The sequence below is a fragment of the Papilio polytes genome, unplaced genomic scaffold (assembly GCF_000836215.1).
Source record: "Papilio polytes unplaced genomic scaffold, Ppol_1.0 DF824158.1, whole genome shotgun sequence".
NCBI lineage: Eukaryota > Metazoa > Arthropoda > Insecta > Lepidoptera > Papilionidae > Papilio > Papilio polytes.
The window spans coordinates 2,631,652-2,703,740 of record NW_013525046.1 but is presented as its reverse complement, the minus strand read 5'-3'; the positions used below and the strand labels follow the sequence as shown (position 1 = coordinate 2,703,740).

General features: G+C 33.2%; 1 protein-coding gene across 1 annotated transcript; it reads left to right on the top strand.

Moving 5' to 3' along the window:
- The first annotated feature begins 29,282 nt into the window (after positions 1-29,282).
- On the top strand, positions 29,283-45,163 carry LOC106111660 (furin-like protease 2). The gene is made up of 12 exons (XM_013293804.1): positions 29,283-29,438; positions 36,405-36,509; positions 39,540-39,671; positions 39,879-40,013; positions 40,173-40,480; positions 40,558-42,318; positions 42,386-42,501; positions 42,834-42,951; positions 43,023-43,577; positions 43,986-44,086; positions 44,364-44,557; positions 44,874-45,163. Exons 1-12 carry the CDS (start codon positions 29,292-29,294, stop codon positions 45,048-45,050), a joined length of 3,849 nt encoding a protein of 1,282 aa, XP_013149258.1. The 5' UTR covers positions 29,283-29,291; the 3' UTR covers positions 45,051-45,163.
- The last annotated feature ends 26,926 nt before the right edge of the window (positions 45,164-72,089 follow it).

Sequence of the window (72,089 nt, the reverse complement as noted above, 5' to 3'; positions counted from 1 at the left end):
CCTTTCTTTCCCTTTGAAAGGACAGAGATAATGTTAAGTAACATATCAGTGAAAACCTACAGTTACGCTGATTGTATTCGATACACGCACTCAATCCATTATCGTTGAGGAGAGCATTACAAATAATTGATTGGACATGTCTCGACAGTATTACAATGTTGTCAAATGATACAATCTATATTAAGCTTGGTTGATTTGTTGATTAATATTTTAAGCTATACTATTATAATAAAGCGTAAAGACACACTTCTTTGTTGCCTAAGATGTCCGCAATTACAGCATATTTTTAAATAATTCTTTTTTAAAAACCTACACTACACTTACGTCACGCTTTAGGCTATATATTTTCACGCTATTAAACCTAGGGGTAAATATTTTGGATAAAAACCCTAATGTGGGAAAGAGACCATAAGTTGCTGCCAACATCAAGGAAGCAAAATTGCCATGCTTTGTCATCATGTCATGTCTGTTTTCATTATTTCATGTGAATGAAGTCGCATGGGAACAGCTAGTTTAAACTATAACATCAGAGACTTATTTATAGCTGTAAAACTAGAGTATGTAGTATCAGAGACGGCAAGCAGGTTGTAAATAATACTTGTACTAATCTATACCTCTATACTAATATTATAAGGAGGAAGGATTTGTATTGTTGTATTGAAATAGCTCAAAAACTACTTGGCGGATTTTTAAAATTCTTTCACTGTTCGAAAGGTAATCTGTGAGTAACATTCTACATTAATTAATTACACGGGGCGAATCCGCGAGCAACAGCTAGTTTAGGATAAAGTATTATTGATATACTTAAATGCATAATGGACGGACTATTGAAATCTTACGCCTCTTACCCTTATTAATATTATAAATGCGAAAGTTTAGATGGATGCATGTTTGTTAAAATTTATAGCCTAAACTGCTGAACGGATTTCGATGAAATTTGGGACAAACATTGTCTAGAATAACACATAGGCTTACTTGAAAGCTCTACATCCGCGTTATCTATAGTTTAGTGACAGTGAAAAGAGATGTTTATTTCTTAAATCGTTAAATATTTTCATCTTTGCGAAATGAAGGAAATTATATCTTGTTACATTTAAGTACATTTTAAATTATCTTTAAGAGCGACAAGTTACAAATTAGAAAATAAAATATGAAAATGTCCCCGGCAGCGGCCGAAGCTATTAGCAAGATACCTTTACCCTGAATTTTTTGCTTGGAGAAAATTTTTCACAGTTAAAAATTAATTAGTATTAGTTAGAGACTTAAAATGACAGACTTATTTTTGTAAAGTGTTCTAAGGCTAATTAGACGTTGAATAAATTATTGACCTCGCAAACTACCTTAAGTAAGCAACGATAATTTTAAATTTAGGTTTAATTATAATTGAAGATTATTCCAGCGAATTATTTGCAGCAAACTATTCGCTTCGCTTTCAAGTCTGTGTACAAAAGGGTTTATGAAAACGTAGTCGTTCCTGTGCGTTTTTTATTTTATTGTTTACATGTGTTAAATTCTCAATTTCAAATGTCAATATTCTTGATATTGGCAACTTGTAGTTTATGGTCTCTTTGCCACGTGAAGGTTTTCTCTAATCCATTTAACTCCTATTTTTAATAGCGTGAAAATGTATAGCCTAAAGAGTGTTGTAAGTTCTTTAAAGAAAGGATGATTCAAAAATATGCTGTGATTGCTGACATCCTACGCTGTGTGTTTACGCTTTATTATATTAGTATACTCGTAGATATAGATTGTTTACGACTATTAAGTAGGACACAGTCTAAACTTTCATTTGTGATTCAAAGTATTTTGTTTTTTATTCGAAGTTAATTATTAACAAAATAATTGTAACATTCATGTACCAATTAGCGTTTAATTTTCGCTCGCCTTACATAGCTTTTCCCAAGCACTGTTTCTACTTAAAATTCCCCGCAGAAAACGCAGTCTTAACTGAACTGCTTTCACAATCTTTTTCATTCAGATTTATTCTTTGAATGGCGCAACATGAATTTAAATTAAGATATATATTCACTTACAAGTATTTTAATTTGTAACTATATTCTCAAATCCTTTTTAATAATCTTACTAGTTAATGCAACAAAAGTTTTAATACATGTATGTTTGTTACTAGGAATCTCGCTCTAACTTAGCATGAATGTAAATTATAATCTGGAAAAACACAAAGGTTACTAATTAAGTTAATTTTTAGTTCCGCATGGACGGAGTCACGGGCAACAGTTAGTACTATGATGTTTATAAAAATTATTCGATTGAAGATATAAATAGCAACACGTAATTTAAATATATAGGTACAAACAAACATTCAAACATGGGTACTTATTAAAGTAGCTTGTACCATCCTTCCAGCACATGACCACTTAAGGTGGGATCGTGGTCATCATCATTTCATTGGCATCAAATTATATAAAAAAATAGTTATTTCATTGTATACATTAGTCAAATTTTCAATTACAAATGTTAAAATTACCCATACCATAATAATCTTGCTTCCTTAATGTTTGCAGCTTGTAGTTTTTGTTCCATTTCCCACATGAAGGTTGTTTTCCAATTTATTTACCCCCTAAGTTTAATAGCGTGAAAATATATAGTCTAAAGCGTGTTGTAAGCGTAGGGTTCTTTATTAAAGAAAGAATTATTGAGAAATATGCTGTAATTGCTGACATCCTATACTACGAATTAGGGTGTGTTTACGCTTTATTATATTAGTATAGGTATATAAGCAAATATATTTAAAAATATATACATAATTGTACATAGTTTAAAGATGCTATACAATGGTATCAAGCTAAAAAATTATCTAACTACTTAGTATTTAACTTAGTTACAGTAAATAGTAATTTATCTTAGCTGGATTTATTTTAAAATCTAAATGGCCTCACTTTATACTTGACGTCATAAAAGTGATTCTGTAAGGAACTTAGGCTTAGTAACTTAAGACTTTAGTGTTCGAGAACTTAGCTTAAAACTTATAATAAGTTAGCAGCTGCGCTGAACTACTCGCTCGACGCAAAGATAAAACCATTTTTCACTAAGCGATAAGCCGCGTAATACCGATCTTAGACAACTATTTTTATGTTGTATTGGCTAAGTCAGACCAGTGGAAATAATGCGCAGTTGGAAATACTCTAGTCGTGAAGTCGCGTTAGTGGAAAAGGGATCTTAAAGATAAATGTGTGAGCGAGCAAGTTGCATGTAAATATTCCAAGGGGTCAGCGCTTTAAAGCAATTTGTTCTGAGGTAATACAAGAAGCTTAGAGCGTTATAGCGAACTACCACTTGTGAATTGTACTATATAAACCCAAGGCATAGGCGAAAGCGATTTTTAAGATTTATTATAGATGAAATTATAACGATTGACCTTGAAAGAGTGTTATTCGCTCGTGTATGTTCACTTTAATTGTTCCTAATTGACCTTATTGTTTTTAGAAGATTTTTTTAGTTATCTACGAGTATACTAGTATTATAAAGAGGAAGGATTTGTATTTTTGTGTGTATTGAAATAACTTGAAAACTATTGGGTCGATTTTAAAAATTCCTTCACTGTTAGAAAGGTAATTTATCTATGAATAATATAGAGTATGATTTTTGTTATTTTTTAATTTCACACGGGAGAAGTTGCGAACAACAGCTAGTTACATTTGAGAGATTTAAGATAATGTTAGTTAAAATACTTTGCCATCTATTTAGAAATCTACTATCTTATATCTTACTTATGTTATAAATGCGAAAGTTGAAATTAATGGATTGGTGTTTTTTACTGTAACTCAAACTACTGAACGGATCTTTATGAAATTTGGCATAGATGTAGCTAATCAGGAAGAATACATAGGCTACTTACTTTTGAATTTTAAATTCCACGGTGACGGAGTCGGCAAACGCTAGTCTTCAATAACAAGAACTTTAAAATATGACTAGTAATGGTAAACAAAAATTGTCATAAATACCTATAAATAGAAGTAAACTAAATTATTTAAACTTTCGTGAGACATTTTATAATTAATTATTTACGGCTTACTCACGTATACATTTCTTTTTTACCCAGTGCGAGGCGCGACGCGAACGCGATATAATTTAACCCTCGCCCTGAAGAAGGACCCCACAGGGTCTGAAACTGGTCGGTGCCGTCACCGGAAAAAAAAGAAAAGTATACGTGAGTAAGCCGTAACAATTAATTAGAAGTAAACTGTTTAATATTTAGTCAAGAGTGAGATAATGTGATTTTATAACAATCGATTCGTCCATTATTTGCACCAACGCATTAAGTTTCTCCAAGCTTGAAATTAAATCGGCCGTGTGATTTACATTTTAATACGGTAAAGGACTTACCTATGTTAAAACAAATTTATAGTATTGACGGAATTAAACTAGACTTTCATTTGATCGTAAACTTTTATAAGGTTCTACCAACATTAGCATGCAATCAGTACTTAGAACGATTTCGATAAAGTACTAACCGATTTCATTCGAAGTAATTTTCGACCAAAGACATTTATAAAGTGTATAGATGAGGCAGTGAACAAAATCGTTTAACCGTTAATTCCTTTAGTACTATATGAGTTGTCAAATTTAGAACACCACCTGTCCTTGTATTGACATGTAAAAAAAACATTAAAATTATAATAAAACATAAACATTTAACTATTATTTAATGATCTCTAATTGGCAATTAATTTAAATACAATTGTCTAAATTGACATGTGGTTTTTAGGATATCAATAGATAGCGTTAGTAAGATTATGTAAAAAATGTCCCCTCTATTTATGTTTTGAATATCTTTGTTTTAAACCAAGACTCAAATCAAAGGTCTGTCCTAGTAAAAATAAGAGAATGTAGACAGTTTCTTTCATATAATTTTTTATATTTTTATTTAAAGTATGTTACAAGAATTTAAATAAGTATAAGATAATTGTAAGAAAAATTCTATCAACAAAAAGCTGTTACAATTACAGATATGTTTTTTTATCAAACTCGTTTTTAGATGTCGATATAAAAAAAAACAATCGTAGTATATTTAATATTCAATGCTTTTATTTTTGTTGATCCCCTTTACTTGTAACTTAATATTTTCTTCCCCTTCCTGTTAGAACTATGGTCGTTTTGATATATTTGATCTTTTCCTTTGAGGAAATTCTTTTAATCCTACTCTATGTTTGAATAGAATTGTATTTTCCATGTTTTTTCAATATTTTAAGGAAATATCGTGGTAAGAGATAATTACTAAAATAAGACTAAGAGCCTCTTTTTTCCTTCTTTCTTTCCTTCCTAAATTACAATATCAGTTTAAAAAACTATCTAATGTATATCTACTTTTAATTAAAACTAAATAAATTACATTACTTCAATAGTACTTTAAACCTATTTGTGCATTTATTTTGACTTAAATTCTTAACTTTAAAAAAGTCGTAGCATCAGGCTTAAATATACCCAGTAGTTAGGGAAAGGCGAGATAGGGTGACTGTCCAGGGCGGACATTTACCACAGGCGACGTGAAAGGGCGACAGGGCGTCCCTTTTGGATTTTTTCATGTTTTTGTTACAGTTAAGGGGCACCTTAAATATCTCCAGCCAGCACCAAAACTGGTGCTAAGTATACCAAATTAACGGCATCATTTTTCTTATCGCCTAAATGTAACGTAAAAAGCACAACTAATACGGGATCTTGGATGTAATTTAGTGGAAAAGGTCGAATACTCTGCAAAAGAGGTCGTAAGATAATCTTACCGATCGCTCCATACCCTTGTCATTTATTTACTATAGTATGCTGAGTGTACCCGTTCATGTTTAGCCGACTGTGATAATGAAATTTATTGTACATAACAATGTTATGTGTTGTTATATATTTAAATACATCTATATTGATGTAGACTAGCTATTGCTTGGTCACGAAAAATTAAAATATATGGTAAAATACTATTGAAGTATTTTTTAGAACGGGAAACACGATTTATTTATCTTAAGATGTACGATGTTACCTGAACTTTCATGCATTTATAGTAGGGATACCAGCGAGCAACGTGCTAGATATGAATGGTACACCTCGTAACGTTACAACGTTACATCGCGTAACAGTGCGCATCTTAATAGTGGTGCGTAAGTGTAATAAATCATACTTCATACTAATATTATAAATGCGAAAGTTTAGATGGATGGATGGATGTTTGTTACAGTTTGTAGCCTTAACGGCTGAACGGGTTTCGATGAAATTTGATACAAACGTAGAGTACAGTCTGGAAGAACACATAAGCTCGCTAAGAGTCGCGGGCGAAAGCTAGTATTTTATATTTATTTTAATTACACGAACAAGATTTGGAACGTCAATCTTGTTAAAGCATGTCTGTTTAATAATGTTACAGACATATTAATTATTAAAACCATCGAGCGCATGATTCAAGCAATTTCACATGTTACTAGAATGACAATTGACATGACATATCAAATCAGTTTAATTAATGTATCATAGATGGGCGGAATGATATCTTTAATGAATATTGATTGGATCTTCTTATTATATATGTGATTACTAGCTTTCGCCCGCGGCTCCGCTGTGTGGAATTAAAAAACAGAAGTAAGTTAGCCTGTGTATTGTCCAGACTGTCAGTTCAGCAGATTATGCGGCATACTCTAAGAAACATCCATCTAAACTTTAGCTTTTATAACACTCGTATTAGTAAGATTATATAGGACAGTAGCTACGGCCAAACTTAATAAACAATCTACAAGATCGATACGAAAATTATCTAAAAGACCATATGAGATATCTTTAGTTCTACTAAACGTCAATTGTCAAAATCAGTTCAGCCGATCGCAATTAATTTGGTTATAGATACATGACAATGACCAAGAGCGTCAGTGGCTCAGTGGTTTAAGAACTTGACTTGTAATCTACAGGTCTTAGGTTAGAATCCCGTCATGTACCAACGTGATTACCGATTTTTCGAATTTCCATATGTACATAATTTACCCGAAGTTCTCCCGGTGAAAGAAAACATCGTTGCCACCTGCACATATCAGCAACAGAAATGCTAAGATACCCTTACTTAGGGTAGGCTCCGAGCCCCTCGGTGGGGACGTATAGTAAGCTGGTGATGATGAAATGACCAATAAAAATGAACCCCTCGTTAGTCCGGCGACAAAATAAATCTTCAATTCCTAATTATCTTTATAATGAACAATGTTAACTAAAGTATCTGAATGATCAGAAAATGTTCGGGTCTTCGTCTTCATTAAGCACTCGAAGTAAACGATCTCCAAATTAACGAAGCACAAAGTATCATCAATGTAAAATGATAAACAAAATGTTGTCTCTGAATTTTAAACATCAAACAAGCTCCACCATAATTGCTTTAATGAAATTTCCTTTAATTCACTCTTGTACAAAACGAAGACCTATTTAGTAAAAAGTTTGCGTCCGCGAATAGACTGCGCTAATTAGTTTAAGGGAATTTTTAATTTAGGATTCCATTTCCGTTGAAAATATTGACAACATTTTTATCATTTTATTCTGTAAATTTACCGTTAAGACTTGTAATTTCGTTTTTAATGGATTATAAAACTATTTTTGTTTCCTACAGGAACCGTAACTAGTTCTGGAATAAAAAGTGGCCTATGTGTTCTTCCAGACTATCCTCTACATCTATGTCGAGTTTCATAGAAATCCGTTCAGCCGTTTAGGCTACAAACTCTAACAAACATCCATCCATCTAAACTTTCGCATTTATAATATTACTAAGAAGTAAGATTGAACCTATTACAAATATTCTTTTACATTATTAAGCTTCGTTTTCACTGGGCTATATTTATATCTAGATTTTTATTATAAAACGTAAATGATTTGAAATTGATAGGTACTAGATTTCGCCCGCGACTCTGCGCGTGGATTAAAAAAATAATAGTAAGTAGCCTAGTTGTTCTTCATCTAGATTAGTTCTGTCGTTAAAGCTACAAACATCCATCCATCTAAACTTTCGCATTTATAATATTATATCAACATTTTGTGTATTATTTTAAACGGGTACAGATATTATTGGATACAGTTAACATATAAAATGATCCGGAAATATAAGGTAAAAGAGATTAAATCATTCACGTAGAATCGGCTTCAACAATATCAGGAGCCGTGATCCGATTTTAAGAAAATTGAGTTTCCTTCGATCCTTTTCTTACCTGGAATAAAACCTTTGAATTTGTAGTTCAGTTTAGACAGGCTTATCGCATTTCTTACATTTTATTGGATTTGAAAATGTAATATATATAATATTTTACAAATATCCGTAAATGTATACAATTTTAGATTAAAATAATCTTTTCAATTGGTTATGAGATGAATTCTAAAATTTATTTTAAGTGAATTGTTATTTTTATTGTTTTAAGTAAAGAAAAAAATAATAATTTATTATTCTATTCACAAACTAGCTATTCCCGTGCGGCTTCACCCGCATGAAACTATGAAAATTTTATTTTATTGTTTAAATTTCTCATAATCATCAATAGTAAATGACAAAATGACAAGACATGACCAAACTTGGCAATCTTGCTTCCTTGATGTTAGCGGCAACTTATGGCCTCTTTCCCACATTAGGGGTTTTATCCAAAATATTTACCGCCTAAGTTTAATGGCGTAAAAATATATAGCCTAAGGCATGATGTAAGTGTAGGGCTTTTTATTAAAAAAAGAATTATTCAAAAACATGTTGTAATTGCTGAGATCTTAGGCAACAAAGAAGTGTGTGTTTACGCTTTATTATAATAGTATAGATAACAGAATTATACAGAGCTACAATTTGGTGTATATCATTCGAGTATTTCGTACTTATATGCAGAAGTTTGTATGGATGGTGTTTTATTAGTACATATCCCCAATAGCTTAACAAATTTCCATATTTGACACAAATGTCGAGAAGAATACAGGCTGCTTTTTTATTTACTCTAAGATTTAAGAAAACTTTTCTAATTATCTTTTATTTCAATAAAAAGGTCGTATACAAACTTGAAAACGATAAAACAAACTTTGTTGTAGGACCTTTGATTTGTCGCTGATTGCTACGTGACATCTTATTGAAATGTAAATATCTTTATAACAACTTAGCGAGAAATTTGCAAATCAACTCGAAAACGAGCCTACGATTTCATATTTCATGGTTGTATTTTGTGTTTTCCTCGACATTTTAACATCAAAATGATGATTTATATAAATTATTTAAATCGTAATACTTGAATTTAAAACATTGTTAATCTTACTAACATTGTAAATGCGAAAGTTTATACGGATGGATGTTAGATTGTAGCCTAAACCGCTAAACGGATCTCGATGAAATTTGACGCAGATATAATGGATAGTCTGGAAAACACATACTTACCATGTTTAAGATGCTGCTAGTTAAAAATTAAAAAAAATACTACGTACATAAGATTATGGTATCTTATCTTATTGTACAAACGTTATTAAACAATAGCTCACTAGCTTGTTTTTATTTTTTAAAAACTAATTCAAATTGATAAATAAAACGGTGAAAATTACGACTGGTGAAGGATTTGGACCTCTGATCTCCTATGTCAATTATCGGTACGCTTACCTACTGAGTTAACGAGAACGAGTCTATTGGTGATGTGCTCGAATTTGTTTTATTGATACATTTGTCCTTGATTTTTACTTATGTACTATACTAAACACGTAGTAAATCCTACTAATAAAGGTACAAGCGTACATTATGGTTAGGATACAACTTAAAAATTGAAAAAACGTCTGAAAACCGTTCGAAAAAATCATGTCTCAGTAAATTTCTTCGCGGGTTTCATTCGAGTCACTTTTACTAACTTTTTCTTTTCATTTCGTATTAAAGACAAAGAAAATATGTATTTACCAAAACAAAAGCTTTGCTTGCGACAGCCGAAACTCGAATAGACATAGAGGAAAAACCGTAAGCCGCTATAAATGACATCCAATATTCAGAAGCACTATTCCAGATAGACTTTGGAAAAACGAGCGAAACTCGATATAGGTCGAATTCGAAACAGGCTCTTAAGTTAGACGAGATCTCGCTATCTCCAAATAGCATCTCTGCCTTATGTCCAGTAATACATTTCTCACTGTAACAACACAAAACCCTTTCGGATCGTATAAAAGATTGTATAATTTATAATGACATAAACCTGATCGATCGCGACTTCGGCGATTTTATGTGAACATTGTATCGTTGTTTAATATCGTGAACGAAATGTGCAATATCTATCTATACTAATATAATACACCGTAAACTTCTTTTTTATGTATTATGCAGTCACTGCATACTTTTAAATAATTATTTTCTTAATAAATAGCCCCACACTTAAGACAGGCTGTGTGCTGTGTGCATTTTCACGTTTTTGAATATACAGTGTGAAAAAATTGGTAAAAACCGTAATGCAAAAAGGGACAAAACTGCAAATCAATACCAGAAAAGAAGCTAGATTGCCAATGGCAAATGTCTTCGCTGTTATTTACGCTTTTGAATTTTGATATTTGCAATTGAAAGGAATGTAAACAGTAAAATAATTCTTTAGACATAAGTGACAGGCAAACATATAATGTACATGTCGAATATTTGCACGCATATAATAGCCTTGTTTTAATTAAAAACCTCACTGTTTAAAGTTTCATGGAGCAAGAAGCGACTTATCGTCTTTCGATATTACTTGTTTTTATGTATAATTTATTATACAAACATGATGAATCATTTAAATTATGACTTTCCATAAATCCTCGTCTGTTAGTTGATGGCTGAAACAAAGATAATTTAATGCATTATTCGCCTGCAATTCCAACGTAATATGTGGAGTTATCATTATGGAAATAGCTTGGAAAATGTTATCAATTTGTTATGTCCTAAATTACAGTTTTACGAGATAATGTCTTTGAAAACTGTCAATATTGTTTGTATAATTATATTTTATATTTTAAAGTACGAGTACATTTAGATATATGTAAAAGTTCTTGGTAATCAAAGTATTATTTACATGGAACCATCATTTAATTTTCTACCGTATTCCTAATATAGTTTCAATGTAAGTGAACGAAAAGTAACTTAGTTTGAGAAAAATCTGTAAAGAATTTTAAAATATAAAATTGAACCGAAGTGCCACTATCACGTTCACAGGAAACATCCCCGACGCCACTTCCGGCCAATCGAGCGCCACTGTTTGCCAGATACTTCAAAATCGATAGCTCTGTTTAATTCTATTCAAATTCATTATTCGAATCGTTCAACTAATTATCAATTCGATTGCAAGAATCAAACGGAATATTAAGTGCAATTAGACTTAATGTGCTGGTTACAAGTTCAAATAAAGACTCTGTGACCATATTTTGAAACAGACATGTTCTAAATATAAACTATTATAATAAAGCGTAAACACACACTTCTTTGTTGCCTAAGATGTCAGCAATAACAGCATGTTTTTGAATAATTCTTTTTTTAATAAATAGCCCTACACTTGCGTCGCGCTTTAGACTAAATATTTTAACGCCATTAAACTTAGGGATTACATATTTTGGATAAAAACCCTAATGTGGCAAAGAGACCATAAGTTGCTGCCAACATCCAGGAAGCAAGGTTGTCATCATGTCATTTTGAGATTAGTAATTTGACAAATGTAAACAATAAGATAAAGTTTTTATAACTTCATGCCGATGAACCCGCAAGGGAACAGCTAGTAATATAATAAAATCGTTTTGGTTTTTTTTACTATTTTTCCCATTAGTAAACACAATATAGGGTATACTTAGATATTTATAAATTTGATTTAAAAAATCAGACTTCTAAGGGTCAAGTTCTCTGGATTCAATGAGAAGTAAATATTTTCGTAGTCGTTCGATTACAGTCCTTCGCGTCATAACGTAGGTAAACAAGCATAAATGGGGATCATTATCGCCTATTCCTATGTTAGCAGAGCGTCCCGAAATAAACTATCTGCCATTACAGGAATGAGAATTTAAGTCTGCGGCGAATGTGCCGAAATGAGCGTTGTGTGAAAAGCTAAACATCTATTGTTTTAGGATGTGCTTATAGCAAATGTTACCAACTGTTCGTGGGACTTAGATTCAATTCCTAATAAATAGATTAAAAAGCAAAAAACTGTCTACATTTGTGATTTATATCAGAAGAATACAAGAAGACTAAACTATTTTTGGAACAAGGTTTTAACGCTAATAGCGCCTTCGGCGGGGTTTTTTAGTGAGACTGCAATTTGCAGGCCTATAGCGTCCCTTTCTGTCAGGCCTGGGCGGTCACCCAATCGCGCCCTATCGCGCCGGCTTTGTCAATATTTAATAAATAAAGTCTTACTTTGCTACTTAAATCTTCGAACATAATATTGCTTCTTTAACTAAATAAAGATTTTGTTGCACGTATTTCTATCGATTTACTAAAAGATTTAAGACCATGACTAGATCTAATACATGCTTTTACTATATTTTTATTATCTGCTGTCTCTTATAGTCATGTCTTAAATCCGCGTCAGTTTATGTGTGTGTCCACACCCTTATGGCGGTCGCATTATTCATGAAGCTATTTATTTGTATTGCTTACTTACCTTGGTTTCACGCTTTTTGCGCTCGAATGCTTTCTCCGTATTAAGACTTGAATGAGATTCGATGAACCCTCCTTCGTCGTATAATTTCTCGTTTATATGGACGTGGTTTGCAAATCTTTGTTTTCGAGATGCAAAATATTATATATGAAATGAATATAAAAGATTTTTGTCCGAGTTAAGATAAATAGAAAGGCAGATGTTTCGTTATTTTTTTAATGTGCATACGATTTCAATGTCGATTGTTTATTTCGAGATGGGCACACATGAAACTAAATTATTGCACAACTGTTTATTACTTTGTGCTTATATGGAGGTGCGCACACTACTCGATTTTTAGTTATGCAACTAAATAGGTGTGGATGCAAAACAATCGACAACCGCACAACAGTTGTACGATAGTTTAGTCAAAGATTTTCACCCTCTCTTAATCTATTCCTAATCAAGCGTTACTATAGACTTAATAAATGCCTACAACTAATTTAAGTCTCTTTCTTTTTACCACCTTTTTCTTATAAGAAGAGAATGGGAAGGGGAAGTGGATTTGACGAAGGAGTAGATACATAGGAAGGGGAAATATCCTCTTTATGCGCGTCTCCTCCTCTGTCGGATAAGGGTAGGCAACGCATCTGTAATTGCGGATGTCTATGGGCAGCGGTCGCTTCGCCATTTTGGCAGATTCAGGTGGCCGCTTTCTCGTTTGCCACCTTATTTTATAAAAAAACAACTTTAGATGTACCTCTATGGAATGCAATTTATAATAGAAATTGAATTTATAGAAATACTCGCCCCTTCAGCATGTGTATTGGTTGATGTTCTCATTTAGATACAGGGTTTAACACGACGGGATGTAGCGAGTTCCTCGCTCTACTCGACATTATTTGCCTCGGGGGTTACGGCCTAATGTAGAATTAGGAACATTTTACGATATAATTGATATGTTAAAATTAAAAAATACAAATAAAAATTTAAATTTATAGTTAAACTAAATTACGTATTGTATTCAGTTTTTACGCAAAAAGATCTTTTAAACATTTTTTAAATCTCAAACAATGTTTCGAGTATGGTAAAAAAATCTAAAAGGGTACTTTTAATATTATTCTTGTACATTAACTTGCATTAAAATAATGCAATTTGAATCTATTAGCATCTAGTTACTGTCCAAAACTGTTTGAATATACCAAGCATAATGAAGCTATCAAGTTCCCAGTCTAAGTTACGTTGAGATTTTGCTCAACCAAAGTTAGACTTCAAACTTGAAGGAAGCCAACTTATGCTGTTTCACTTAGTCAACACTAAGTCGTAAATTGTAAAAGGGGTAAAGTTGTGTTTTTTAATTACTAATTATTTATCTCTTTTTATAGTAGTAATTAATTAAAAAAAAAAACAATAAAATCAACTCACTGTATACTGACACATACAGTCTTATAATTAAGGGGACGGATGATCGTGGTTTCAAAACCTGCCATTAGACTGTAGTGAACGAAATCATAGAACTTACGATAACCTTAGTAAGATTGGTTAAAGAAACGTAGAGAAATAACTTCAAAAATCTGCAATTATTACAATTAACAAAAATCGGAAATATTTTTAACAAAAGTGTCTTTTTACTTCTTTACATACTGTTTTGGTAATCGCCGCGTAGAATTAAAAAAAAATGTTAGTAGCCTATGTGTTCTTTCAGATTATGACCTATTGTGCCTTTCATCGAGATCCTTTCAACAGTTTTGTCTACAAAGTCTAACAAACATCCATCCAAACAATCTCATTTATATTAGTCAAATATCTATAAACATAATGTAAAATGTCATTTCTCACATTAGCAGCTGCGGTATATGATAATCCGCTACTATTAAATCCTTTTAGTTAATTAAATTATCCCATTGGATGTTGCAGTGAGAGAATTGATTGTGCAATTACGTATATAAGTGGCGATTATTTATTGACAAACTAGCTTTCGCCCGCGACTCAGTTCGCGTGGGACTAAAAAAAACTAAAACGCCAATGTGTTCTTCCAAACCATACTCTACGTTTATGCCAAATTATATCGAGATCCGTTCCGCAGTTTAGGCTACAAACTCTAACAAACCTCTATCCATCCATCCATCTAAACTTTCGCATTTATAATAATAAGTGATATTACTATATTAAAATCTGCTGTATTTTTTAAATTTTGAATCACGTTTCTCATACCTTTGTCATTAAGGTCTATAATTTCTACACTGTTTTTCAATCTTATTATCATACATTATAAATGCCAATGTATCGATGGATATTTATTAGAGTTAACCGTTTTAACAGGCGAATGAATCTCGATGAAGTTTAGCGTAATGTAGAGCATAGTCTGGAAGAACACATAGGCTACTTATTGTTTTCTTTAATTCTACGTGAACAGAGTCGCGAGCAGAAAGTTAGTAAAATAATTAGAAAATTCAAGTTGAATGCAAGCAGTCAATTCCGTCAACATTGGCTTTATGTTAAAGTAGATAACTTATAGAAATACTAGCTTGCGCCCGCGACTCCGTCCGCGTAAAAATAAAAAAAAAGTAGGCTGTGTTCTTCCAGACAATCATCTACATCCATACCAAATTTCATTGATATCCGTTTAATCGTTTACGCTACAAACTCTAATATGACTTACAAAGATGTATCAAATGGACAAATGCAATATAGCGCAATATAGTTATTTTCGCTGTCAATAAACCGCAGTATTTGTATATTGTAAAACGTAATTGTCCAACAGTATCAAAACCGCGGCATCAGGTGCATAATGTGGGATATTAATAAGAGATATGACCAATATTATCGTAAGTGTTCCGCCAGGTAACGATTTTATTTATTGCTGCAGTTTAATTAAATTTATTATAAGCCAGTATTATAATAAACTAGCCTTCGCCCGCGACTCCGTCCTCGTGGCATTAAAAAACAAAAGCAAGTAGCTTATGTCTTCAAGGTCAAATCTATTAAATAATGAATTTCTTAACTGTAACATAGTATTTATTAGGACAGTTAATACCTTTGGACATCCCAATTAACCCACCGGAGTATGTCTGATCCTAGGGGCTTTCATAGTAATTGATTTTCATTTGCATGCAGCTGCAGCCCTAGTCTCAATTTTAGGCTCCCATTTTCAAATAACTACGGCATTGAACAAAATTCGCATAAAACACGTATAGCAATAATTTTATTTCTTATAAAATAATTAAATAAACAAAAGAATCGTCGGTGGTTCAGTGGTTTAAGCACTTGTAATCTACAAGTCTTGGGTTCGAATCCTGCTGTACCAATGTGATTTTCGAATTTTCATATTTAACTATTTTACCCGACGTTCTTATGGTGAAGGAAAACATCGTGATGCAACCTGCACATATCGGCGAAGAAATTCAAAGATATGTGTGAAGTCAACCAACCCGCACTTGGCCAGCGTGGTTGACTATGGCCTAGTCACCCCATACTCAGGGTAGGGTCCAAACACCTCGGTGGGGTCATATAGTGAGCTGGTGATGATGATTAAATAAACAAATAAAATAAGTAAAAAACTGTTTATTATTAGATTTTTTTAATAAGAAAAATTGTACGTTGGGCGCAAATTTTCTGAAAAACAAATACTATATTTTAAATTAGTGTAATTGGCAATTTTAAAGTTACTAGTAATTTTTTTTATCAAATTAACAATTGACTATCGACTTCATATTGAAACGACATCAAAATGTGACAGCGTCTTAAATGATAAGACCGCGGTATTGTTTGCGTTGAGCACCTTTCTATCATTGCTACTCGTATAATAGATACTGTAATAGATTTGAAATGAAAAAAAAACGTGTTTGAGGGCTACAATTCATCCCTTCGCAGCATAAGGGAATTTTGTTTAATATTAAAATAAATTGAATTTAGAATCTCACCCTCCGTAGGCTGACGTTGATTGGTTGATATTCAAATTTGGAGATAACGTCACACGCTATAGGAGGTTTTACGCTTTACCTAATATTTTCATTTCGCTTTAAGCGTAAAGGTTTTATAGCAATATATTTTTATATGTCTCTTAAATCGGATGTATTTTCTTTACTGTCACATTAAAAACCACATTTCGAAGTTGTATTTTGAAGAAATTATTGGTATTATTGACGTGTTAGAAGAGAATAAATAAAGACGTATGGAGGAGCTACTCTGCCGACCCTCTGTAGGGACAGAGGTAGGTGATGATGATTACGAAAGGTAAAAAAAAAGATAAATAACAAATCTTTAAGTTATTTTGTAAGCAGTATCTCAGTGATCACTGAGTGAGTGAGTTTTGAAACAAAGGTAAACTGTACTTCAACTTAGAACTTAACTGTTTGAAACTCTTTACGTGTGAGATTTAAGTCAACTTTCAGCACGATAACTTTCAGTATCATTTACTTTTTAAGTTACTTTACGAAGAATTTAAAATGGCTTTTATACTACTAAAAGAGGTTACTTACTACTAAAGGCAAGATTTTTAGTTGTGCAACTAAACAATTGAATGATCTGCGAAACAATCGAATAGCACAACAGTTGTGCGATAGTTTTGTCAAAGGTGTGCGCCCGCTCATAATGTCGAAATTCTAATGAGTTAAGAATTTTCATTTAAATTCGGAGTCACAGCAATCAGTGTCGAATCAAAAGTCGTGTGAATCATGTCAAAGTTTGTTTTATCATTGAAAAGTTTTAAAGAAGTTACTCTTTACGTGTTGCTTTGTTATACAAAATTTGTACACTCGTCTCAGTATAGACTTTGTATTGTTAAATTAATGAACCACCATATATTTATTTATTTATGTAATACTTATGCACAATTATAACAATAGGTATACTAAAACTATTAACTACAAAATTCTTGATATCTATACTATTATAATAAAGCGTAAACACACACTTCTTTGGTGCCAAGATGTCAGCAAAAACAGGATATTTTTGAATAATTCTATTTTTTATAAACAATCCCTACACTTGCGTCACACTATATATTTAACGCCATTAATCTTAGGGTGTAAATATTTTAGATAAAAACCCTAATGTGAGAAAGAGACCAAAAGTTGCTGCCAATACCAAGGAAGCAAGATTGTCATCATGTCATGTCATTTTGACATTTGCAATCGATAATCTGACAGATGTAAACAATATAATAGAATTTTCAAAATTTCATGCGTATGAAGTCGCACGGGAATAGCTAGTGTTAATATAAGACTAAAGAAATACACCAAAAATGGTAATATTCTTAAATATTTCTTAAATACTCGTATATTCTGTGATTCTTGATCTGAATCTGCATTTTCATTTATTTTGCTATTTATTAATGTTAGTGGCGAAAATAAGACAGTATGATAAAAAGATAGAAAATTTAACAACGCAAATTAGACTCTATTCTAATTTAAATAAAACTGAGTGACATTTGTACTGACTATAATTCCACTTAATAGATCAATTAGTTGTACCTGAGTGGCCAAGTTAATCTGCTCCGGTACGTTTATTATGTTTATTGCACTCTAAATATTACTTTAACTGAGTTAGGATATACCACTGAGTGGTCTGAAAATGCACAAATATTTTACTTTGGATACAATGAATTTTGGACAAATACAAATCAAATAAGTTAAATGTGTATAAGTATTAAAAAAAATGGGCCCCACCTGCAAGCATTACCTTTAGGATAAAAAAAAGAATTATCAAAAGCGGTCCACTAGCGGCGGAGTTATGCCGTAACACACATAAAAAAACATACAGACGAATTGAGTACCTCCGTCTTTTGGGAAGTCGGTTAAAACAGTTTTATTCAAAAAAATGCCTCAACACTTTCAAGAGTTTTCTGGATAAGCCAGGACTTTAGTTTATTTTTAAATGACGCGAGGTTTTCAAATCGGTCCAGAAGTTTTTGAGTTATTTCAATACATACAAAATGCAAAAATCAAAAAACACAAATATTTTCTCTTTATAATATTAGTATAGATGTACAGATATAGAGATTTTGTTTTCAAACTGCCTTATATCTCTTAGTCTTGGTCCTCTTTGATTTTGCACCACATATTGTCCTTTTTTACATATTTTATGGTATAATAAAAAACAAATTATTACACTTATTTAAATCAACTCTAACACAATATTTTCTTACACTTGTTTGAATTATTTTCATGGTCAATAATTAATATATTACATCTGTTTCATCAATTTCGATAAAAGAACTCAATATCTCGTAGACGTATCCCTTGCGAGTCCTATATAAATAACTTTCCTTGAAGAAAACCTTTTTTTATTTCTTTTGTAACTAACTATATTTGAATATGACTCAAAGAGTTTCAAAGAACAATAAATTGGATTGAGTATTCGGTAAATCAAACAAAAGGCAACATATACTAAAGTATGAAATATGTATGTTTTTACTATGTATGTATTTACCTACTCGCTTTTACCCGCGATTCCGTCCGTTGGAAATTAAAAAATTAAGTAAGTAGCATATGTGTTTTTCCAGACTATGCTCTACATCTATGCCAAATTTCATCGAGATCCGTTTAGTCATTTAAGCGGCAATCTCTAACAAATATTCATCCCAAACACTAGTAATCAACTAATATTTTTGCTAATACAATATACAACTTTTTTACAGTAAAAAATCAGATCACTGTAATTAAAAGTTATATTAATTACGAGATGCATACATGTCACGTAGTAAAAGGTTAGCATGTTTTGAGGAGGGATGAATCGCATGTTACAAGAACGTTAGTTATGAGTGTGAAAGCATACATCGGTAGAGGTAGACGTAGAAAGCGATGGATGGATTGCGTAAAAGGTGACATGATCAAGGGAGTGATGACTGAGATGACGTGTGATAGTTATGTGGAGGCCAAAAACCTGTTGCGGCTTACGGGAGTAGGATAAGGAGAAAGATGATACATGTCACGTACGTGTTTTGATATTAAAATATTCTTTCCAGCTTCTATTATTACGTGGAAAATACTAAACAACCTTCTTAAAAACTTCAATATAAAGGAATTAAGTTCATCTTACGTCGCTTCATGAGACTTCAAACAACAATATTTCTATATACTAGGATAAGATGAGACGGATGGAATCTTCATTACATTCTTAATTTAAAAAGAAGCCGGTTTTTAAGAGCATTTTAGTATAAGTTTTTATTACTCAATAAAACTCTTTGAGAAGCGATATTGTTATTCTTGGCTTTGGACAAAGGATACGATGTTGCCGAAGACAATGAGATTAACAACAAAGCTTTTATAATAAACTTTCTTGGTAATACTTAATAAATTATTGCGATTAAATTAAATGGTAGATAACTTGAACACTGCGTTGCCTATGGTAAATTATAATATTATTCTTACTAATATAAATCCGAAAGTTTAGATGGATGGATGATTAGAGATTGTATCCTAAACGGCTAAACTGATCACAATGAATTTTACCATAGATGTAGAGCATAATCTGGACGTAGGATAACTTGCTTCTGTTCAGAGCTACTGCACTGCAATGTGGAAGCCGCACGCAGGGGAACCCTTCGCACCTCGTCCGACCCCCGCGCGCCCACACACCGTGCTGAAACTAGTTGTGCTGAAAACGATATCCCAGCGACACGTACCTATTTTACCTTTTTCCTTGTTTAACTACAATAAACAGTTTGCCAGCAATACAGTATTATTATACTTCACCAAAGAAAATACAGTCCATTCTACAAACATTTTTTTATACCAAGCGGATGGAGTTGCGAAAGTTAGTTATCAAATAAATAAAGTATAATGTATTTTTATATGACATTTAAATTGTAAATTATATTATTATTTAATTCAATTAACGAATCTGCTTATTGTTTTTAATATTCGTTCTTTTAAGCAAAATAAATATAAGGCGTAATGCAAATTTAGTTACAACTTTGGAAATCTGAACGATTAACAGGAATTAGATTGTTAGAAAACACCTCACAAATTGGTACTAATTTTTAAATCATAAAAAAATTAAATGAATTGGTATATGACTGGAGTAATCTATTTCATCAAACTTTTCGTATTACATTCGAAATATTAAGTAATCATAACTAGATACAACGATATCTTATAATTTATAACAAGTAACGACTTGAAAACTATTATCTTAGATGGGACCGGGGTTTCTGTAAATCGATCATATTCGTATTGTAAACTCATACATAGTACCTAACTATAAGGAACAGTTTGAAATTTATAACTTAAACAATTCAACATGATATGGACGTTGGTAGTAATTTCCAACAATTCCAGGACCTGCATATTGAAGTCAAGTGACGCTCTAATATAATAGCGGAAACGAATATTCATATTGAATTGTTGAATTTTTAAAATCGGCCTAGTAGTTTTTGCGTAAATTAAATACATACAAAAATACGAAGCTTACCTCTTTATAATATTAGTATAGATGGCAAAATAGTTGTGAATAAAATTCTATTTACTTCATATAAAACATAACATTATTGTCGTAAATTTTATAAACGTGTAGATTTTATCAAGAGCGTGTCGTAAGAAGAATTTCTATCAAAGAAACATATCAAATGACTCAAAGCCTTTTCTAACAAGCAAACTTGTAACAAGCCACCACAAAGGCTACGTCTACGGCACTGTTATAGATTTTGTTACAATTTATAGGAAACTTCGTCTGTTATTTTTTGTTGAAGCAACTTGAATACAATGCTTGAGAAGTCAATACATTTTAAAATCAAAAGTCAATTTTGTACAGTGCTGTAGCACATCAATGCTACGACGCTACAGAGCTACACCGCTACGGTTAGTGCGGCGAATGACTGGTAAGGCGGTAGACGCTTTTGTAAGGAGCGTACAGACCAACGTTACGAGTTACGAAATAGGGAAACCAGAAGCAACGAACACGAATGTTACACCTCGTAACGTTACACAATTACATCAGTCAACACCCTTACATGTTTCACAATAGTGGTAAAGCCGCTTTAACATCTTCGCACGAATGAGCCGGCTCCCCCGGTGTAATACCACGACCACACAGAACACAGGCGTAAAGTGGAGAAATTCCGCATTTTGTTTGACGAGTGTGGTGCCGGACGCCTAATTTTAGTCTCTTTCACGTCCTACCTTTTTCTTATAACAGAAGGTTTTGACGGGAAAGTAGATTTGACGGTGGAGGAAACGCATAAGAAAGAAAATATTCTCTTTATGTGCGTCTCCTCCTCCGTCAATTAATGGTAGACAACGCATCTGCAATAGCGGATGTTTATGGGTAGCTGTCGCTTTCCATTTCGGTGGATTCAGGTGGCTGCTTGCTCGTTTGCCACCTTATGTTATAAAAAAATACATATAACTACATAGCTTTTATAATTTACTACGTAGAACTTAATTAATAAATTGATGTTAACACTTCAATATACGTTCCTTGACAGCACTCAATGTCTAGCGCAGTTACGATTAATTAATTATTAATCAGTCGGTTATCATCCTGTCATATGTAATAGTAAACATCAAGGTTTAATTATACGTGCCGTTTAATGGTCGTTCGATTAATATTATTTAGTTTAATTAATATTTTTGTGTTGTTTTCATGATCATTTTTAACCGATGTAAATCTACCCGGTATCATGTATAAATAAAATTTGATAAAAGTTCAGTAATACATTTCATTTATTAATATAAATTAATACTGTATTTGTATTTTTATATTTTTGTATGTATTGAATTAACTCAAAAACTACTAGGCCGATTTCAATAATTATTACACCATTAAAAAGCTACGTTATCAATGAGTAACATAGGCTGTTTTTTTATTATTTTTTTTAATTTCACGCGGGTAATTTCGAGTAAAATATACTAAAATATCAATTTAATGTTACCACTATTTATAATTTTACAATTCGATAGTTATTGTCGCCAAATATAACTTTAATCTGCATTAAATTTCATTCAATAGTTCAAGGAAAATTTAGCGTTCAAATTAAAACTACGTAGCAAGTTCTACAACGTAGAAGTTTTCGTAGCTTGTAATATGGTAGACGTAATAGCCTTTTAGTGTAACTGAGTTTATAGCGGCGACGACTGGCTTTCACTGAATAAGGTTTTTATCTTTCTCTAATAAGTATTCTTGATAAGCGAATGGTTAGTTGGTAGTTTTTGAAATCTTTTATACGATTAAAGTTCTACAAATAACGTTAGAATGCCAGTAAAATGGTGAATTAAAAGTATTTATATCTTTAAGAAAATAAAAACCTTTGGAAGGAAATAGAAGTGAGGCTTACTAATATTAAAAATGCGAAAGTTTGGATTAATGTTTGTTAGAGTTTGTAGCCTAAACAGTTTAACAGATCTCTATAAAACTTTGACTAGATACAGACAATAGTTTAAAAATAAAGTTCAAAAGACAGCTAGTAATTTATAATGTGAAATTTATTTTAATGCAATAAGGGAAATTTAAAAAGGCTTAAGATAAATCTCTTAAAACTTTGGGTTAAGTAAGAAGAATTAAATGTTGATTGCAGGTGCGAAATCTCATTGTGTAGAGAAAAAGGATCAGATGGTATAAAGTGAGATTTATGTAAGGTTAAGTAATACTCTACGGAATTAAAACTATAGCCTCGAGGCGAAATGAGGTTGCCAACACTTTTTTGTAATGATTTCTTCCTTAATGAATTTCTTCTCTGCAATTCTTGTAAGAATTTGTTTTGCTTTTAATTGCATTAGTCATTCACGTCAATAAAATAATTATAAACTCATAATTAAAAGTGGAACATAGGATTAATATTAATTTTAAAAATGTACATTTAAAGAAACACAAAACGTAATTTTAAATATACATTTCTATATAGTATTTTAGTAATATTTTAAAAATAATTCTTAAAATATAAAATTGCCAAAGTAAATAGTCATAAGTTAATACATACAATTGATGAACAATATATTAACATCACGGTATTTCTAAAAAGTTTCTATCTTAGAGGACAAATTGACTTTCAATGTATACAAACATGGTGTGCATATTTTGAATTACATTTAACCCCTTTATGGTTTCGTCTAATGTGTGGAAACCTTGAGGAAGCGTTGTCAAACCGCTAGGGGGCGCGCTGTCGTGTGATTGGCTATTATGCAAATTAGGCTTGAAGCCACTCGTTGCGGGAATAGCGAACACAAATTTCATATGTATCTATAGTTTGGTTTTATCGGTGTAAATATAAAGTTTGCTTAAATATGTCTTGTACTTGATCTTGATTTCGACTTCATCGTGAATCGATTTTACCTTTAAAGTATTATCAAATTCGATTGTAGAAGCAAGTATAATTGAATATGTTTATTCTATAAATATGTAAATATGTTTGTATGAAACAATAAAAACAATTTTTGATCCAAGTGTATTGAAAACCCTTGGGCACTTTTCGGTTTTACGTCGATTGGCCAATTTACGTATTTGCCTATAACAAGATGAGATGCATGGTAGGTTTATGTAGCGATTCATCCCCTTACCGCCTAAGGGTTGATTTGAAAGTAATAAGATAAATAAACGAGGGATAGATGTCGGAAGAATCCGTCACCCTTATGTAGAAAGGGGCGGGGAGAGGCAGGTTATAAAAATGTTTACATTACTATGTTTATCGTAACGTATTATTTGTAATTTGTAGCTTATCGTAAGTCACTATTCCATGTACAGTCAGCGGCATAAATGTACACATTAAGTAAGCTATCTAAACTAAAATAAAAAAGCGTGTGTCTATTTGTGTGCTTCCGACCAATATTACCATTTAGAAGTCATTTAGATGTTATTAAAGTTTTTTTATATGTACTACACACTTGTGCAGTCGACTGTACAATTTTAATAGTATACATTTATTGAATAAACAATAAAATTTACATGTCGCTTTATTTTACTTAATTTTATCAAATAAACTAAATAATTTCATGAATCTATAAATTTCTTAAAAAATGTCCATAATTGGTATTGGTCTCGAAAATTATTATTACCATATAAGTAAAACAATTAATTTTGAGACTTATTCAAAACTGAAACAAAGAAATTTTGAATTTACCTCAGGTAATTCAGCTCCATTTATGGGCATTTACTACATTTTACTAAATTCCCTACACAAGTGCTAAGAGTAGTAGAGAGTACGTTTATTGGCCAATATTCCAATTTGGAATTAACAAGATCAGACACCCGGCGGGGTTCGTACAGCTAATGTATAGCCTAGGGGAAATGCACAGGGAATGTTGATGCATGATGCACGATGCCTCTAAGTTACTATCGATTTCGTTAAATAATAAAAATTAAAAATAATATGATCATTGATACTAGTTACTAGCTGTTGCTCGCGACTTTGTCTGCGTGAAAATGTAGCCTATGTTACTTTTTTTTTTATAACATAAGGTGGCAAACGAGCAAGCGGCCACCTGAAATCGCCAAAATGGCGAAGCGACCGCTGCCCATAGACATCCGCAATTGCAGATGCGTTGCCTACCCTTATACGACGGAGGAGGAGACGCACATAAAGAGGATATTTCCCGTTCCTATGCATCTCCTTCACCATCAAATCCACTTCCTCTTCCCAACCTCTCCTTAAAAGAAAAGGGTGGTAAAGAGAAAGGGATTTAAATTAGGCCTCCGGCACCACACTCATCAGACGAAACACAGAATTGCTTCCATTTCACGCCTGTCTTCTGTGTGGTCGTGGTATTACACCGGGCGTGCCGGCCCATTCGTGCTAAGATGTTAAAGCGGGCACTACCACTGTTAAACTACAGTGGTAGTGCAGTTACTCAGTGGTTACGTAGCATAGTGAAAGAATTTTTGAAATCGGCCCAGTAGTTGTCGAGTTATTTCAATACATACAAAAATCCAAAAATGAAATATTTCCTTTTTATAATATTAGTATAGAAATAACATTATTAAGGACATTTTTAAAGACGTTTCCTTGATTCGTTTAGAAAGTAATTTCCTCAATGCCAATAAAAGGCGTCAAAGGGAACAATACAATCCATTCAACTATAAATAATCGCTTATTCAAGCCGCGGAATCCTTATCACTTACTGCATGTGGTAAAGCCTACGGCGAAATATGAAAAGGCTCTAAAGTAGATATCGGTTTGAATAAATTATTTAACAATACTAAGATAATCATAATATATATCAATCGATTCGTGCTGTTAAGGACTTTATTTTGTATTGAAACTAGTTTGTGCTCGCGGCTTTGTACGCTCAAATAAATTATTAGACTAAAATCAACCATCACTACATTATAACTCTAATAAAATCGTCCGTCATATTTTTGCCACAACTCGCTATTTTTTTTTAAATCATAAGGTGGTAAACGAGCAAGCGGCCACCTGAATCCGCCAGAATGGCGAAGCGACCGCTGCGCTGCACACACACTACCCTTAATCGATGGAGGAGAAGGCGCACATTAATAGGATATTTCCCCTTCCTATGCATCTCCTCCACCGTCAAATCCACGTTCCCTTTCCATTTTGTTCTAGTGAGAGAAAAAGTATGGGAAGGAAAAAAAACGTTGGGTCTCCGATAAATGTATAAAATATGATATAACTAACCTACGTTTTCCTTTTTACGCAGTAATGCATTCTTATTCGGGAATGCTACTTTAGTAATGTTTAGGAAATTTGAAGTGGAAATGAAAATTTTTATACCATCTTAAAGATATAAAACCGCTCGACTTATTTGTTGCCATTTCATTCGACTTCAATGAGATAAAAGTACAGAGGTTTTATACGAGAAGCAAATAAATTAACGTTGGCAACTATTTACGTCTTCATAAAATGTCTTGTACTAATTTTATGGGTCTAGTAACCGAATGTAGGACTTTCATCGCCTGGTCAATTTAAACGTGGCCCGTGGATTTAACGGCGGGATTTAGTACAAACATTTTATGGGCCAATAAAATTCTTTTAGAACCAACACCGATCGTTAATCTTAACTTGGAATAAAATACATGAACAGGTTGTTTCTTTAGACATATTGATTAGTTAAAACTTCAATTAACCAATCTTGACGTATAGCATATTTTTTTTTATTTTTCTTTCTGCTTAGCTTCGGAAGGGTACGTTAATAACTTAAAATTATATCAAACTCAGGCTGTTTTATTAAATATTGCTTTGTCTTTCTATTTTGTTAACTCCATATATCTTTAAATTCTTATTTTTACTTATAGTGTTTTACATGACTTTTTACATTTAAAAAAAAAATAAAACTTATGTAAAAAAATAGAAGTCCACCGGCTGCGAAATCCGATGACTCAAGCTAGCAGTGGTCAGGGCTGCAGAGACAGGAACCTCCTCACTATGCGTGCGGTTTCTAAAATAACCGCCTTTTGTTTCGGGCCCTTAATCCAACCTATTTTGTTAATTAATTACTCAATCAATACTAATATTATAAAGAGGGAAGACTTATATGTATGTATCGAAACAGCTCAAAAACTACTGAGCTGGTTACAAAAAACATTTCACCATTAAAAAGCTATGTTATCACCGAGTAACATAGGCTACGATTATCATAATTTTATTAATATCACGCGAAGTCGCGACCAAAAACTAGCCTATACTAATATTACAAAGAGGAAAGATTTGTATTTTGTATATATTGATGTAATTCAAAAACTAATGGACCCATTTCAAAAATGTTTTCACCATAAAGCTACGTTAGCGCTGAATAACATAGGCTACATTTACAATCATGATTTCACGTGGACGACGTAGCTAGCTAGTTTTATTATAATTCGAGAATTGTATACAGTTTTTTTTCCGATGAAACCCTAAGGATGAAATTTCTTTGAAATATTCCCGGTAATGGTTTTTATTCAGACCAACAATACTCACTCTCCTATAAAGTCATCTTTTCAAGATAGGTGCTTCATTGAAAAGGATTTCTTTAGTGAAATGAGAAAGGCTCTATCACAATTCATTAAAATGCCATTCTCATCGGTCTATTGTGTTCACGATCGCATTAAAGCATCGTTTACCTTAAGATGTATGTCGAGAACAAAGAGCTTGAATTCAATTAAATAAGATTTTAAATCAAGTATTATGTAATTAAACTAAGTTATAACTACAAGTATAAGTCTGTTCAAATAGATAAATGTGCGAATTGTACAAAGATATCGCATTCTTATTAAAATAATTACAATCCAAACATAGTTGTCTAAATTTTGAATATTGACAACCGTTTAGTCTCGTTTTGATTCCTACGACCTTAGGTATATGGAGGTGAGCACACTACTCGATTTTTAGTTGTGCAAATAAACAATTGAATTGGCTGCGAAACAATCGACAATCGCACAACAGTTTTGCGATAGTTTAGTCATAGTGCGCGCTTAAAAGACTAAAAAAGTTTTCCAATGAATTAATAAATGTTTGTTGAAAAAATATGTTTGTTTATTTTATTTAGCGTATGAATATCATTCATACAGAGGTTGAAAAAATGATACATAAAAGTTATGTAATTTTACAGCTTTTTTCTTACTTGAATATATTATATGTTGGGAGAAATTTCGTTAACGTCAAAAGCTCTTACACGAATCTAAAAAATTGTATACACGAATTTGTAAACATACATAGAAATGTGTTTTGAATAAATTCAAATCTAAGTGGTGTTGGAAATTCAAATGCCTTATGTTTGTTTTAACTTTGAGGCACGGAATAAGTTTTAACTTATTCGTGTGAAGTGCCGGGTCTATATAAATGGTGGCGCATTCACACATGCCCATTGCTCCCCATACTCCGTAGCTCGTTAGCACGCCACGGATCACGGTTTTGAAAATTTTTCTTCATAGAAATATTCAGCAAGGACTTTATTATACATTTTTATATTTTAATAGCATTGATATTAAAAGAGAGTTTTAGTAGATATTTAATGAAAGAAATAAAACTTTACGTTTATAATTGCTAAGCTAGATTATAAAATTGTAAGCCATAACAGAGATATAACAAAAAAAAAAATAGTTAAAATAGTTAAGTATGCTCTTTCCTGCCGATAGATGGCGTTACTAGTCTCGTTTGGTTCATCTAGTACGTAATTAACTCGGTATGAATCAAACTAAATAAAGTTTATAACCTTTTTAAATATACTTTAATAAATAATTTTAATAACAAGTGAATGAAAAGAGTTTTGTGAATTATTAGAAAACAAAACATTTTAGCATAATTAATGGTTTTGTAAGTAAATATAAAAATGCAAGTATTTACTGAATTCAACTAGTATGTAGTAGACAATGAAATGTGTAACAAAGATACAATATCTCCAATGCAATTAAACATTTTAATCTATCAATAAAAATGTAAATAAACAGTTATTAAATAATTTTCAATAAAATGTACTATTTAACAATAGACAGGTATGTCAATGTCCAATTAAGTATGCGGGACAATTGATGGCGTGGACACAATACGTTTTGATAGCAAGTAGGCTAAAGAAAGGGCGCCAACTTAAACGCATGCGCGGAACATAAAAGTGGAGAGACTATCAGTCACGAGGTTCAGTCTTCGCGTAGACGTCCCCATCGAAGGACGTCTAACTAAAGGTATACGAACACACGATCATTCAAATAAAATTACGCGCGTGATATTAAAAAAAAACAAATGTACCTATCCTAGTAAACTATAGTTAAACGAGTTATAAAATATTAAAAAATACTTTTTTAGTTGACAAATGAAAGTTTATTCATAATAGAGTAAGGATCGTGCAATGCGCGACCATCGTGATGCGGTCTTTCGTCGTGGTTGTATTGTTGACAGTGCTGAACTTGTGTTTACCTCTGTACCACGATCAGTTCGCTTTGCATATACCAGATGGGTCGCAGTATGCGGATGATTTAGCCCATAAACATGGCTTTATCAACCATGGACAGGTAAGAATACAAAGTAATAGAATTAAAAATGATGTCAGATTTCACATATAAGTCACAAATAAACTTAATAAATAAGATATGTTTTGAATAATTAAGTCAATAGTCAATATAGTAATCTATTTGTGAAATTTCCTGTGTCCTGTCTTCAAATATTCTTTTTAAACACAGTTCAATCGATAAAATAAATTAAAATTGTCTCTCCGGATGTCTATGGGCAACGGTTGGTTCGCTATTTTGGCGAATTACGATAGACGCTTTATCATCAACTTATACTATAATAATCCATATTCGTATAAACCGGTCTTCTTACATAAGTTTTATTTTTTCGATAGATTTGAAAATTACTCGTTAATTTTACCAGAAAAATTTATAGCAGAATGCTACCGACCCATGTAGGGAAAAGATTGATGGTGTAAAAATTAATTATCTCTTATTAAGGTAAAGCATATCGTCATTGTAATTAGAGCTACTGAAGATAATTCAAACCAAAATGAAAGAGACTACGTCCTTGTAAACACATCATCTAATCATGTTTTAAAATATTTGTTAAATTCATAATGTATTCCGACTGTTCCTATTTTTCAATCTAAATAAAACATATAGAGATTCTACTTGTTAAGAATTATTTTACGATTAAATAATAACCCCATTACAAATATCTTTCGAAAGCATATAAACTACTCAAAGAATTTTTGATTAAACCATCATAATCATCATCACCAGCTCACTATACATCCCCACTGAAGGACTCGGAGTATACCCTAAGTTAGGAGTGACTAGGTCATAGTCAACCACGCTGTCCAAGTGCGAGTTAGTTTACTTGATTAAATGATTAATGTTAAGTTAATAAGATAAAATTAATTAGTAGTTAAAAAAAACGAATAAGTAACGTAATGTATTGTAATATCCTAAATATTAAAAATTACATTATTTTGTTCACGAGTATGCGTTATACAAAACTCGTATACAAATTAATTCTGCAGTTTTCTTACATTTTTATTCGTAACGTTCCGACCTATTTTCTTTGATTTTTCTTTTCTTTTTTAGGCCCCGCAGTCGGGGAACATTAATTATTACTCGACAATAGAACGGAATCGGTTTTTGTAGCTCGAGGGGATGCTAATGGTATCTGTTAAAAGACCATCTCTACTTAAATCAGAAAGTAATTAGCTAAAATTGAAAATAGAAATTCGTGCTTGTATTTTTAATTCATCATTCATTACCTTCTCACTATTCGTCCCCACTGAGAGACTCGGAGCCTACTCTAAGTTAGTGTGACTAGGCCACAGTCAACCACGCTGCACTGCGGGTGGGTTGACTTCACACATATCTTTGAATTTCTTCGCCGATATGTGAAGGCATCACGATGTTTTCCTTCACCGTAAGAATGATGGGTAAATTATGTACATATGAAAATTCGAAGAATCACATGGGTACAGCGGGATTCGAACCCAAGACCTGTAGATTTCAAGTCAAGTGCTTAAACCACTGAGCCACCGACGCTCTTTTTAAATGTAGGAGACGAAATTATCGTGTAATGATTTTCGCTATCATTTGTTCTTACCATTTGTGAAATTTATATGACTAGTTAAATTATAGATTAACAAAATTCAATATATTACAATATGTAGTTTTCGCATATTGTCTCCTAAATAACCTTCAACGTATTAGAAAATTTTCATAAATACATAATTTACCCGACGTTCTTACGTTGAAGAAAAACATCGTGATGCAACCTGCACATAACGGAGAAATTCAAAGATATGTGTGAAGTCAACCAACAGTGCAGCGTGGTTGACTATGGCCTAGTCACTCTTACTTAGGGTAGGCTCCGAGCCCCTCGGTGGGGACATATAGTGAGCTGGTGATGATGGTGACGGTATTAGAAAACAAAATTTTGCATTTACCCTTAAATCTTTACACAGTAAGGGATTGGTCCATTAAAGTTAGTAAATATTATTGTAATCATCTATATTAAAAGAATATATATTTATTACTAGTAAAATATATTTAAAACAGCATGAATATTATAAGAACGCGTTGTTTACTTTTAAGGCTCTTATTGCAATTAATACCTAATAACCCATTACAGTCCCGATAAAAGCTTTTACGTCCAATATTTGCTCACTATTACAGCGTTAAAAGGAGCGTTCAAACCTTAACAATTTTCCACTTTGAAGTTTTATTTTCAGCTTGTTCAAGTGAACGTTAAGAAGATGATAATGAAGTTAAGTTAGTTATATTATTACATAGATAAACTAGCTTTCGCCCGCGACTACGTCAGTGTAGTATTAAAAAAAAGTGAATAGCCTGTGTGTTATTCCAGACTTTCATATCCTCTACGTCTATACCAAATTTAATCGAAATCCGATCAGCCGTTTAGGCTACAAAATCTAACAAACATCCATCCGTTCATCTAAACCTCCGCATTCATAATATTACGAGTACATTGAGGTAAATAAGTATAAATAGTAAGTCATTGTTATAGCCGAGTAAGTAATAAACTATGGGCTTTAGCTGTAAACGCGATGTAAGCACTCACTTCTTGTTCGACAAGAAAACACGATCCGACACGTCGTATGCAATATAATCCTCTCTTTATACATGCAATATCTTGCAGCAGTATCTGAAACTAAACTATCGCACAACTGTTTAGTCCCGCTTTGATTCCTATGAGCTTATATGGAGGTGCGCATTCTATTCGTTTTTTAGTGTAAACAGCTGAATTGGCTGCAAAACAATCGACAATCGCACAACAGTTGTGTAGACTAGATTTTGAATATAATTTTCCATTTTTAAGTTTGTCCGAGTCATAATAAGGATAAAGCTTCTGTCCCAAATATGTTAAATCGATATCTGGCTCAAGTCTAGCATTATATTAAAATGTCAAGACAAATAGCGGCAGTCAGTTTGCCTTAACTATGAGAAGTAACATATTGTTGAATCAAATTAAATTTAATACAGAACATATGTTTTAAAATATAGGTTTCATCCGTTATTAGAATATCAATAGTTTTAATTATATTAACACATTTTAAATACGATTTCAAAGTTTATTTTTTTATAATATAAGGTGGCAAACGAGCAAGGGGCCACCTGAATCCACCGAAATGGAAAGCGACCGCTGCCCATAAACATCCGAATTGCAGATGCGTTACCTACCCTTAATTGATGTAGAAGGAGACACACATAAAGAGGATATTTCCCCTACCTATGTGTCTCCTCCACCGTCAAATCCACTTTTCCTTGCTAATCCTTTCATCTTAGGAAAAGGGAAAAGTGGGAATAGAATTGTTTCGTTTTTGTAAATTGTCCTACCTGTCAGTTGTTTGAAATTGATATTGTTTCGACAAAATGACATATAGGGCATTTATATGGAATGCAATATCGGTCGCTTTTGTCTTATGAAGGGACACCGCTTGTTCTCACATAGCAAATTTCAATATGAAACAGTTTTTGCACATATGCCATATTCTCTGTATAGAAATTATGTACTAAAAGGGTTTCTTTTATGAAGTGATTGTGAAATGGAAGATTAACTATGGTTACAGAAAATTGTTATTTTGAAAAATATTACGGAAGATAACATTTGTTTTGAAGAAAATGTTTATTTCGATAATTTACATAAATCAAAGGGTTATTTAAAGCTGCGGATATACCGATGTTACGCGATGTAATGTAATATGTTACACGGCTAACATTTACGTTGTACTTGTGTAGTGTTACGGGGAAACCAGAGAACAACGAGCATCTTGATGCAAATGTTACACGTAACATTACACTTCGTAACATCTGTCGAAGTAACACGTTTAAACAAATGACAAGCGACATCTGTTAAGATAAAGAAGCGAGGGAAACAAAGATAATGAATATATCTACTTATCTTTCTACTTTATATTTCAACGACAACGAGCGAAGTCATCGAGTTCGTAAAAGGAACAATATACTTAAGGAAAATTGCAGGAAAATGAAAATGAATGCTGGAATAGCATACCCACTCAAAACGGTCACTAGAGTAATGGGCTGGTGATTATACAAAGAAATTGGCAGGGACGCATTTGGCAAGCTGCGTCAAGAGTTGGCTTTTAGCGTAGAAAAGTTGATGTCAGTGTAATACAACGCTAAATTGTTTATTTACTAAATTGTATGTAAGATTAAGCTTATGTCAAGAGTTCTTCAAAACTATCACAAAATTTTCTTATTAAATGATATTCGTACAATTGATATTTGTACCATCGATTTGGATAATTTTTTTTGATAAAATATTTTTCCCGACAGAGTGAGGTAAAAGGTATATGAATGAGTTGTGCTTATTGTTTTAAACTGTAAAGAAAACTTAGTTAAGAAACACTTATCATTATTAACACACACTACTTTGTGGCGTAAGATGTCAGCAATCAGAGCATATTCTTAAATAACTCTTTATTTAATAAAAAGCGCCACATTTACGACACGCTTAAGGCTTTATATTTTGACGCTATTAAACTTAGGGTTTAAATGAATTGGAAAAACCCTCATGTGGGAAAGAGACCATAAACTACAAGCTACCAACATTAAGGAAGCAAGGTTATTATGGTAACAGTAATGTTGATTAGCAATTGAGAATTTGACAAATGTAAATAATGAAATAAAGAGTTTATAATTTCATGCGGATGAAGCCACACGGGAACAGCTAGTAAGTAATATTACGGTAAAGTTTTAGTTTGTCGATCCATTATTGTCATTGTTTGTTTGCTTTCCTAAAATAAATCATGCACGAAAGAGGGTCGCAAGGGCACAGTAATTGATGGATTGTGATGTATCCGAGTGCTGGTTGACCTCGTCATTTATATCATCTTTGTTCAAGTCACACTTAACAAGTTGTATGATTTCTACTTGATTATTAGGTAAAGTTTTACTTAGAATCTTTCGTATTTGTCTAGCGATTATGATTGATGTATCTCTCGTTCCATATTCTTCTCGGAATTATATTTATTTCGTTTACATTTTTTAATTCTACTAGTTATAAAGATATGTTACGTTCTATTAGTGTGAAATGTATGACCGATGTTACGCGGTGTAATGTTACACGCATGTCGTTATATTACATTTGTAAATTTTCTGCGTAACAAACTGATTGACATAAATGTCTTCGCTTAGCTTAGATGGTATCGTGGTCAAGCGCTAGTTTATTTATGTAGAAAAAAATGTTCGCTATGTAACATGTTACATTACACCGTGTATCATCGATCAGTCGATACCTTAATGTAATGGAATACCTAAATAATAAATTAAACATGATGTCTATCAAAATTTACATGTTCCATTTTAAAAAGCGGCAATGATTTGCGAAATGTTCGCACCCAATGGGAGGAGAATTCGCCGCTTACCTAATCGACATTTCGGTGAATTCTTTCTTTCGATTCTTCTATCCGTTTTATCTAGAACGGCATAGTTTTTGTCATTTTATACCAGTTTTATCTGAACGAAAGTCGGAGTTTAGTATTACCGAATTATTAGGAAAATTTATAGTTACTTTATTCATCTAATAACATTAACCGAATACTAACGATTATCTCCTATAATAAAGATCGTATAAAAAGGACTCGTAACCGATAGTGAATACTCGAGCATGTATAAATGAGGAATAAACGTGAGAGGATCGTATTACATGCAAAGTTTTAGTCTCTGTCTACCTTCTATGTTGTTGGCGTGAGTGTTTTTATACATATTGAATATTCTAGTTGGGTAAATTGATAACAATACGGTTAATTGTATGTTTGTAATATTAATTTCCATACAGAGAATAAACAGATGACGATAGAGTTACTTGGAGGACGAAAGCACGGTATAGCACGGTAAAGCTGCGGGAGTAGGATAAGGTAAGGGTGATGATGATGATGACAGAGAATAGACAAATATGAAAGGTCTGGCAATAGGAAGATCAGCATAGGAGGGTACTAAATAATTCCTGCGTTGCTTTTTAGCTTGCAACAGTGGTAGTGCCCTCTTTAACATCTTATCACGAATAGGCCGGCTCGCCCGGTGTAATACCACGAGCACGCGGAAGACAGACGTGAAGTGAAGCAATTCCGTGTTTCGTCTGATGAGGGTGTGTGTCTTTTTACCACTCTTTTTTATAAGGAGAGGGTGGGAAGGGGAAGTGGATTTGACTGTGGAGGAGACGCATAGGAAAGGGAAATATCCTCTTTATGTGTGTGTCTTCCGTCGTCGGATAAGGGTAGACAATGCATATTCAATTGCGGATGTCTATGGGCAGCGGTCGCTTCGCCATTTTTGCGGATTTTGGTGGCCGCTTGCTCGTTTGTCACCTATGATATAAAAAAAAACTGTTTGGTTTTTGTATTTTTATAGCTTTTTCTGTACAGTTATGGTGCCTCGATAATTTGTTGTTGTTTAATTTTCTCTACTTCGTGCGCGGTGTTGTCGTTGAGGACGTAAGCCAATTTCGTTATGAATTTTGATTATTTTTCATCACAATATGTAAATTAAATACAAACTAAGTTATTTAAAGCTGTACAGAGTGTTTTTAAGTTTAATTTAATATAAGTTTCACTGACTAATTACATAATCTGTACTAATATTATAGAGAGTAAAGATTTGAATTTTTGTATGTATTGGTTTCACCATCAGAAAGGAAATTTATCTGTGAGTAACATAGGCTATATTTTGAATATTTTTTTCATTTCACGGGTTGTAGATTAATTTACAATTTCATTGATAATTATGTATGTACTCTGCTTGATTTTAATGTAAAACATTAAACTGTAGTTACGGTTTGCGGTCGACAGATGGCGGGTATTATCGTAATTATGACTACGAACGTCAGTTTGTTTTTACGATGTAAATTTCTAGAAATGTTTAGATTTATGAATGGATTTAAACTAAGTTATATTTAGTAACCCTCAGTAACTTTGAAATGATTAAATTCTGCTTCTCTGTTAATATATTTTTCTTTTGTTTCAGATTGGAAGTTTAAAGAACTTTTTTCTGTTTTCACATCCACAAATTAGTAAGAGGTCTATAAATGCAAGTTATGATTATATGAATCGATTAAAAAATGACCCACAGGTAAGTTTATTCATTTTCATTGCATTTGTGCTGGGTTTCTAAAGTTTCCCTTTATTTTAATATTACCTATTGAGACACTAGCGTTAGATTGACCTATGTTTCAACGGAGTAAAACTCAAGTTACTTATTTTGAAAAAAGAATTTCATGAAGTTATCGAATCAATCACTAACAAATAGTTAAACGTAGCTGGGAAACCGGCCATTAGTAATCTTACTTTTTACTAATACTATAAATGCGAAAGTTTAGACGGATGGATAAATGTTTGTTAGAGTTTGCAGCCTAAACGGCTGACCGGATCTCGATGAAATTTGGCATAGATGTAGAGAATTGTCTAAAAGAACACATGGACTACTTTTTATTTCCATGTGTACGGAGTCACAGGCAAAAGCTAAGTAGTATCCTGAAAATTATAAGCAATGATTAGAATGCTTCACTCTGACGTAAAGTAATCTATTATGATGGTAGTCCACAAACAGAAGTAACATACATACACTGCACTCTTTTTGTTTCACCGGTGTTGGTATATTCCTTCTCTTTCTTGTAAAACATTGACCTCAGAAGTAGCATGACCTTGAAACTTCAATGACAATAAAGGCACAGTAAAAATCTAATAAAACAATTTATTATTGCCAAGTTAAGATTAAGCAAGAACTTAAATCGCTTTAATAAGAATATCTTGTTCTACTGCTTGTTAGTATAAAAATAATTAAAATCCAACATGACTTTCGTACAGAGCACTTTGTTCAACTCTACTAAATTACATATAAGACTGCTAAAACTTACAAAGTCTGCTTGCCAAGAACATTGTAATTTATTATTCCTAGCTTTTCTTTCTTAATTGTTAACACCGATGATTCCGTTAATGAAAACAAATAACTGCTCTGAAAATGTTCCAAGTTACCTTCGGAAGAGTTATCACATCACCAACCCTAAAATTATGATTTAAGCATGAATTTCGACTTCGTAATATTCAATTTAAGTTAGGACGTTACGGCAGGAATAAAGATGGGTTGTAAATTTTTATGGGGGCCCTTTTTTAATTTGATTTGTTGTTTATTTGCTTCAAACTAAAAAGAGTAATATTTGCGTTAATATTATAAACAGAATCAAGATAAATTAACATTAGTTTATCGTGTTAAGTTTATCATGTAACACGTTGAATGCTAAACCAGGTCTAAAGCACCTGGTGTATCTCGCTTACAGTGTGAATAAGAAATGTTTATATGGTATACAGGGTGTGTTACACCCGGTACCGCACGAACTGAAAGAATAGAAAAATCTCTGCCGCCTTTAACATAATATATGTAATTATTATGTTGTTCAACGATTTTAGGATTATCACAGTTTTTAAATAGTTCAACGATCTCTGATATATTCTTCTTCTTTCTTCTTTCTTTTCCTATGTCCCCAAAGTGGGGCAGGCGTCCACAGTACGCCGCCAGCTTGCTCAGTCCTGTCTGTCTAATATATATCTTATCTTACTAATATTATAAATGCGAAAGTTTAGATGGATAGATGGATGGATAGATAGATGGATGGATGGATGTTTGTTAGCGTTTGTAGCCTAAACGGCTGAATGGATCTCCATGAAATTTGGCTAAGGTTTAGAGCATAGTCTGGAAGAACACATAGGCTACTTTTTATCTCAGGAATAGTTACGGTTCCCGTGGGATTCATTATTTTCGTTTATTAATGTTTACTTGATCATTCTGCATTGATTCAACATATCTTATTGAAATTTGGCACAGATATAAAACAAAGTCTGGAGTACACATGGGATAAGCTTCATCCCCGAGAACTGTCCGCTTCCCGAGGGATACGTAGCTTTTTGTAATTTACATAGTTTGTATGTTTTCTAATACCACGCAGACGAAGTCGCGGGCAACAGCTCGTGTACAATAATTTATATAAAATCTTAGATTTCACCAGTACAATTAATCACGAGAAAACAATAAGAGAGTCACAAGGTCGACACCCCGATTCCTTAACAAATTATCCTACGCGAATGATTTATTATTTTATTAAATCAAAATGTCTTGAAGTTGAATAGTTTATAGGTCGTACTAAAGGTTAGTCGTCATTTGAATGTATTTCATCTTACGAATATTATAAATGCGAAAGTTTAGATGGATGTTTGTTAGAGGTTGCCGCCTACATTGCTGCACGAATCTCGATGAAATTTGGCATAGACGTAGAGAAAAGTCTGGAAGAACACCTCGATGTAGTCAGGGGCTAGAACTAGTAACGTAATTATAAAATTATGATAAGTGCGAAAGTTACGATTGACGGATGGATGTTTGTTAGCGTTTGTAGCCTAAACGGCTAAACGGATCTCCTTGATATTTGGCACAGGTTTAGAGCGTAGCCTGGAAGAACACATAGGCTACTTTTTATCATTTATTAATTTACTTTTCTAACATTTACTCATTCTGCAACGGTTCAATATATCTTATTGAAATTCGGCACAGACATAAAACAAAGTCTGGAGTACACATGGGATAAAGTTCATCTCCGAGAAATGTCCGGTTCCCGAGGGAAAGGTAGCTTTGTGTTATTTATATAGTCCGTATTTTTAATATCACGCGCACGAAGTCGCGGGCAACAGCTAGTCGAATATAAAATGTGTTTTATAAGAGTTGGAATAGAATGATTAAATTTTTACGTATTAAATAAAAGCATGAAAATAGATTTTAGTCCACGTTTCACAAGCTTTCGTAACATTCGAAATGTTGCCGAGGATAATCCTCATGTGTCGGAGAAAATTCTGTGTAAAGTGATGTGATACGTTGCGTCAGTTAAGTTTTACATTTTAACACATACTGTAGATGCAGATAAATATTTTTTCATTGAAAAGTAGTTATTTATACGTCATGGTGAATTTGAAATTAAGTACATAAGTATTTAATTCCAAGTCTTCTAATTAAATCTTAAATATAAACAAATAACTTTCTTTGTTGGTTGTACTGCAGTTTACGGTTATTAAAATTATAATTGTTATATAGTTGAAATGTCTAGATATTTATTAACAGGTGAGATGGGTGATGCAACAACGAGAGTTGAGAAGAACCAAAAGGGACCACCAATGGAAGCCGCGTCAAATAATACGGCAATCCAACGCACCTTCCTTCCCAGACCCGTTGTTCAAAGAACAATGGTATTTGGTAAGAATATAATAGTTGTAAAAAAATCGTCAAACTTATGTGAGGTCTGGCATCAACGTTTTCGGTCTTCAGATATCTTCAGTCTTAATCATATCACCTCACTCACAATCCAACTATTTCTTTCCATATGTTATACGATTTTTAGTATTATTTTTTATACGCAGTAGTAAATTTCCCAGATTTATTCATTGTTTTGTATGAATGTAGAATGGCGGCGCAGCGGGAGGTTTAGATATGAATGTAGGTTACGCTTGGAGAAAAGGATACACGGGAAAAGGGGTCGTTATAACAATATTAGACGACGGCATACAACCTAATCATCCGGATTTAATACAGAACTATGTAAGTCATTTTAATATCTCATATTTTTTATTCCAATTTTATGTATAGAAGCGGTCACAATTTATTTATAGCACATACTTTGTGAAGTACTCTAAACATTTTAAGGTTATGTTTTTTAAAGTTTGCAAAATTATCAATGGAATTTATACTCTATTGTAGGATCCAGCAGCTTCTACTGATATAAATGGTAACGATACAGATCCGACGCCGCAAGACAATGGTGATAATAAACACGGTACTCGGTGTGCCGGAGAAGTGGCGGCTGTTGCTTACAATCGATATTGTGGCGTTGGTATTGCATACAACGCTAGTATAGGAGGCGTTAGAATGTTAGACGGCTTAGTAAATGACGCTGTCGAAGCTCAGGCACTCGGTTTTAATACTCATCATATAGATATTTATAGTGCCTCTTGGGGACCCGAGGATGACGGAAAGACTGTTGATGGTCCTGGTCCATTAGCTAGAAGGTAAATTAAATTAAACTATTTTCAATTAAGAGTAAATTTGTTTAATAAGTTGGATAATAAATTAATATTTGTTCTAGAGCTTTTATTAATGGTGTGACAAATGGAAGAGGAGGAAAAGGTTCTATTTTTATATGGGCTTCTGGTAATGGAGGAAGGCATACTGATTCTTGTAATTGTGATGGATATGCGAATAGTATATTTACCATTTCGATATCGAGTGCAACACAAGGCGGATATAAGCCTTGGTATTTAGAAGAATGTTCATCTACATTAGCATCGACTTATAGTTCTGGGACGCCAGGAAGAGACAAGAGTGTCGCAACCGTAGATATGGATGTACAGTTAAGGCCAGATCATATTTGTACGGTAGACCACACTGGTACGTCTGCATCCGCGCCTTTAGCTGCGGGAATATGTGCTTTAGCTTTAGAAGCAAATCCTCTTATAACTTGGAGAGACATGCAACACCTTATTGTTATGACATCTAGGTCACAACCTTTAGAGAAAGAGGAAGGTTGGATTGTAAATGGTGTGAAAAGAAAAGTGAGCCATAAATTTGGATATGGTCTAATGGATGCTGCTCAAATAGTATCATTGGCTGAACAATGGGTAAATGTTCCTCCACAGCATATTTGTAAGTCTCAGGAGATAAACGAAGACAAATCAATTGAGACCTCCTTTGGTTATACGATATCTGTACATATGGATGTAAATGGTTGCAGTGGAACAATGAATGAAGTGAGATATTTGGAACATGTTCAGTGTAAAATATCGTTAAGTTTCTTTCCGAGGGGAAATTTAAGAATTTTACTAACATCACCCATGGGAACCACTTCTACTCTTTTATTTGAAAGAACACACGATGCAACGAGTTCCAATTTCGATGACTGGCCGTTTTTAAGCGTACACTTTTGGGGAGAGAATGCCGAAGGCAGATGGACTTTGCAAATTATAAACGCCGGGAACAATCACGTCACTCAAATTGGCGTGCTTAAGAAGTGGCAGCTAATATTCTATGGTACAGCAACAAATCCAGTAAGAGTACGCAACAAGAGCTATTTTAATTCCAATAATTTGTTTGAGAATCAAAAGAACTATCACTTAAACGATGTGTACGATGCTTCAGAATATTCACAATTTTTAAATGAGATTGAATTAGGCCTTTCTGATAGGAGAAGTAATAGTAATAACATTCCGTCAGCACAGCGTAAAAATGTACTGGCAGACGCGAATGATAAACAAGTACAAAGAATGTGTGATCCTGAATGCGATTCTCAAGGATGCTATGGGAAAGGTCCTACACAATGTGTTGCTTGTAAACATTATCGATTAGACAATTCATGTGTATCAAGATGTCCACCCAGAAGTTTCGTTAACCAAGGTGGGGTATGCTGGCCTTGCCATGAGTCGTGTGAAACTTGCGCTGGTGCTGGTCAAGATTCTTGTTTAACTTGTGCACCAGCTCATTTACTGGTAACCGATCTAGCAGTATGCTTACAACAGTGTCCGGACGGTTACTACGAAGACCCTGATGCTAATGCTTGCTTCCCTTGTGCTGAACATTGTGACACATGTGCGGATAAAGCGGATTTATGTTCGTCGTGTGCTCATAGTTACGTTCTTTTTAATGGATCATGCTTAGCGTCCTGTCCACCTGGAACTTATCAAAAGGATGATTTTGGATGTGTTCAATGTCACGAAAGTTGCGAATCTTGTAGCGGACCTAATGCTACTCAATGCGTTTCCTGCCGTATTGGAGATTTTGCATACAAAAATCGTTGTGTTCCACAATGTGCAGTTGGATTCTATCCAGATATTCAAAGAAGGGAATGTTTACCGTAAGTATTAATAATGCAATTTGTATCACTTGTTATTAAATAATAACATTTATGTGTATCTTTTTAGATGTTCTACAGGATGCGCGGTATGTTCGTATACAGTATGTACACTTTGCAAAGAAAAATGGGCATTATCTAAGGGAGGGAAATGTCTCCCTGATGGTAGTAATAAATGTGACACTAGTAAGTAAAATTGACTTGATTCCACTGTTATTAATTCTACTTCAATTACTCCATTAACAATTCTATACTAATATTATAAAGAGGAAAGATTTGTATTTCTGTATGTATTGAAATAAATCAAAAACTACTATACCGATTTCAAATATTCTTACGCTATTAAAAAGCTACATTATCGCTGAATAACATAAGCTTATTTTTTAATTGACGAGGACAAAGTCGCGAGCAACAGATAGTAGTAAAATGATAGCACAATAGATAGCTTAAAACTTAGACTACGATACTAGAACGCAATGACAATAGATTTATTAATAAAAGAAAAACTTTTCTCATAGGCGAATACTTCGAAGGCGGTCGCTGCAAAAATTGCCATTCCACTTGTGAGAAATGTAGCGGACCGAATGAATGGGATTGTTTGTCGTGCTCCAGTCCTTTACTACTTCAAGGTACTAGGTAAGATCCCTTGTCACACAAACTTATCTTTTTACTCATAAACTTTTCCTTAACGACTCGTCTAATTACAGATGCGTGGCAGAATGTGGACAAGGATTTTATCAAACAGCTGGTAGATGTTCTAAATGTCCGCATACATGCTCTGCGTGCGTATCAAGACTGAACTGTACATCTTGTGCTGGTTCTTTAAGATTACAATCGGGAACTTGTAGAGGAATTTGCGCAGCAGGATACTACCCTGATGATGGGATTTGTTCCAAATGTTATCTCTCATGCCAGACTTGTACTGGTCCGAGAAGGGATCAGTGCGCGTCTTGTCCTCCAGATTGGAGACTAGCGGCTGGTGAATGTAGACCGGAATGTCCTCAGAACTTCTTTACGTGGGGGGAGAGCTGTCGGCGTTGTCATCATTACTGTCAAGACTGTCATGGAGCAGGTCCCCAGCGTTGTACATCGTGTCCTCGTCACTTTTCTTTAGAGAACGGTTTATGTATCGAATGTCTCAGCTCTCAGTTCTATGAGCCAAGGTCTAGAACTTGTCGTCCCTGTCATGAGTCTTGTCGGTCTTGTTCTGGACCGGGACCTACGAGCTGTGTTACATGCGCTCATCCACTGAGATTAGATAGGTAAGATTATTTTCACTGTTTCTTTGAATTTAATTGTTATAAATTTAAGTAACATTGTATGTTAGTTAACTATTAATATTCTTAATTGTTAAGCGTACTTTAGTAAGATATATATGCATATCGTGTACTGTAAATGTATTAACATCAAGGGATATTGTCTCTGCGGTAAGACATACCCCAAAGCAATGATTTGTGGTTTCAATTTGATATTGAATTCTGTATTCGCATTCCATTAAATCTTAGTTTACTAAATACAGATGAATTTAGTTCACCTATATTGTTATCAATAGTTTAAGCCTAAAGGAATTTGTTCTGGTATGTGTAAAATTTGGTTCAAACAAATGAAGACGAGTTTTAGAATTACTGAAGGGTTGTTTGTAAAGATTTTAATTTCAATCTTGTTTACAGAGTAAATCATAAGTGCTTACCGTGCTGTATGGAAAACGTTTCATCCATGTTTCTAATGATAAACGAAACAATGGACTGTTGTCATTGTCACAAAGATATTGGTAAGTAAGAACATAAAATAACAGAAATCTACTGGACTAGTACTAGGCTGATAAAGTTTCCATTTGTTTTATCATTACATAGTCATTAGTGGTAAGTTAACCTAAGTTTTAAGAGAGTAAAAAAGGGGCGTGGTTCGGAAACGCAACATATAGTTATCGAACCAAAAATAGTAAGGAATGGTTAATTGTAGCTGGGCTGTTGTTGAGTATTTGATCGTTTTGTTATTGCATAATATTTTTTAATATTTGTATATAGATTTAAAATGCTTCTTTTTAGGCGGCTGTTTAAATGGTACTTCAGCTGGGAAACGTCGCATTGCAGAAAATATTAGAACTCATTTGACTGCATCTTTCTATGTTGATGATGCGAAGGACCCGCCTAGTATTCTACAGTTGGATCGAGATCTAGTGTTAGCGTGGTGCGTGGGTGCAACTGTAGGCGTTGTTGTCGCCACTATACTTGTCATAATGGTAAGAAATGTTTATAAGTCTCGTGGTTATTCTGAAAAGCGAATTTTTTTTTTGTATAATAGATAATCAAAATTAATGCAAATTAAGTCTTAATTGCAGAACAAAATATTGAACAAATTGTCATTAAAAACGAATATCTAATTAAAAGATAGATTTATTTAAAAATTAAAAATGAAAGAAATGTTAAAATAAAATACACGTATCATTAATGATTGTCTACAAAAAATCTAATATATTGTTTAAAGTATTTTTACGTTAAATAACTTTTCATTTAATCTAAATAAATTTAATTAATAAGAGAAGATTTCTGTTGTAGCTAAGAACAAGGAATAAAAAACATCTAACATTGTTTCCAAAAACAATGTATTCCCAACTAACCACAGTCGATGAGGACTTGGTGAAGCTCGCAACATCTTCAACGAAGTTAAAAGTGACGCCAATCGAAAACGTTGAAATGAGAAATACTGTAACGGATATAGAAGAACCAACATAGCATTTAAATAATACGTTAATTACACCACTGACTGATATGTAGTTGTTTTAAATATAGATAAAAAAACGATACGTTAATTTTTGTACAATAATTTCAAGGTTAGATGACTTTTATTTGCTTATGCTATTAATGGACTGATATTTTTTTAGTACATTTTGTTGTTAAAATATAAATAGATTTTTTTTGTGACTGAATGGCCACTGTTTGCCTTGGAGAGGCTTGAGGTGGCCGAGCGTCGATGGCGCTAAGCCTAAACCTCGTTTATGAGTAAAATATAGAGGTGACCTTTTGTACAACAATTAAAGGAATTTGAATGAATTATGATGTGTTTTATGTTTATTTAAATATTGAGTTTAATAGTACTGATAACACGAATAAAATTATGTTATTTATTTCTGATTTTCCTTATGAAGTATTGTAAAATTAGGTCTGATCAATTCTCCTTTGTTGAAAATAAAATAATAAATTTAAAGCCGACAAATTAAGAAATTATACACTCTAAAAACCCTGGCTTCTGAATATTAAATGGCTAGTCCAAACTTTTGGTAAGTCTTAGCTTCGAATATTCCCTACACTTAATTTTCCCTAAATATTCTTTCTAAATGAGCTGTGGTAGTTTATATTTTTTGTTTAGTTCAAGTTTAGGTAATTTAAAATGTAACCTGTTCAATTTATTGTGTGATATCCTTGTAAAACCGATTGATGATCCAAATTCTAGTCATATTTGTTCAAACTAAGGTGTTTTATTAAATAAAGGGCGATATTAACCCCTGACTACAAAATATAAGAAATATAGCGATAAAGGTTTTTAGTTATAAATGAATTCTTATACTCTTTACGGATATAAATTATTTGCTTCTGTAAATTCTTCCGATTCTCATTTATATGTCTGTAGCTGTCTTAAACTTGGTTAGCGCAAATTTGGACCACCTCTTACGCCATTTTGACAGCGGGGAATTAAAAAAGTAGCCTATAATACGCCCATCGATGTCAGCTACCCTTCAGTGAAAGTCCCCACAAAATCGGCCTAGCCGTTTCGGAGATTGCGGACATACAGACATTTTTTTTAATATGATTTTCGTTACCAGCTACGCAAATACATCATCTTCCCGAAATCTGGAATGTTTCTTTTGATATTACAAACAGACACTTCAATTTTTTACATATGTAGATGTCTAAATGTTTTAGAATAATCAGCATTGTGTTAAAATAATGTACTTTTGGTTAACTAACTATATTATTATTTTGATCTCATGATATGTGGTTCCATGTGGTGTAAATAGAAGTAATCAATTTATCAATTATGCTAAATATAAGGCTATATGTAAATATGTAAATAGACATTGAGTAAATATATTGATGGTTTTTATGACAGGCCCATGATGTTTTATTTCATTTTTTTATTGTACAAAATACGATTAAAACCTAATTAAAAATGCGAATTATTTCGAACTAAGAATCTAAATGAGAAGAGTGTATAAAAAATAATAAAAACCGATGGTTTTATCTTTGTATGGCTTTGATTGAAATCTAATCCTTGATTTGAGTATCTCTCCGCTGAGTACAGTTGCGCGTAGAATTAAAAAAAAAAACTAAGTATATATGAAAAAAGTCCCGTAGATACTTCTTCAGGAATATATCTAGAATTCAGAAAAGGCTTGTAATATATACTTTCTTAGAAATTCATTTATAATTATAACTTGAACTAAAAAAGATTTAACTTAAGCCTTTTAAATGTAGTAATCAACTAAAAAAGTACACAAAAAAATCTTTAAGATATTCTGACCCTGTAAGGTTACCCGAATAACAATCGAACAAAAAAATCTGACAGCAGTGTAATTAATCGAAGGGGGTCGCATGAGTAACGAGCGGTATCGGCACCAAAGCATTTGCCGAGTGTTTGCCCGACGGTCATCTGTCACCATAACTTGCCCACTCTGCCCCCCTCGAGTTTGCCCATTTGTCATTTGTCAAATTCATTTGTTCCCATCGGAATACAAACTTCGAAGACTTGTACAACAAGATTATGTATTTATGATCTAATTTTCGTTTACTTTTGACTACTGTTTACGTTATAAAGGTACCGTATGATAATAGCCTCGTGTGTACAGCCAACAAAATAGTTGGCTAATGTTCAAATTCTAGGTAAAGTGATCAAAGTTGTCAGAATCCAAACAGTATTATATCAGGGAATAAGTAGTAGAACAAGCAACTTTGAGATATCGACGATGTGAGAGTTATTCCCATTAGACTATACAGCCTACTGTTCAATCGTATCGTAGAATAAGTCGATCGTTCCAATGGAAAGCACCCAACGACGTGAAAAATGTAAGTACTATACGCAACAAAACAGTGCCTTCTCTTATAGAAGACAGTATATTTTAAAATAAAACAAATCTATACCAAACCAGTTACTTAAAGCATTTATTTATAAAAGAAAGGGGGAAAACGAACGGCGGGAACAGCGAGGTCTCATCGACGACAATGGACATCCGCAATATACGGACTATAATTCGGTTGCTGGCCTTTAAGGTGCTACGCTTCTTGAAGGACCATAAGTGGTAGTGGTAGACCTTAAATGGTAGCGATTGAAAAATACAGCCGTGGGCTGATCATTTCGCAGCGCAGGTGTGCGAGGCAGAAAGTTTCGGCATAAATAGCAAGGAGATTGACAGCCATCGAGATAGTGTGGATGGAAAAGCGGTCTTATGTACCTTTTGGATGAACATAAACATCTAAAGTGGTTCTTTATGGAGTTGTTATACAGGATGTTACTAATGATTGTTAGGTTGTATAAAAGGATTGTTAATGCATCGAATGAAAGAACGAGACAAGAACAAACATCTATTAGTCTTTATGACAAATATTGGTGCTGTCTCATAAATACGGAATCTTCACCATTGTCTCCACATTCCGAGCATTAATCATTTTTATGTCTGTAATTAATATTAAGAATATGATGACGATGTGAATCCATATTAGTTCTTCCGGTATATAACTGGTTATACTTTCTTGAAAATTATATTATAAACGCCAAAGCTTAGATGGTCGGATGGTTTGTAGGAGTTTATCTAAACTTGTGAACAGATCTCGGTGAAATTCGGCATAGATGTAGAACATAGTCTGGAAGAACACATAGACTACATTCTTTTTAATACCTTCATTCCGCTTGGGCGGAGTCCCGGTTACAGGTAACAGTAAAAAACTGTTTGGTATCGTGGGAAAATCGGCTTAGATTTAGTTTGATTTTCGTTAGACAAATATTTTCTATTAAGTATTTATAAATAAAGTTGATTGAAATGTATATACATATATTAAAATTTTATATAAATAAATTAAGTACAAAATAAAGTAAATAGTAATTTAGTCACAAGTTTTGAATGGGACAGAGTGAGACAGACTTTAAATCCAGAAAGCCAGTGAATCGAAAAATTGAAAATTGGATTAGGCAAATCACTTTTCATTCCATTCCGTAGAAGCCCGAAGTTTGCCCTTTTAAATTTTATTATCACTGGCTAAGTCTATCGAATGCCGAGGGCAACTTGGATGCTTCGGTGCCCTTGTAAATAAATAAATCGTTTTTTTTTTGCCGTAGACTACTTACAGATTTATGAATTTTGTACTTCTTGTTGTGTGTATTTTCTTCTTTAAGCATTATGAACACTAATAAAATTTAAAACTTAACTAAAGTTTTCCATCTTACTTACTTTCATATTGTATCTTACTAGCTTTCGCCCGCGACTCCGTCCGCGTGGAGTTAAAGAAAATATAAAGTAAGTAGCCTATGCGTTTTTCCAGACTATGCTCTAGATATATGCCAAAGTTAATGCAGATCCATTCAGTCGTTTAGGCTACAAACTCTGATGAACATCCATCCATCCGTCCATCCATCTATCCATCTAAACTTTCGCATTTATAATATTAGTAAGATTTACTTCCAACTGTATGTAAATGCGAAAGTTTAGATGGATAGATGGATGATTGTTAGATGTTGTAGCCTAAACTGCTGACCGGATTTCGGTTAAATTTTACATAAATGTAAACTGTAATCTGGAAGAACACATTGGTTACTACTGTTTTTTTTTTAATTCGCAGACAAAAGCTAGTGTTCCATTAAACATATTTAAATATTTTCAATGGAGATTCAATTTTCTGGAATTCCACTATTGCTTAAAATTAATCGGTTCTTTTTCGCATATTTTTCTTTGTTGCTGTCATAGACTGGACGTACTCACTTATTTGAATAGTATTGTAGACACTTAAATGCAATAATGTGAATGTTTGTGACATATTTCGTAATATTCTTTCTACCCTTTAGTAAATTGACGAGGGTCGAGATGATACCTGTGTCTCTATATCTATCGGAGCCTTAATCAAATCTTTCATTGTTATATGAGCCATTTTTATATTACAAAACTTGACAGCTTATGGGTATACTAGCTATTGCCCTTGACTCCGTCCGGGAAGAAATAAAACCTCCACGTCTAAGGCAAATATCGAGATCCGTTCAGCCGTTTAGGCTACAAACTAACAAATATCCATGTAAACTTTCGCATATATAATGTCAGTAAGATTTAAAGGTGTGATATCCAATTCATTAAAAAAAAAATCAAATCATGTAAAATTGAGACTGGCCGCAAATTTATCAACAATATTAAATTCGTAATTTACTTCCTCCTCACAAATGGTGGTATTACAACTGGCTATATTTTATACGAAACTCTTTTATGGCAACTGTACAAACAATACTTAACTTCATCGCATAAAATTCAGAAAGCGTAATTTCAAGTCGTATTTGCATAAAGGAACATTGGATTTGATTCTATCTCGAGCATTAGTAAGGGGAAGCGATCCTATCGCCTACGTTCAACAAATTACACAATATTTCTTCGGTAGGATATTTCGGGTAAGATTAGTGTTTTTATATTTTACGAAAGCGAAGTAAAGAAACGTGTTAAATTGACTACTAGATAAAATCTTACTAATATTATAAATGCGAAAGTTTGGATGGATGGATGTTTGTTAGAGTTTGTAGCCTAAACGGCTGAATGAAACTCGATGAAATTTGGCATAGATGTACAACATAGTCTGGTAGAATACATAGGCTATTTACAATTGTTTTTTTTTTAAATTCCACGCGGACAGAGTCGCGAGCGAAAGCTAGTTATTAAATAAATATGAATATGTAAGGACTTATAATACCATTTTTGGTTGAAAGGTGTTATGGTAATCGAAGTAAAGAAACATGAAATGATTCATTGATTTTCAAAGTATATCTTACCAAGATACAGAATCATTTATATTACTAATATAAATGCAAAAGTTTGGTTTAGATGGACTTCGATTGAACCACGTTACTCAACGGTTCAACAGATCTCGATGAAATTATTTTTTTTATTAACCATAAGGTGGCAAACTAGCAAACGGCCACTGAATCCGCTAAAACGGCGAAGCGAGCGCTGCCCATAGACATTCGCAATAGCGGATGCGTTGCCTACTAATCGATGGGGGAGGAGACGCACATAAAGAGGATATTTCTCCTCCCTGTGCGTCTTCCACCGTCAATTAGTAGTGCAACTAAACAGTTGAATTGGCTGCGAAACAATCGACAATCGCATAACAGTTGTTAAAGTTATGCGCCCACTTTTAGTATCTCAAGTGAATTGTCAACTCTTCCTCTTACCTATATATTTCTTTAATCTCTTTTGTCCCAGTAACCGTTGTGGTTTACAATTCGTCACAGTAATAAATTTAAACTAAAATGACTTCAACACCGAGCTTGATTATACTAAGCTCACGTTATTAAAGTCCCCTAGAGAATGTTCCATACGTTCACACTGGCTTTTAGAGAAATAGCGTCAGCTTATACGAATTTTAGACGACCTTTTATATTTTGTTTTAGATGTTATTAAAATTGTTGTTATATTAAGTTTAAATTTTCCTTTGATCGTGCTTATTAAATATTTGTGATCTTATAAATGTAAATATCCTCTCAAAGTCTATACTAATATTATAAAGACGACAGATTTGTATTTTTATATGAATTGAAATAACTCAAAAACTACTGGACCGATTTTAAAAATTCGTTCACTTTTTAATAGCTGCGATATCGGTGAGTAACATAGTGTAGTCAATTTTTTTATATTTTTTCAACTTCGCGCGAAAATCTAGTATTTAATAACATTATGAAAATGTAGAGCAATAATAAACGCTTATTTGTAAGGATTATTAATAACTTTTAAGGTTGTCTAAAAGACAATATTAAATAGTAATATTTTAGATATGCTATTTTAATTTTAATTTGTAAATTAGTAACAAAGTCCCATATCTTTTTACATAATTATGTACAGCAATTGTTATATTATCTTAGCTACTAGGGAGAAAGAACACATAGTGCTGTGGAATTTGCTATAGAATATTAACGGTGTCTCCGTTAGTTTTATAAATATTTCATAGTATATTAGTGCTTGTGTGACTTTCTTTGTCACAAAGAAAATGGTTTTTAGTTACATGTACAGATAAATATATGTCTATTTTTATAATTAAGCTTAATAAAGAACAGAAGGCAAAGATAATTAAGAGGATTTAGGGCCGGAGGACCAAATAGGATGACAACAATCCAACGTGTAAAATATGTTATGGAATTATCGGATTTTGTTATCTTATTTGATCCTCTATCAGCCAGTGGTGGGACAGGTAATAAAAGTTACTATTTTAAAAAAGAATGGCAAAGCGATGGTTCCTACGTAAAATATCGTATGTATGAAACGCATTGCAATGAAAAAACTTATTTTAATGGGAATATATTAAATACGTTGTATTAAACATAAACATAATATAATATACAACTTAAATCTAGCATTCTTCTCATTTTTAATGTTACTTTAATTTTTTCAAAGGAATTAGTATTCGAGATAGCTCAAGAAATAGACAAAACCCGTTGTAAATAGCAAAATTGTGGCTTACGACAGTTCACGGTGGAGCCATCACACGAGATTACTATCAGGAAAAAATGTTACCAGCAATACATATTTCTTCTCTACTTAAGAATCTATAAAAAAATGCACAATTTACAATATTCATATACTAATTTAGTTATTCATAGCTCGTGCATTTTTCACATTAAAAATAGATTACCCAGAGCTCTATCATTTGTATAATTTGATGTTTAAGTACTCGTACTCGCCTTCACTAGCAACGTGTAATTTAACCCTCCCGTTTGCGTGTACACAACTATCAATTAACATCAGGCGATATTATTAAGTTAGTTGAATTAATGGCTTTGAATATAACATATTGAAGGGCCACGTCTAATAAGAACTTTATTATCTAACATACGAGGACATTTATGTAGCGGAATAATTGTTGATTTTTGGATTGAATTTAACAATACTACTAACAATTTTGAGTGCCGGTAGCCTAAACGGTGGATAGTCTTTTTTTTATAACATAAGGTGGCAAACGAGATAGCGACCACCTGAAACCGCCGAAATGGCGAAGCGACCGCTGCCCATAGACATCCGCAATTGCAGATGCGTTGCCTACCCTTATACGACGGAGGAGGAGACGCACATAAAGAGGATATTTTCTCTTCCTATGCATCTCCACCGTCAAGTCCACTTCCTCTTACCAACCTCTCCTTATAAGAAAAGGGGACTTAAATTAGGCCTCTGGCACCATACTCATCAGACGAAACACGGAATTGCTTCCATTTCACGCCTGTCTTCTGTGTGGTCGTGGTATTACACCGGGCGTGCCGGCCTGCAGTGCTAAGATCTTACAGCGGGCACTACCACTGTCTGGAAGAATATATAAGCTACTTGCTTATGTTTTTTTTTTAATTACACAGGGGCGGGGTCGCGGTAGTTAGTTTATCTATAAAACTTTCAAACTCCACGCGACAATACATTACACAGTAGTTATCTGCAAGTAGAATAAAAATTTGATTTGATAAATGAATTGTCTAAATAAAGAAAATCTTCAAAGGAAAGCGTTTATATAATAAATAAATTGTGGGCTTAAAGCTGGGCCAAACAATTGGGCCGTTACAACCATCGTTGTGCCATTAATCATTGATTTGTCAGACATAATTCAATCTATCTAGTTTAAGATATCTTTGAAAGTCTTTTGTTTTTTACTTTCGTAATAGCTTTCGCCGGCGACTCTGTCCGCGTGGAATTACAAAAAAAAAATAAAGTAAAGCCTGTGTTCTTCTAGACTATCCCTTATTTCCTAATTCGATATACACAATCGAATTCTGTAAGTCGTATTATAAGTTAAAGAAAGTGAAAACAGACCGAACAGAATATTCATATAACTTCTTAGTGCTACAATTATAATTAATATGTGGTTTTGTTTATGTATACTTATATTATAAAGAGAAAAAGTTAAAAAAGGAAGTAATCAAATTAAAAATTTCACTTAGACATATTATCACTGAGTAATATAGACTTTATTTTAGTAGCGGGAAGTGTATGGACGTGACAGAAAAGATATGAGAGTAACCTTTGGTACTTTGAAGGTGGAGCGGATCGCTAGTCTCTAATGTAAATACAACATTTTATACTAAAAGGCATATTTAAAAGATTGTCATAAAGAACTCTCCTTTTAAGAGACTTGAAATTTTCCTGTTATAAAATTTTAACTAACGCCATTTCTGAAAGCCATAGTATGAGCGTATGGAACTTCCCTTGAGGAATTCTCTAGCGTTAACTTAGTGTTTTAAAATGTCTTCAATGTGGTCTCATTTTAAAGTCTTTTGAATATAAATAAAAATGTAAAGATGTAACTTTTAACTTAAATTGCTTGGTGCAAACACTTGCAAAGTTGTATGATTCTTACTATCTGACTAATATTATGAATGCGAAAGTTTGGATGGATGGATGGATGTTTATTGGAGTTTGAAGCTTAAACGGATGAAAGGATCTCGATGAAATTTCCGCAAGAACGCATACGCTACATAGTTTTTGTTTTAAATTGCATGTGGACGGATTCGCGGGCGAATGCGAGTGTAAGAATATTTTTTTTTATTTTGAAAATCATTGTTTATACACAATGATTCTAACAACAAGCAAATTACATAACATTAATTACAAATTTTATTTCAAAGAATTCTTTGCAATTCACAGTAATTAGTGAGTGACAAATCCACTTGTATTCAATCCAAGTCAACCTTGGCCTCAAAAATATTGATTCATCGAACACTAATGAAGAAGAGACTGAAGCGAATGCACAAACACAACTACTTACCACTGAATAATAAATTACATTGATATTTACTTCTTAATTAATAAAATTCACAAATAATAATGAATATTATAGAATTTAAAACATTTGTAGAAATCATTTACCACAATATTTGATAGCAATTCAGTTTTGAAAATGGAGCTATATTATGTGTTTCTTCACTTTATTTAACAGCGACATCTACCGTCAAACTGGAGTCCACCACCCAAATAATTATGCAGTTTGAACGCTAGCAACATTTTCAATTGTTTTTAAATACAGGTGATTAGTAACTTTTCAAACTGTGACGAAAATAGTAAGTAGGTAACTATATCTAAAACTTCTATCGAATAACATACGAAGGCTTTCAAGGACATTCTCTTTGATGACACCATCATTTTCTTACGCACATTGAATTCGTAAACCTATTCGTGTAAAAAGATTTGATATATCGTCAAAAAACGTGGCCAGGGATCTTCTGAATTGCTTCTTATGAAAATCTTTCCTTGCAATGCAAAGTAATAAATGCGAATTAAATTTAGTGTTCATAAGGAGACCACCATCAAAATGGTGAACTTTTAGGATGACCAAATTTTTTTTTTTATAAGAGAGAGGGCAAACGAGCAGCAGGAACACCGAGATGTTCATCGACGCCCATGGACATTCACAATACCCGAGAAACTGCAGATGCGTTGCCGGCTTTTGAACGGTTAAAAATGTTGCTTTTAATGCGTCTTTCAAATAAAATCGATATTTTCATATAATCCTGCAATGTATAGTACAAAATCCGCCTCAGTTTCCTCTGAGAGTCTTTGTCATCATGTCGTGTCATTTTGATATTTGCAATTGATAATTTGACACATGTAAATAATAAAATTAAATTATCATAATTTTATGCGGATGAAGTCGCACGGGAACAGCTAGTTATGGTTTAATTTCGATCAATGTGCGACCTCTATTTAAATAATAAAATGCCTATTACATAAAGAACGTTACAAATTATAACACTATTTTTCATATCAACATCCCTTTTTATTACATTGCCGTGTACTCTTAAAAGGGGTAATACGAGCTTCCCCTTCTTTCGACGAAGCCATAATAATGTAGGCAACAAACACGCTTGTTAAACAAACTACAGTCATAAACATTGCGGTTACATATTCAAGAATATGTTGCAATATTAACTTTTACTTGTCTTTTTTATTAAGGTGGCATAGAGCGAATGGTCATCTTCTCCGAAAAGGCGAAGCGACTGCCCGTAGACATCTGTGATTGCAGATGCGTTGCCTACCCTTAATCGGTGGAGGAGATGCACATAATGAATATTTCCTCATCCTAAGAATCTTCTCCGCCATTAAATCCACTTTAAGGGACTATAATTAGGCCTCCAAGACGCACACACATTAAACGGAGCACAGAATTGCTCCCAATTAACGCCTGTCTTCTGCGAGGTCGTGGTTTTGCAGCGGGAGAGCCTTACAATGCGAATATGTCAAAGTGGACTCTACCTATGTTGTCTTCTTAAATTTTTATAATAAGAATGCATAATAATTAGTAGTGAAATCGCGCCGGGCGTTAGAGTTAAGATATAAAAGGTTTGATATATGTTTAGCTAAAAAGTATTTGCAATGCAATTTTGTTATGGAAAATTAAAATAATTATAAAAAAACCTTTACCAACCCCTACTCCAATTATTTTTACCGCCCTTTTTGAAAAAAAATGTTCATTAAAAATAACATACGTGCGTTATTCATTACATTTTGCACTAACAAGTCGTCCTTACATCCAGACGATCCTTGTAGCGACAATTAATTGCATATTCAGCTCCCGTAGGACGTCATTCGAATAAATACAACATTTTCTGATGGAATTCATATTTTAAATATATCACTACTGCCGGCAAAGTACAGGATTTTAATTTTAACCAATTTCTTTCCTGAAAAAATTTAATTAAAAAAATTACTGATCTGTAAAAACGCTTCGATATTTACATGACGTCACAATTCGAACGCGTAAACGTGCCTCTCTATCGTTTGTTTCGCTGTCTCTCTCGCATGCTCGGCTCAGCCAGAACGTAACGATGATTCATACTTTGCAAGCTTCGATTCATAAGACATTGTTACGTCAAATAAAATAATTTCAATAGATTGTACTCTTGATGACACTCGTATTTTCCTCAGAGAGCTAATATTTATGCACAAAACTAAATTAGACATGAACATAAATTTATACTAATATTATAAATGTGAATTTTTAGATGGATGGATCGATGTTTGTTAGAGTTTGTAGCCTAAACAGCTGAACGGATTTTAATGAAATTTGGTATAGACGTAGAGGATAGTCTGGAATAACACATAGGCTTCTCACTTATGTTTTTTTTAATTCCACGTGGACGGAGCCGCGGGCAATTGCTAGTTATCAATAATTCCTTGAGTAAACTTCAATTAATTATTATGTTAAAATTATTACGAATATAAACTACAATATAGTACTCTCATAATTTGGCAATATCTATGCCCATTTGGCAATATAATTGGATGAAGAGAACATAAACTAGCACTTATAAGCCATTTGAAGGGCAATTTACATGAGTAATTTGAAAACATTTGAAAATGATACATTTAGGCACGATAAATATGCCTACGGGAAAGTTTATACGAGTATTCATGAACAATATAATTCATTTTACTTCAAATAAATGTTAATACGGTAAATACAAATAACGGACAGAATAAGAATTTCAAACATCAAAAAGTATACCAGAACCAAAGACGCAAACGTCGTAGCTAAAAAATTGAAATGGAAACGGACTGGTCACACAATTAGGGGCAAGGAAAAATTTACAAAATAATAATAATAAGGCAAACAAAACACAAAAATAGTACATTTTAGGTACAGTTTTTAGTGAGTTGTACAATTATATTCACAATAGTACAATTCCCATTTTAACTCATAAAGAACAAATATTAACGACAGTAAAATGTGTTCTTTCTAGATATAAAAAAATGTACTTTTATTCACTGACTGAGGCAAACGTGTAAAGAAGTTTTGCGAAGTAAACGCCACTCATTACGCGCGTGTTAAGTCGTACTTAACACTGTTATTAAATGAGCTTGAAAATCTTTCAGCGCCGTTTGATAATGGCAGTTTATTACAAAGAAAACGTTGCCAGGTATTGAATTGTTTTAATAATAATAATTAAAAAGATGTTGATTATTATATTAAGTGATTATTTGGTTAATTAGTAGAGATTTAGTATAAAAATTAACATCAAGGCAGAAAAATTCTGAGTGAGGCAAACGTAATTAGTTTTCAAACAATTTATTCAATAAATAGATTTCGCGTGCGACTCCATCTGTGTGGTATTCAAAAAAAGAAAGTAGCTTATGTGTTCTTCCAGACTATGCTCCAGGTCGATGCCAAATTTCAGCGAAATCCGTTCAGCAGTTTAGGCTACAAACTCTAACAAACATCCATCTAAACTTTCGCATTTGTAATATCAGTAAGATTTTGTGTGTACTTTGACACTACTCGTACATACGTGAATTTCTCCGACAAGAAAATCGATAGAAATGTCGACGTTAAATACTGGACTCGAATTTTTCGAAGAGGTATTTCATTCTCTTTTGAACTGACGGCCTTTCAAGTCGTTAATCAATGTCACTGACCAGAGGGTCTCCTTCAAAATCCGACGCTCGAACTGTGCTCAGTTTCCTTTTTGATATGACGATGTCACGTCCAGGGAAATAATGATCTATGTTCGTTGATGGGTTTTTGTTTTATTTTAATAGTGCTGTATGAACTCAATGGGTAAAATATTAATGGAAACAACGTAATATTCCTAGTGGATGTACTGTTTTTCTTAAGTCTTGTATTGAAACTGAAAGATATGTGTGAAGTCAACCAACCCGCATTTGGCCAGCGTGTTTGACCATGGCCTAGACAACCCTAATTTACGAGACGTTTAGTGAGGTGGTAGTGGTGATTGGGTTTGAATTTTACGATTCAGTTGTTCTTAATTAATGGGTCTGTGGTTTACTGTATAAAAAATTCAACTATGAATTTATAGCCGACTTTACGGCCGACTACTGAAACGCCAAAGTATTTAGCGTCTTAAATGATAAGACCACGGTTACAGAGATTAGTTAAATTTAAATTTCGACGTCTGTCAGATTGTCGGCTTATGACGCGAAATAATAAGTTGCGTTTTAGTTCTTTACCTTCTTTACCTTTAACTTCTTTACCTATTTTTTTTTAATTCATATTTAGAAAATAGTACAAATAAAAACATTTGCAAGTAAGTATTCAATTTAGTTTTTCTTAACACAATAGATTCGTACACACTCGAGGGAAATCCGAGTAGAGTTAATTCTACAAATATTTTATTATCTTTCAATAAATTCTTTGTCTATAATAAAAACAGATACTGTAACATTTACGTAAGGGAATTTAATGTTTATCTTCTTGAATAGAACTATAAGGAGAATAATTTAATGAAATATTTGTATTCGACAAGGTTTGTTATTTCTCTACATAGTTTGTTGGACCAAATTATTACAATACGGTGTAATGATTTATGCCAACCGGGGTTACTTTTTTTATCACTTGAGAGTAAGAAATGCTTATTGTTTTAAACTATTTATTAAGAAAGGGATTGTAGGGATTCTGTTTTTACATTTTTTTAAAGAGTGCGCGCACACTTTTGACAAAATCTTATAATTGTTATCTTTGATTCCAACAAGCATATATGGATGCACATTACTTGATTTTTAGTTCTGCGAAACAATCGACAATCGCACAATAGTTGTTTGATAATTTAGTCAAAGGTGTGCGCCCATTAATAAACGATACGTGCTAACTTGTGTAACTATATGTGTCAAAGGAATTAATATAATAATTCAAAAGTACAAATACTATCGAGAAAATGACAAAAGATCGTATGTAGTTTGAATTTTATGATCATTGTAATTATTATGAACTAGCAGTACCAAATTATGAAAATTTTATTTTATTGTTTACATGTGTCAAATTATCAATTGCAAATGTCAAAATGACATGACATGATGATAAACCTTGCTTCCTTCATCCAGCAACTTATGGTCTCTTTCCCACATTAGGGTTTTTATCCAAAATATTCACCCCCTAAGTTTAATGGCGTGAAAATATATAGCCTAAAGCATGACGTAAGTGTAGGTCTTTTTATTAAAGAAAGAACTATTCAAAAATATGCTATAATTGCTGACATCTTAGGCAACAAAAGTGTGTGTTTACGCTTTATTATAATGGTATAAATAAATCGAATGTCATTAATTTTAAATTAACCTAAATAATGGTATGAAATTGTTACTTGAAACGAAATATAAACTGGTGCGTCTTCCAGTGTCGCATTCCAGTGTGCCGTGACTTACCTGCCGTCGTGTGGGGTATTCAAGAAATTAAATTCCTATTCTGGAAATTATTTTAACGTAAATTTCGCGCCCAGAATTTACACGTTAATGTATTTTCCGCAACAATGCTTGCTCGCTGAGAATTTATTAAATTAATTACATTAGCTGCCGTTCTTTATTGTTTTTTGTTTTTAAATTCCCGATAATTTTCTGACTAACCGCTACAAAGGGATGAGGATTTTAATTAATTCGTATTTTTTAAATGTAATCTGCGAATTACAGCGCACACCTGCAACTAAACTGTCGCACAATTGTTTAGTCCCGCTTTGATTCCTATGAGTTCATTTTTAGTTATGCAACTTAACAGTTGAATGGGCTGCGAAACAATTGACAATCGCACAATAGTTTTGCGATAATTTAATTGTGCGCGCTCTTACAATCCGCAATATCGTGATGTGACGGTTGTCTTATAAATTAGATACTAGCTGATGCTCGCGACTTCGTCCGCGTGAAATGAAAATTACTATGTTATTTAACTGATAACGTAGCTTTTTAATTGTGAAAGAATCTTTGAAATCGACTTAGAAGAATTTAAGTTATTTGAATACGAATAAATACAAATTTTTCCTGCTTATATTAGTATAGATAATATCAAAAAAGGAGATACGACTCTTGAACGCTTGAACAATATACAAGAATTCACAAAAATGGAGTCATAAAGTTCGAATCAACAGTTATTTGGAAATGTAAATTACCGGAAGAAATTTTCTCTACTCGAATTGCCAATTTCGTAACATTTGGCGAAATGTAAATGAGTAAAGAAACCATAAAGTGGAACTTATGACTTATAAAGAGTGAAGTCAGTTTGATTATCATAATTTTAATATAGCCGTTATTTACTAGAGAGTGTATACAAAGACTTATTTATTTTAGATTATATTTTACAATTACCTGTTGCCCGCGACTTCTTTCACGCAATATTATAATAAAAAACATTATATTATAACATGCCCGTCTATGTCAGTCCTTTAGTGAAAGTCCCGTCGAAATCGGCCCAGCCGTTTCGGAGATTGCCCGGAACAAACGCGGCTTGCGGACAGACAGACAGACAGACAGACAAACGGATAGACATTTTTTTTTCTTTTGATATTACAGACACTCCAATTTTATTACATGTATAGATGGAAGATATACCATTTTGACTAGATTTACGGCTGAATACTGAAACGCTATTTAAATTTGTAACTGCTTCTTAAATGACAAGACCACGTTTAAGCTCTAAATTTGATTAAAATTTTCACATCTGTCAGATTGCACTTTGCATACGTAGTGTAAGATGCATGTTGGAAGCCCAATTTTAGTCAATTTGCCTTCTCACCCATTTCTTATAAGGAAGGGATGGGAAGGGAAAGTAGATCCGACAGTGGAGTAGACGCATAGTGAGGGGAAATAGCCTCCTAATTTGCGTCTCCTTTGTCGATTAGGTAACATATCTGCAATTGCGAATGTCTTCAAAAATCTTTTAAATTTCGCAACATAAACAAAAGTATTTGAATGCAATGCATATTGTGTTCAAGTTTCAATTGCTCACCGCATTGCGCTCCAGAGTCTCAGTAAATTGTATAGTCACAGCAAACTGGCAAACTTTCACGAATACGATTCAAATACTGCTCTGAATACTAATATAGTTAATATATCTAAAATATTAAACTAACTTGTAACACCTTGAGTGTTTGTATTTATTTAGATGAAAACTCGAATTATGTATAAGCATTTCATGAACAAATTATTGTCATAACTAGCTTTCGCCCGCGACTCCGTCCGCGTGTAATTAAAAAAAAAACAAAAGTAAGTAGCCTATGTGTTCTTCCAGATTATGTTCTACATCTATGCCAAATTTCGTGGATATCCGTTAAGCCGTTTAGGCTACAAACTCTAACAAACATCCATCCATCCATCCATCTAAACTTTCGCATTTATAATAATAGTAAGAAGTAAGATTGAACATTTTATTTTGTTTATGGCCATATAAATAGATGATAATAATGTAATTTTTTTTTTTTAAATATTACATCTTAAATCTTAATTCTTTACTCTATATCTAACTAATATTATAAATGCGAAAGTTTGGATGGATGGATGTTTGTTAGAGATTATAGCCTAAACTGCTAAACGGATCTCGATGAAATTTGGCATAGATGTAGAGGATAGTCTGAAGAACACATAGGGTACTTTATTTTATTTTATTTTAATTCCACGCAGACGTAGTCGCGGGAGAAAGCTAGTTACCAATAAGTAAAACAATGAATTTTGAATTTATTTTTCGCACATAAAATAACATAGATTTTTATAAAAAGAATATTTTATAAGAAGAAGGACAGATAGTTATCTTTATATGTGTAGTTTTAGATCTAAACTACAGGCCAGACTTTGAAGAAAAGGTATAAGATAGGACAAGTACGCAGCAATATTATAGAAGACCTATTTTAATTCCACACTTATGAAGTCGCGGGAGGCCTTTATAAAATCATTTAAATTACTCCAAAACGTTTCTATACCGATAATTCTATTTTCCTGGTCAGACTATAAATGTATAAAAGATTCTTTTAAACAGTTTCCTAATTATCAGCCGCTCACTTACAGATGGAGCCGCGTAAATCATAAAAGCCTTTGTTATTATTACAATTGAATTGCTCATTAATTCCTCCCCTAAAATATCTCGAAGATAAGGAAAGAATTTCCACCGCAATGAAGACAATTGCCGCGATTCTGTTGAAGACATTTTAGAAATAAACGATTGCTAATTTTATTGTAGAGGAATTTAAAATATTAAATTAGCATTGTAATATCTAAACTATTTTATATGCTAGTAGCTTCCACCCGTGAGGATATAAAAAAAATAGGAAGTAGCATATGTGTTCTGCCAGACTATGTTCTATATCTGTGTCAAACATAGATATCTATTTGGTTCGCTACAAACTCTCACAAATCCATACAAACTTTTGCATTTATAACATTAGTGAGATTATCTGTACCTATATATAGTATTTTTATATAAATGGGTCTTCATTATTTTTAAATACAAAAAAGTGGCAAACGAACAAGCAGCCCCCTAAATCCGTATCCTCCGCCTCCGCCTAGACATCCGCAATTGAAAATGCGTTGCCTACCCTAAATCGACGGAGGAGGATGATATAAAGAGAATGTTTTCCCTTCCTATGCGTCTCCTCCACCGTAGAATCCACTTTCCAATCCAATCCTTTCCTTAATAGAAAAAGGTGGCACCACACTCATCAGACGAAACGCAGATTTGCTTCCACTTGACGCTTGTCTTCTGTGTTATCGTGGTATTACACCGGGCGAACCGACCCATTCGTGCGAAGATGTTAAAGCGGGCTCTACCACTGTCACAATATGTACAACAAAATATAATCTACACGTGGAATTAAAATAATAGTAAAAAATGTTCAATATGTTATTTTTATGAAATACTTTTTGTAATCCGTCCAGTTGTTTTATTGTTTCTTTGTCTATTCACAAGAAATAATTAATGACAAAAAAGCTGTAAACACCAGGAAGCGGTGCGAAAAAACTTGCTTACCATTTTTAAACTATTAATAACTTGCGAGAACTGTAAAAGTTCTCTTTGTAGCTGAAGCTAAAATCATAAATCACTATCGAAAAGCGTTAAGTTCTTTGTTTTCCTTATTTTTTTTTTCAATTCCGCTACGTCACTTGGTAATAAAGGCTTTGAAATACTGTTTGTTAGCTCTGCGTTCATTAACGATCTTTGGTTTGAAAAGCAATGAATAGGTGATAACGGAATTATTAAAAATATGTTTGTTTTCAAAATTATTTTGAAATATACTTCGATAGTCAAAATCTAAATTATTACATAAGAAGCGATAATTCGAAATTTATTTAAAAAAAACTGCATAATCATATTTAAATTTAAAACACCTTTGACTAAACTATCTCATAACTGTAGCGCGATTGTCGATTGTTTCGCAGAAAATTCAACTGTTTGCACAACTAAAAATCGAGTACTTTTTTTTGTGACTGAGTTGTCACTGTTTGCCTTGAAGAGGCATTTACAGATTCACCGGGCTTGAGGTGGCCGAGCGCAGCAGCGCAGCGCTTTTTAGCCCAAACCTCTTTTATGAGTAACTAGGCTCGAGGGCTCCCTCAGGAGCCTCGGCTCGGGCCGTTACTTCGTTATTATTACCGGATTGGGAGGCCACCGAGATCTTAGATCGCTTCGGTGGTCGCTCCATGGAGTGACTAGGCACAATGGTTCCCGAGACGGGACCTGTCTGGGCTATCACTCAATACGCACCTCCATATAAGCTCATAGAAATCAAAAGGGACAAAAAGTAGTACGATTATTTAGTCAAAAGGCGCGCGCTCTTAAAATAAAATGTCACGTAAAATTTAAAACCATTCTAATATTACAAATGCGAAAGTTTAGATGGATGAATGGATGGTTGTTTGTTAAAGTTTGTAGCCTAAAAGCTGAACGGATTTCGATAACATTTGGTATAGATGTAGAGCATAGTCTGGAAGAATGCATATACTGGTACTGCATATTTGGTATTTCCAAACCAATACGACTTAGGGTCCTTCAAGAAGCGAGCCTATCAGTTCCTCAAAGGCCGGCAACGCATCTGTAGTTCCTCTGGTGTTGCGGATGTCCATGGGCGTCGTTGACCACCTAGGTGTACACGCCGCTCGTTTGCCCCCTTTTACTATAAAAAAAAAAATATATACTACTTACTTTTGTTTTTTTATACCACGCGGACGGAGTCGCCAGCAAAAGCTAGAATTGAAATAAACGGACAAACACAAATACATGCATATTCAAGTAGGAAAATTAGCCTTCTATAGAACATTTTATTTTTGCAACTGAATATTTACGATTAATTAACAGGCATCGGGTTAATATGTCCATTACTGGAAGTATTTCCCGCCTCAAATTGCTAATTTGCCAACATTTGGCAAATATAATTGGGTAAGGCAGGCACCGAGTTGTACTTATGATCCCTGTAAAGAGTAATTTAAAAGATTTATCTACGAAGAGTCGAGTATAACGGTTCTTCTACCCTGTACTAAATAAGCCGGTGGGTTCGCTTAAATATTAGCTTATCAGCTACATTTTGGCAAATGCAAGCCAAAATTTAAATTACCATCATATTTAAATTGAAAGAAATATTGTTTTCATTATAAACAAATCTGTAAAATGTTGTTATATTTATTTTGGTATCATGATAAACTTGCTTATCATAGTTTTTTTTCTTTTAACAATACAAAGACAATGTTTTTTTTGTGTTATACATTTTATTAAACATGAGGGTAGTTTATTAACTATGATGTACAATGTATGATGCCGTGCGCTCGCCGTACACAATTTTTGCACCAATAGTTGTAGTACCGGCTTTAATAATGTTATATAATAGTTATAAATGCGAAAGTTTAAATAGATGTTTGTTAAAGTTTGTAGCCTAAACGGCTGAACCTTTCGATTAAATTTGGTTTAGATGTAAAGGATAGTCCGGAAGAACACATAGGCTAGTCACTTTTTTATACCACGCGGACGGAGTAGCGGGCGAAAGCTAGTAATATTATAAATTCGAAAGTTTTTGGATGGATGTTTGTTAGAATTTGTAGCCTAAACTGCTGAACGGCTATCGATTAAATTTTGCAAACATGTAGAGGATAGTCTGGAAGAACACATAGGCTACTTTTTTTAAATTCCATGCGGACGAAGTCGCGGGCGAAAGATAGTGTGACGAATAAAGTAACTTAAAGTTGTTTCATTTATATTTTTATTTTCTTAACAATTCCTTCGGAATATTTGTGGCTATCTTTAAGATAAGTTACTTTGAAATAATATCAATTTAAAAATGTTCGTTGTTGTGATATTTTGTATTCATGACACGATCGGTAGCGTTCTCGAGTTTGCCAGTTCGCTGTGACTCCGACTACACAATTTGCTAAGGCCGTGGGGCGCATTGCGGTGCGCGATTGAAACTTATTTGCAAACACGTAACAATATGCAGCATACGCCTTTCAAACTATCATATACAATGAAAACAAACTTTTGTTTATATTTGAACAGTTATCATCGTTATTCGGTTGTCTACGAAATGATTCTTTTACTTTTGCAAACTGTTTAAAAAAATCTTTCTTGGTTACTTCAAGTAATTTAGATGTTTCATATTAAAATAACTTAGAAAATTACTGCTTAAATTTATCTAAACAAGTTAATGTACATCTATACTATTATAATAAAGCGTAAACACACACTTCTTTGTTGCCTAAGATGTCAGTAATTACAGCATATTTTTAAAAAAATTCTTTTTTTTTAATATAAAGCCCTACAGTTACGTCACGCCTTAGGCTATATATTTTCACGCTATTAAACTTAGGGGGTTAATATTTTGGATAAAAACCCAAACGTGGGAAAGAGACCATAAGTTGCTGCTAACATCAAGAAAGCAAGGTTGTGATCATGTCATGTCATTTTGACATTTATAATTGATGATTTGACAAATGTAAACATTAAAATAAAACTTTCATAATTTCATGCCGATGAAGTCGCACGGGAACAGCTAGTTCTATTATATTTTAAAGTCTATTAACTTAACAAGATTTCGTCATACTGTTTAGCTTATTCGCTGATAACAATCTATTCCGATGTAAGCATAAAACTTTTACTTGTAACGTATGCAAATTCGCTAACTCTCCAATGGTGTACATTAAAGTTACTTTTGACAAGGGTCAAATATCCTCGTGGCCATATATCACGGAACTTTTTCGTTTGTTCGGAACTCGCCAACTGTGACACTGACTTCATGCGTATTCAAATTGTTTATTTAATTATTACATTTGTACTGTTCCTTTCCACTAACTTGATAAGACTGGATGTCATCATCGTTATCGTCATCGTTATTGTGCTCTTGAAGGATATTAGTAGATATTTCTTAATCTATACTTCTACATTAATATAATTAAGCGTAAACACATACTTCTTTGTGGCGTAAAATGTCAGCAATCGTAGTATGTTTTTGAATAATTATTTCTTAAATAAAAAGCCCTACACTCAGGTCACGCTTTAGGCTATTAAATTTATGGGGTAAATAAATTGGATAAAAAACTTAATGTGGGAAAAGGGCCATAAGCTACAAGCTGTCAACATCAAGGAAGTAAGATTGCCATGATTTGTCATCATGACGTAATTTTGACATTTACAATTGATAATTTGACAAATGTAAACAATATAATGTAAAATTCGTAATTTTATGCGAATAAAGCCGCACGGGGACAGCTAGTTTACTAATATTTTCTTTAACTATTCCAACAAAACACTAGGCTTGTGCTAGGATATGGTTTACGATAATAGTTGAATATCGGGATTCGTACCCTCGATTGCAAGAACGGTTATACCCAAAACCGTCAAGCTATTGGCGCTATTGCTTGTACGTACACAGTTATCCGAGTGTCAAGCCAGTATAGGGAGACTCAAATGTTCGTTATTCAATTAAGGCGTAGCTGATCAGGTCTCCTCAATCAATGGACCGTAAGGTACATCGTAATGCCAATTACGTACCCCTTACCCTTTGATCAAATTTGTTTATCGATCTATACATTTAATAAAATTGGAGTGTCTGTTTGTAACATCAAAAGATAAATACCAGATTTCGGGAAGATGGTATATTTGCGTTATTGATAACGAAAATCGAAACGAAGACGAATTTTTTGTCTGTCTGTCCGCAAGCTGCAAAACGGCTGGGCAATTTCGACCAGACTTTCACTGAAGGGTAGCTGATATAGACGGGTATATTATGAGTTTTTTTTTTACCTAATATTGCATGGACCAAGTCGCGGGAAACAGCTAGTTTAGGATGTTAATGGAATAGCGGAAATCAAATACAAGATCAAAAAGAGAGAAAGATTCTAGCATCTACATTTCTTGTAAGTGTCCTTTAGTTTGTCACTATAGTGTCATAAAATGCTTCTAAAAATATCAAACATTTCTCTACATGTCTATTCGATTCAGGTCACAGACATCGTCTTGGCACTTTTATAGAAATCACTAAGTAGTTTTTGATGCTGCATTAACAAGGACTTTACATCACGAATTCCGTTGGTTATAAAAAAATAAATATCTTCATAAATCTTTTACTAGCTTAAGTTATTGAAGTGAAAAACAATAACGATTCTTATAGCAGAAAACATCAAATAATCGGTATTTTGTAAGTAGATGAAAGTTAACCTCAAGTTACATTCAAATACTAAAGTTAAGTAAGTTATAACGGGACAGTAAGAGCTCCACACGCTACAGACTTTTGGTTGCTGATAGTTTGTTTGGTGAGTTGTGATTTAGACTTGACAACCCGAACCAATAAAAGTGGTCGATCAAAAGTATGTAATCTAAGAGGTCTTTATCATTTTTTACAAAAATCTTACTTCTTACTTATGTTATAAATGCGAAAGTTTAGATCGATGTTTGTTAGTTTGTAGCCTAAACAGCTGAATAGATCTCGATGAAATTTGACATAGATGTAGAGGATAGTCTGAAAACACACATAGGCTACTAACTTTTTTTATTATGGGTTCAAACATAGTTTTAAAATAAACGTGAATAAGAAAAACTAAACAACGTTGAACGAGTTAGATATAACCAGATAATGAAAATTGCTAGTAACAATCTTAAAGGAGAAAATGTAAACATTTCCTGACAATTTAACGAGAAATTGATTAGATTTCCGAATTGAATAGGGCCTCAGGGCCATCGCAATGCCAATTACGGGACTCCCTTTTTTGCCTCTAAACGTGTTAACTCGTATTGGAATGTCACTCGTAAGCCGAGGGGAAGTAAAAATGAATTTAAGGCTGTAAATATTTTTGTATACAAAAGATTTATTATTTTAGACAATTTTATATTAGTGTTTTGTTTGAATTAGCATTTTAACTTTGATGATTGTAAATAAAAATATTCATTCATAATCCATTGCCCTTGAATATTTTACACATATTTAGACTTGCTAAGGCTGAGGACCTTATCATAATAAAAAAAAGTAAACAGTGGTGAAAACTCATTTTAGCGTAATCTTTTTGTTTTCTTTTACTGTTATGTCAATTATGGTTATTAGAACATTTAAAACGTGTTCTTGGCCAATCTAACTAATGTTATAAATATGAAAGTTTAGATGGATGGATGGATGGATGGATGAATGGATGGATGTTTGTTAAAGTTTGTGGCCTAAATGGCTGAACGGATTTCGGTGAAATTTGGTACAGATGTAGACGATAATCTGGAAGAACACATAGGCTACTCACTTTTGTTTTTTTTCTAATTCCACGCGGACGGAGTCGCGGACGAAAGCTAGTAAATAATAAGTACTAATAACAAAAACAATGCAGATATAAACATTTATAGTGTAGTTTGGTATCAAGTTTATGTTCACGGAATAAATTAGCGGGAATATTAAAACGCGTGTTTAACTAAACATTGGTTTATCTTTTCAAATATGCTTAAAATAGAACAGAGATTAAAATAGGCAATTGTTTTTAATCTGTAGAGTACCACTTATTTTAAAAGCCTGATATCGATCTTTGTAAGAGCGGACACAAACCTTTGACTAAACTATCGCACAACTGTTGCGATTGTCGATTGTTTCGCAGCCAATTCAATTGTTTAATTGCACAACTAAAAATCTAACAGACTCGCCACATGTTATGATATAGAAGCGGGGTGAATAGTAACCGGAATGTGCTTATGAAGTGAAAAATATCATTTTGTTTGTTCACATTTTTATAATTGACTCCAAAAAAGGAACATATAATCAAATGTTGAAAATATAAAAAAGGTCGATACCTTGTACATACATACAAGTGTATATCCAATGTAATGCACCGTCAGTCTTACGAATAATAAATTAGTCCAGTACCAACCGCCGTTTCATTCACATCCCTACATTACATTACCCTACATACAACCTCGTTTCTCAACAAGTAGTGTGTCCATATAAGCTCAAAGGAAGCGCGACTAAACAGTTGTGCGACAGTTCAATCACAGGCTTGCTCTAATACGCTCAGATTAATGTTTTTTTTTTCAAGGTAAAATGTCCTAATTTATCCAAGACCATAGCAATTCGTGACAAAGTTTATTGTTGTCGACAAAAAGTTAAAATTGTAACCATTATTCATTTCTCCACAGCAAATAGCACTTTTATAGGTACGTGAAAATTCCTTTAATGGACTGTAATTTCAAGTTTTCCAAACATTTCATTACAATTATATATTTGACGATACTCGCATTCGTTAAACTTTGACCTTTTAGTTTACTTTTTTGTTCTATTATTTCTTGTTTCAGTAATTACTGTGTGTGTAAAATGTCGAAATTTTAAATTACTAGCTGTTTCCCCCGACTTTATCCACGTGGAATTAACAATCAGCATTAAAACCGTTATCAGTAACATAGACTATCTATGTTACTGATAACGTTTTTAATGATGTAAGATTTTTTTGTATCGGCCCAATAGTTTTTTAGTAATTTATAAATTACAAAAACACAAATCTTTCCTCTTTATTATTATGTTGTCTTGTATAGATTAATTGTATGTTTCGGAAGTAAATTGGTGTAAAAATTATAACGTATTTTTAAGTCCATAATAATTTAAAAACCAAGAAAAAAGAATGATGTATGTTATTTTTAACATGAGACTCTTACTAATATTATAAAGAGCAAAGATTATTATTTTGGATTTTTATATGTATTGAAATAACTCAAAAACTACTGGGCCGTTTTAAAAAATTCTTTCACCATTAAAAAGCTACGTTATCATTGAGTAACATAGCCTATATTTTTAATTCCACGCAGACAAAGTCCCGAGCCACAAATAAAAAATAACCAATAAACGAAGCATCACTAAGCACACATGATTATAACTTGCTTTCTATTCTTAGTAGAATTACTGCTTATCAACGTCTAAAATCTAAGAAATGTCGTGTACATTTTAGTTTTTTCCTAAATTCCCAATGCGATTTGACCATATCAATCTGTGTGTGAATAAGGAAGCGTTTTTGTCATGCTCTCATGAGTGTTAATTTCCCCGGAGCAATCTATGGCGTCTCACAATCAATCAACGTCAGTACCGAATTCCATTGGTTCTTTTAAACGAGTATATCAAGATAGTTTCACGTAAAATAAAATGTTAAAGGCATAGCAAACTTGTAATATTAATCAACTACTTTATAATATGTAATTAACAGTGGTAGAGCCCGCTTTAACATCTTCGCACGAATGGTCCGGCTCGCCCGGTGTAATACCACGACCACACAGAAAACAGGCGTGAAGTGGAAGCAATTCCGCGTTTTTAGTTCCTTTCCCCTTCCACCCTTTTCTTAAGAGGAAGGGATGAGAATGGAAAAGTGGATTTGATGGTGGAAGAGATGCATAGGAAGGGGAAATGCTCTCTTTATGTGCGTCTTCTCCTCCGTCAATTAAGGGTAGGCAACGCGTCTGTAATTGCAGATGTTTATGGGCAGCGGTTGCTTTCTATTTTGGTAGATTCAGGTGGCCGCTTGCTCGGTTGCCACCTTGTGTTATAAAAAAATGTGCGATAGTCGATTGTTTCGCAGCTAATTCAACTGTTTAGTTGCATAACTAGAAATCGAGTAGTGTGCCCACCTCCATATAAGCTCATAGGAATCAAAGCGAGACTAAACATTGCGATAGTTTAGTTTCAAGTGTGCGTACGCTCATTAAGTCGACTAAATTATTAAAGTGCTTTTGTACATCTATATTTTCACACTACCGCATCACTTCAGTCAGCTAGTGAACATGGCGCATGCAACTGTGCCGAAATATCGGGAGCTAAAACAACCCTAGCGTGGTAAGAAAAGCGTATCTTACGAACATTATAATTGTAAAAACCACGACAGATTAAAATTCTATTAAACTTTTGTAATATGATAATTCATTGATAGTTTTAATCTTAGTGAATAGATAATTAGCAAATGCGCCATTCGTCTTGCTCAGACTGACGTTAGCAAGATATCACCCGCATATAATCTGAATCCGTTTACCCTTATCCGTCTCCATATCGCTCTGCACATTGAATTTTCCATATAAGGTACAGCGGTTAATTGTAAGTCTTCATTAATTAAAAATAACTCTTTATGTAAATTATAATTCAAACTAAATAAACACAGAACAACTATTGTTGGTAACATATTTAGATTTAAGCACAAAAATTCGACACATTTTAAAGGTTAACGCGCATTTGTCCACGCAGCACAGTCCACGTGGACCGCGCGCTCTCTATCAAGAGACAATGATATAACGTTTTAAGAAAACATATCTTTATTACGCTCACTCTGTGAAGGCAGGGCCTTGAGTGAATGAGTGAACGCCACTTCGAGG

Bases quoted from the DNA above. Each gene is read 5' to 3' on its own strand.
- LOC106111660 (XM_013293804.1), top strand. From the start codon at position 29,292: ATGCGGTCTTTCGTCGTGGTTGTATTGTTGACAGTGCTGAACTTGTGT. The intron at 40,014-40,172 runs GTAAGTCATTTT...ACTCTATTGTAG, and splicing joins CGGATTTAATACAGAACTAT to GATCCAGCAGCTTCTACTGA. The intron at 43,578-43,985 runs GTAAGATTATTT...TCTTGTTTACAG, and splicing joins CATCCACTGAGATTAGATAG to AGTAAATCATAAGTGCTTAC.